Genomic DNA, 60,948 nt, shown 5'->3' on the forward strand with positions numbered 1-60,948 from the left:
AACATAGGAACAGCCAGCGTTGACTTGCATGCAAGTATGGGAAGCCCACACAATCCCACCTCCACACAATTGCTGAGAGGCAGCAGACCCTGCTAAAAGTCCCAGTGGAGGAAGAGACCACTGTGGAGCAGGTCCAGGTCTAAGCAATCTGGCCACAGCAAAACACCTCCTGCAACTCCCTTTGAAGTGCAGTAGCTCTGCCCAGGCTGAGAATTGAGAACTCTATCCTGCACTATTTTTAAAAGGGTTCAAACACCACCATGGAATCAGAGACAAGTTCCTGGGGCTTGCATCCATTCACCCATGGGACAGCAAGGAATGGGAACTCCTGCAAAATTGCAGCCCTCCTCCCAAAGGCCTGGAAATGGCACCACTGCTCCTATTCCCACTGAGTAGCGTAAATTAACAGTTCTGAACCAGGGCTGTCCCCTTCTCTGCCTCTCCAGCAAAGTCAAGAGTGAGATGGGCAGAAGCTCCCATCTAGTCAGTTTAAGCATCACCCATTCAATATCTAACAAAAACCAATCAGATTCTGCTTTAACTACATCCCATCACCCCCACAATAGGAGAAGGGGATGAATGAGCAAAGATGAGTGCAGCATTGGAAGCAGGGAATGGCACAAACACAGGCAGGATGAACAGCTCTTACAGCTCAAACAGCAGTGGACAGGATGAGTCACAAGCCAGGGAGACCATCCAGATTCCATTGACACTAACTCATGCTAAAATCACTCTGTTCTTTCAGTTTCCCAAGTGGGAGTAGATGACACAGAAAGCAAGTTCAAGTTTTGGGTAAGAATACTGAAAAAAATCTGACTTAATGGGAAATAGAAAGAGCTGCCTTGTACCCTAAAAGCAGCACCTACCATTTGTGTCCCTGACAAGCAGTCTCATCCGAGTTGGATTTGTACTCTGTGTTCTTCTTGTTCACACTGTAGTTGGTCAAGTGCATGAACTTGTTGCTGAGGCTCTCCATTGAGGAGGAGTACCTAGAGAAGGCAAGAAGAACACAAGCTGTCCGAGACTGAAGTGGCTGTCCCCAAGTCCAAGAGGCAGGCACGGATTTTGTTCTCATCTTAGACCACTCTCAGCCATCCACCAGCCCTGCTGCCTGCAGCTCTCTGTCCCCAGAGGCCCAGAGCTAATGGAAAAAAACATGAGACAGAACAGGCTGCCTTGGGACAGTAGCATGCAATCCCACCCTCACAGCATATCCTCAAGAAATAAAAGCCAGAGTATCAGTGAGCAGAAGCACTGATGGAACTGCAACAGCCTGAGGCAATACAATGAAAACTGGAAGAAATGTCTCTGGTGTGCCAGCTTTTATGCAGAATGAAGCACAATGTATTTCAAGAACTGCTTTACACTGAGCTGATCTTTCATTGGGAAGGTTGGATGTAGGCAGCATCCTCTCACATTCCCTTTCAACAGTCACCTGCAGCGACCTCGTGTGTTTCCACACTGCCTCTTAAGCAAGCAAGATAGAGCTTTAAGCATCACCCTTATAGGGGTTGACTCCCTCCTGCCCCAGCCAAGATGGGTACCACAGCCACACATGCCTGGGCACCAAGGCAGCCCCTAGCACCACTCCTGAACAACCTACTTGCAGCTGGCAAAGCGAACCAATCCATCCTTGAAGAGGTAGACCCTGAGGGGATCATAGCAGGTGACGTAAACATAGATCCTCAGGTCAAACTTCTTCCCACCAATGAGGTAGGGCTTGTGCAGATATCTGCAGAGGGAAGTAAGCACATAAGGGTTATGATTTTCATATGCAGGAACATCTCTAACCCCCAATTCAGAAGCCCTGGCAAAACAAGGGATCAATGCAGAAAGCCTTTTGCACGGCATTTCCAAGTCAATCACATCACAGACAAAATGAGAGAAAGAGCAGCTCTCCCATTCACAAGGAGCTCCTGCAGCACAAAAGCAGTGTTTACTTCTGCTCAGTTCCATTTTGAACAGATTTTCCTCAGTTTTAAGGCACAGTAGCTTTTCCACACCCACAGCGCTGATCACAATTTTCAGGAACATCTAAGACATGCAGTACACCACAGATGGTTTTGTACAGTAAGCAGAAACAGTTGGGTATTTTAATCCAAATCATTTGATTATTCATCTGTGAAGTTCAAGATTTTCCACAGGGAAGCTTATCTCTTTGTATGGAAAGTGGACAGGGAGAACTAACAAGCAAACACAACAGTTCCCTGTCTGCCAAACACTGCAGTTTTCCTGCCCTCACAAGAATCTTCCCAGAAAGCAACCTCAAATCAAGATGAATGATTCCACTTTTCTGCAGAAGGGGAAGGAGATTGAGAACTCTGTTATTTCAAGAAAATCCTTTGACTAACATCTACATGCACTGAGGCTCTTACTGAACCATTCTAACTTGGATAAGAACAAATCTTTGACAACTGCCACCTCTTCCCTGGGACTTCTCTTCCCACTGTGCTTGTGTGAACTGGATAAGGTTTGTTTGTCTCCAAACATGCCAAACCCCAGAATACAGAGCAGTGGGAGCCAGATCACAGCAAAGCTGAAACTGTCCACCTGCCAGACAGAAGCTCCAGAAAGCTCATGAAACCAAGTTGTGTCTGAGACCTCAAATATCTACACAGAGACAGCAGCACTCCAGTAAGCCCAGGTGCAGAGCCAAACTTCCAGCAGCAGGACAACCAGGCAGTCTCCAGAGAAGTCTCCAGATGCAAATCAGGTACTTCTGCTTTGCCACACAGTGGCAGGGGCCCAGAATTGGCCAGAGATACAAGACACTAAGAGGTCCCAGGCTGTGGGTCAACCTTGGTTTTATATTCACTCACCTCTGTACTAGCAGTGGTCTCCTTTTGGGGAGCTGGCTCCATTTGTGGATGACCTGGATACCAATGCCTCTTGCTGATGCTGGCTGCAAAACACAAACAAGAAAGGATCAGACCTTCTCCCTGCATTGACAAAATGACAGAGGATTGAGTTCTGCTTTACACCTACTGGTTTCACAATCCATTTCTGTCGGCTAGCTCCTTCCTCCCATGCTTTCCTGAGTAATTTGATATCCTGGGGCAGGATGAAGGATTGAGGGAAGAAATTAAACTCCTTTTTCCCACAGCGAGCCTGCATCTTTAACAGGTTGCGCCATAGACGGTCCTTCCTTCCAATTTGAAATGAACCAGGGAAGTGGTTTAGCTGGAAAGGAACACAGATGCTATGAGATCTCTCTGCTTCCCCAGCTCCTTGCCCACCCCTTCCTGCTCTCCTGGCAGAGGATACATCCTTTCTGAATACAGTGCAGGGTAACAGTCTTTGCTCCCCTCCCAAGATTGCACCCAAACTTACGCCACCTATTCCTGAAGCTTTGCATGGACGAACTGCCTCATTTAGAGCATCACAGCTCTTCAGAACAGGCATGTACTTGTGACAGACACCAAACCTTTGGTCCCTCGCAGGTTCTCAAGCCATGAGCCACACCTGACCCTTCTGTGATCAGAGTAAGGTACATGCCCTTCGCTGCACTGGCAGTGAGGGCACTGTACCTTCCCCTCAGTTCTACAAGAAGGACAACTGCATTGCTTTTAAGCAGCAATGAATGAATTTATAGAAGCTCACAAATAAACACAATTTGGCTACAGCTTCAGTATGTACAAGAGCCACCCTCACAGCAGAGATGCTCATCCAGCTATGCCTGTCTCTTGGACTCCTCTCCCAGTTCTGGAAGGGACACTGCAAGGACAGTTTGCACAGCAAACACTTGGCCCTGAGGAGAGGGGCACCCAAATTGCTTCCAACACACTCTCCATGCACATGAAGCAGGTCAGCGAAAAACAGCCCCTACCTTTTGGTGCTCCCTGATGGCTTTGAAGCCAGGGGATTTCATGTGGTGGCCCCAGCAACCCAGCCAGTCACTGTTTTCTGCAGGAAAAACAGAAAAGCCCATGACCGAGTGCCCTGACATCCATAACACCCTCTCAACCCATAGCACCCCATGTCCTTGGGCTAGCAGGATGCTGCACAGCTATAGCACAAAGCACTCATACTCGCTATTGCAAAGCTGCCAAAGGGCTGAGTGGCATCCAGTTAACCAAGTGGGTCATACTGTTGCAGATATGACTGGTTGCAAGGACCTGAACAGGTACAGGGCCAAAGGAATACCTTTAATTCCCCAGCATCCTGACTTCTCTGCATTACATCTGGCAAATGAAGCAGTTGGCTAATGAATGCCGTGCTGCTGAGGAACAGATAGGTGTGCCGTAACTTCTTAGGACTTCTTCTGCCTTCCATGTCTCATTATAGTCCCAAAATAGAATGTGCAGAGGTCTCCTGATACATGCAGGAGTCCAATAAATACTTACAGGAGATCGCATTCCAGAGTATGGATCATAGCTGCAAATGCTCAGTGCTTCTCCTACACATCTCTTCAATGACAAGATTCCCAACCTTGAGAACTCTGGCTATGGTCAGAGAAGATGCCTTCCTCTTCAGTACATGGAGACAAGGAGCAGCAGTGCTGGGCCTGGCACTACATGAGGGCCAGCCTACTCACAGTGGCAAGTCAGAGCAAACCAGCCTCACATCTGCCTCAGTTCCTGACAGCCCAGGAGCAAGCCCTTGTGGTCTATGCCAGGAACAAGCCAAGAGGGAGATCAGGCCCTGCTGGGATCCACAGATCTTGGATATTGCAGGTCAGACAGGCAAAAATGTGAACCCAGCATCTTGCAGTGCCAAGCCTGGATTGCTTCTGCTCTGATCTTTGCAGGCATTCTGCCTTCTTGTGCCCACGCCCTAGAGGCAAGGAAGGACACAATGTTGCCTCCCAACTTACTTTTGCTAACTCTGAAGTGGGACCTGCCAATGGTTTGCTTCACTATGTTAGGCGTGACACTGCACATTTTCCATCGTAGCAGTTTCCTCTGCTCCCAAGGCAGCTTTTCCACTAGGAAGGCAAAAAGTTAAAGACTGAAGGAAAACAAACACAATGCTTGGATTTACTACAGCTGCAAAATTCTTATGGTTTGCTGCACAGGCACCAGGCCTGTAGACGAGGGTGCATAGCCCTCACTGCAGAACTGTCATGGAGCAGAAGACTCCACAGCTGGGGGAGACCCAGGCCACTGGAACATTTAGTGGCAGCCTGAGTCATGCTCCAGACAATGGAAGTAACACAGTTTACTGCAGTCATTTGGATCTCACAGCAGTGTTGGGAAGCGTTAAGGGCAGCCACTGACAGCCAGCTCCAGGCTGTGTGCTGGCACCACTTGCTCCCTAATAATGGGCTGGCCACTCTTACCTTGTGCAACAACAGACCCTGGCTCACCTGTCTCATCCCGAGTACTGAAGTAGATAGTTGGAGGCACATTAGGGAATAAACTGCAGACAAGAGCTGGTTTGAGCACTTTGTCTTGAGTCTCAGCAGACTGGGCCAGGCACTCGATGCAATTCCTAAGAAAGATGAAGCAGTAGGCAGCTGGCTAAAAGTGAAAATTAACAAAGGAAGAGGGAAGCCAGAAGGAGCCTTAATCTGGGTATCGGGAATTTGCACCATCATTGCAATGTGGTGCAAGCAATGGGCACTAAGGTCAGTAACTCAGTCTGCAGCAATGAGGGGATGAGTTTGCAATGAAAGCACATGCCAAATACCCACTGTGGGTTTGTGATTTTCTGGGACGAGGAGTGGAGTCTTTTACATGACAAACCCTATAACCTAGTACAAGGGAACAAGGGGTGGAGATTGTAATACATATTATTGAACTGTTGCAACCCTCATAGTTTTGCTGTATTGCAGGAAGAATGATAGTTTTTACCCACTATATGTACACCATACCACAGCAAGCCCCAATACCTGGAAGGAGGGATAGAATTTGTAATGTTTCTATTAAGGTTGTGAAGAAGTGGAAAGTAGGGTTTGCAATGAACATATATTCAAATATATGCCACTGCAGCCAGTGGAAGAAGCCGCACCAGAGCAATCCAATAAGGAACAAAGAGCAGCAAAAGGAAAGGAACTACAACACACTATTGCCAAATCTCTCAGGCCACCCCTTGCCTCACTGAAGGGACTGAGTGTAGCTTGTCGCAAAAGAATTGGAAACCAGCCTGAGGGAAGAAGAGGTGTTTTATCAAAGTCCTCGGTTCTGTTGGTTTTTTTTTTTTTTCTTTTCAGTACTGAAATCAATCATGAAAAGTCTATTCATTGGCAAAGGATTATATTGGATAACATTCTCTGGCACAAAACTAGTTTTGCCCACACAAACTGAAGGCAGGAGACAGCTGCAAAGGTTTCAAGGCCAGGCCAGCACACAGCCTGCACAAAGAAGTGGTCAACACCCCTCCCTCCTTGCTGCAAGAGGCATTTAGCCCAAGCACTGTTTCCCCCATCTGCCCCAGAGACCAACCAGACACATCCTGCCAGAAACAGCTGCTGGGCCAGTATACATCACCTCTGCAGGACTTTCACAACCACATGTGCATACCCAGAGCCCTGCAGCACCCTAAGGCTCAACACTTGCTCACAGAAAGTCTTGCTTGTCTCCCAGATTAGTGATGACATGATGGGAAGCAGCCAGTTGTCAGGCAGACAGCAAAGCCTGAGGCAGCCCTGGTGCAAGACCAGCTACCACTGCTGGATGGGCAAAAACAGGTCCAACAAAGGTAAGCCAGGAGTCATGCAGGGTTCAGATGACCACAGGCTGACCAGTGCTCCCTAGACAAAGATTCTCCCAAAATTTAAAGAAAAAGCCAGGCTCCAGGACTTGTTTCTAGGATGCTGTGCTGAGACACGAAACTCCAAGAAGCTTTTGCAGTCTCTGGCCCAAGACACCTCCACTCTGCTTCATCTGCCGGGCAGTGACACTGCAAGAGCACAATTTAATCCAGCAAACCTAACTCAGCAACTGTCAATGCCAGTGAAATTAAGACCCCTTAGCACTTTACAGGCTGCTGCCTGTAGCAAAAGAGGTAGTTTTAGTCTGCAGGGTAGCAAGGAAACTTGCTTTGGCTGGGACATCTGTTCCTACCTTTACTCCTTTGCCCCACATGCTACCATCTCCTCTGTCCCCATGGAGGGCAAAGATGACAGAATCACAGCATATGCTGATTTTGAAGGGACCCACACAGATCATTGAGTCCAGCTCCCCGCCCTGCACAGCACCATTCCCAACAGTGACACCATGTGCCTGAGAGCATTGTCCAAACACTTCCTGAACTCTGTCAGGCTTGGTGCTGTGGCCACTTCCTAGGGAGCCTGTTCCACTGTCCAGCCACACTCTGGGTGATGAACCTTTCTCTAATATCCAACCTGAACCTCCCCTGACACAACTTCAAGCCATTCCCTCAGGTCCTGGGACAAGTCTGGGAAAAATACACCAAGTTCAGTGCACTGTTTACAGCTACTAACCTGGATACAGGAATCACGGAGCTGCTGGACAACACATCAGCATCAGAGGAAGCATCCGAGTCACCTGCAGGAGGAAACAAACTTAGGTTTTGTCTCCGTGAAGAGTGAATGCACACAGAGTTAGGGAGAGAAGAGAGGATACAAATGCTGACAGAACTTTCCAGCTACCCCAAATCCTTGGATTCTGGCTTTTGCCCACCAAGTGGAGTCGTAAAAACAGGGAAGGGAGCAGAGCTGACAGCCCTGCACAGAGAGGAGATGGGTAAGTTCTGGAGAAGGACAGTGGTGAGCCCTAGCTTGCTCCCGGAAGGAACCCATGTCCTTGCTGTTACATCACTTTTGGGTTCAGTACATCCTGAAATGACAGCATGAATGTAAGACAGGAGGGCAGCTGTGCTGACCCCCAGCTCCCATACAGCTCTTGCACTCCCCACATTGAGGCATGGAGCACAGCCCTCCCTGGGGTACCAGCACTCACTGTCCTCATACTCCTCTTGACTGCAGCTCTCATCCAGGCCATCAGGAAGTTCTTCCTCTGCTTCATCCTGGGGATGGCTCGGCTCTAGCAGTGACTTCTCAACAGCAGCACTGGGACAAAGGACATCACATCAAAAGGAATGCCACATGCTTTCTGGGACCAAAAACCCAGAGGCCCATGAGGCAGCATGAGATAATGTGGGCAGGAGAATGAGGGCACTGCCCTCTCCAGTGCTGATATACAAGCACTCATCCCAAGCTAGCAAGATGGAGGCCCCAGACTGCGTTAAGAAGGAACATGTTCCAGAGCAGCTAGAAAGAAGAGAAAAAAGGACACCCTCTCCCAGCAGGAGAACAGGAGCTCCATGTCCTCACACCCTCTCTATCCTGTATTAGCTCTGTGTTCTTTTATGAACCTAGGTCTCTGACTAGGAAGGCCTGGTTCAACAGCAGGCTTCATTCAACATATGTGTAGAGCTTTCCACTGCAGGCAGGGCCCCCCAGCGGAGGAGAACAAACTAGAAATGCCACACAGTAATTCCACGCTGTGGTTGAAGGAGAAGGTGGAACAGCTTGGAGCCATCCCAAGTGCCTGCGTCAAGCTGGGGGTTGCAGGAAGGTGCCCCACCCATTAGGATGCTGCAGTTGGGCTTTGCTCATGGACATAGCCCATGGTTATCCTTATGGCCACCTTGTACTACCCACAGTACATCCTCTCCCAACACATGCAGACACAACAAGCCAGCCTGGCACATCCTGCTGCAGCCTCCCTCCTCCTCCTGCCGCTACTTACTTAAGCTTTCCTGAGACCACAGCCTGGGACCATTTCTCTCCTTTTTCCAGTTGGATGGTGGACACCTGTGCTGCCATTTCAGAGATGGCAGCAAAGTGCAGAGGTTCTGTTCTTGCCAGGTGGTCCCCAGCACACAGCGGGCTCAGCATACCCACGGGATGGCAGCCGGTGCTGCAGTCAGGAGTGCCAGCACGCGAGGCCAAGGGACAGACACTGATCCGCTCAGTGCGGGCAACAGCATCACAGGTGCCCGTAAGGCTCGAGTTACTGTTAAGGCGATGGCTCCCCAGCTCCAAGTTCAGGGGAGCAATGGTTTCTTTCTGGGTGATCTGCACTCCGGCATGCTGCCTCCTCCTGCTGTTTTGGTTGGACAGACTGCCCACATTCATAAGGCCAGAACTTTCAACTTGGCACCCAAAGCCTCTGTGTAGAGGCTGACTAGGCTCTGTGGCAGCCTGACTAGGTAGCTGCTGCACAGCCTTCAAGAGGCTCTTCTGTTCCTTCTCTTTTGAGCTGTGAAGTCTCCCCTTAGCATCCTCCAACAAGCACTGATCCTTCCTGAGGATCGCGCTGCTTGCCACAGGGGTATGGGAGGGCATTTTGTTTTCCTCTGACACAACACTGCTGTTTGTCACTGCCCTGTTGATCAGGCTGCTAGGGAAGCTGTGTCTACTGTCCCCGGAGTGGGACCATGAAGCAGCAGGAAAACTCTGGGTGTTTTCCACCTTTTTCATCTTCAGTGGCTGCAGAAAAGGCACTTTAGCACTGCTTGGCTGTAGGAAGGAGTTGTTATTGAGCACTGGCCTACAGGAGCTGGCAGCCTGCTGATCTGAGCTGAGGGCAGAGCCTTTGACCCCAGCTCCAGAGTGCTCCTCTGCCACCAGGCAGGGCTCCATCAGCAGGGAAGACATCACCCTTCCCGTGGCAGAGCCAGTGTCTGGAGGGCTTTGGAGGCTGTCTTCAGTGGGCTGTGCATGGCATAGTGATGGTGAGCACAAGAAGCAGGATTGCTGCAGAGGGATCCCTGAGGGCAGCAGGATGCGATCCTGGAAAGCACGATCCTGGAAAGCACTCGCATATCTCTTCTCTAAATTCCAGACGGGTTTTGCCTGCTGCTGAGCGAGGCGCCAGGGCCAGCACGGCTGAGGTCTTTCTGCCGGAAAGCTGCCTGACTCCAGCCCAATGCTCTTCTGCTGTTTGGGGCCCAGATTAGCATGGTCTGGTCCTGCAGACGCCATGTAGAGCCATAGCACTTGAGGCACAGTCAGTCATCTACAGCAGCATCTTTTCTGGCCTGAAACAAAAGTATAGCATGAAAGACACTGTTGTCCTGTCAGGGCACAGCACCCAGCCTAACGCCACATGAGGAAAGCAGGGTGAGCTGCAGGATGAAAAACCACATCTCTCATTTACTGAGCTCACCAAGAGTTTCTTGAGACCAAGTCAAAGAATGGCTGGCATCTCAATGAAAACAGAGGATGCAAAGAACAATGTAAAGAGAGCCACCTGCAGGAAAGCTTGTACCCTGCAACCCTGCAAACACACAGAGGTGCCTGACTACCACCCACGGCCGTGGGGTAGCAGCTCCAGCACAGTCACCCTGTCTGCAACAAGAGGCTGCCTGCCTGGGACCCACATGGCAGCTGGAGCCCATTCCTACAGCTCTGTGTCTCCAACATCAGCCTCCTGACTCTGCCAGGAACACCAAAACATCTGCTTATTTTTTCTCCCTGCTCCTTAAAGCTTCAGCTCAGTACATTACACAACTAGATGAGAACCTCAGTCCTTGCTTTTAAAAGGAACATGTTTCTCACTCTTGTAGAAAAGTTTGGTGAGGGCTAAAGGCTTCCTATAGAGCTCAGGACTGAGAAGGCAGCAAGAATCAAATGCAGGGCTGTTCTAACATTAACACTTCTGTTTCCAGCAGGGACTGGTAGTACTGTGCACATACATTTCTCCCCACTGCAGTCCTTCAGAAAAGTCTCCTGCAAGGATCAAACTGGCAGACCACAGAGCTGCAGATAGAAGTGTACTGAATCTTCCCAGAATGAATTATTGCACCATACCTGCAACATCCTCTTGCCTGAGGAGAAGGGAAAAGAGAAAACAAACCACTAGCTAGTTATTGCTTCAACACATGCCTGGAGGGCCCCTGGATACAGCTGCGATAGGAATTTGTATTCCAAGCAGGCTGGCTGGTTCTTCCACCTTCCAGCTCTCACACACTTGCATGTTAAAAAAAAAAATAAATAAAGGTATAAAAAGAAGGAAAGAAGGATAAGCAGTGAATCAAGCATCACACTCTTCCTTTTCTTGCCACACACATACACACTCCTTTCTCACCTGAAAGACAAGCCTCAGCTGCAGCAGTTAAAGTGTAGCTTGGAGACTCTGAGGTTGCTCTGTAGCACCATCACAGCAGCTCACGCCACCACAGGGCTGGGTCAGACAGACCTACACCTGCCAGACCTTCTCAGCCTGTGAATCAGCTCCAGTCTCCAGAAGATAGCAGGTCAACAGCATCTCAGCCAGAGGATGTAGGAGATGGAACAGCCCATGCAGTATCCCATAGGAGCTACACATCCTCAAGGAGAGCTGCTACCCTGGCAAGCTCTGCAAGGAAATATGGAAAGTGCCACGTCCATTCAATGCCCATAGAGCTGCATTGCTTATTAGCACCGATACAAGTCAAGCTGAGAACTCCTTTTGAGGACAGGGCACCTGCATCCCAGTGGGAGCTGCAGCCCACAGGGGCTCCAAGCCCCAGAGAAGAGAATCCCATAACTCAGATGTACAACACTATTCCATTGCTACCCAATCTGCCCCCAGCAGCAAACCAGGCTGTGTTGTGACATTCACAGCGATTAGCACAGAGCGAAGAAGCAGTGGCTCAGATGCCGCCACCTGCCCAGATCAAATTTCCACCAGTAAACAAGGGAGTGGAGCTTGCCTTGCACACGCTGTTCCCCCCAGCTCACAAGCACACTCAGACCACAAAGTGACCCTAGCACACCAGTGAACATAGGTGTTAAAGAGCAAATTAAAATCCAAAGAGAATGAGTGTTCCTGGTTAGAGAGTCTGTCACTGTGGCATCACCACCTGTGCTGCCAGTTTGGCCATCGCCTGCAGTCTCGCCCGGCTGTGAATGACCTTGTAAAACCAGCCTGAAGTGAAAGCCATCTGTACCTCATCTCCACCCGGCTTTACAGCTATCAATGGATCATCTTGCTGTAAAAATAAAAGTGATGAGGCCTAATGAAGCTGTAACAAGGGCTGTGAATCTTACAGTCAGCTTATACACAGGTGTGAAAATGCCAACAGAAGTCCTGTGTGACCCTGATCTGGAGTAAGTGACAATGGTAGCACAGATGTGACTGACACAGACATGGGGGTGCTGCTGACAGCTGTGGCTGCCAGGGTGGAGGTCTGGCTGTGGCACAGCCTTACCTAACACTGCCTGGAACCCAGCCCCATAGTAGCAGACAAAGATGTGCTGATCTTGCCCCTCTATGGAGCAGTTTTGTCACGGAGTTGCAGAAGCATCTGGGCCAGCACAGGGGAGGGGTGTGCAGGAAACAGTGGCTGCATAAGAAAGCCACAGGGACTTTAGTACAGCTTTCAGGTAAGGCCTAGGTTGGCCAACAGCTAGTCATCATCACTGTTTCCTTGTGGAGACACAGGAGCTCAGAGATAGGGGCAGGAGGGGCAGGAAGGATGAAAGGAAGGTGCCCTCACAGGAGGCAGGTCAGGATGCATCCAGACTGATAGCACCAGTCCATCTGCCTGTCCTCCGTCCTTCCCCCCATTCACACCTCCTGTATGCCAATTCTAATGTCCACCTGAAAACTGTCCCCCATCCTTACTGCAAGGACAGCTTGACAAGGCAGCTGCTGAGTGTCCAGGAGACCTGATGGAGATGGAGGGAGTCACCTTCACATGCCAGGCTGTGGTCACAACAGGACAGCAGCTGCCACATCTCTGCGGCTCTGGGTAGGAACAACGTCACCTGCCCCAGGGTAAATCCCTTTTTCCTTTATGTTTAATTCAGCTGAATTTTGGGATGGACAAAGGTCACAACTTGATGCAATCCCTAGTTCTGCCAACCCAACTTTATGAGAAAGGAGCTGGAGTCTGTTCTTCATCTCACAATGGCAATAAAATATCACTCTTGAAATTTTATGGTAGAAACATGAGCTAGGAAAAGCCCTGGGTGAACTGGCCAGGCTGGAATTCAAACCCAAACAAGTAATTAATGGATTTTGGCTTGGACTTATTGACACACAATACAGAGGCCAAAGCTGTCACTGTTGGAGTGACTGTACAGCTGCACTTGCTTGCAATTATTCTGCCAGCACCTTTTACTGCCACACAGCTTGCTCGCAAGTGTTGGGACGTCAGCTGGAGCACTGCCACAGCCTGTACAAATGTGACATCGCAAAAGCACAGGGCCAACATGTGCTCCAGCCTCTGTGCACCCCAGTATGCATCAGTCAAAATCCTTTCTTCCAGCCTGAGCCCCACTGCAGCATGTGTTCCTCTAATGACAGTGTGGCAGCTCCTCACAGTCCTGTTCCAAACAGGAAAGGACAAGACCTCAAGAGCCCACATATGCACATCATCCCACTGTTAGAAGAGTTTGGCTGTGGACAAACATTTGGACAAAAAATTGGACACATTTTAAGTGTGTCACCAAGTTTGCAGCTTGGTGACACACTTAAAATAACAACAGCTTGTAAATGTATGCACTGCAAGCTGACCTGATAATGTGTTGTCAGTCACACACAGCCTAAAATCACAAGGAGGAGAGATTAGACAACTGCAATTGCTATTGTTTTCTATGGCATTCCAGGGTGCATATTCTTTATTTTTAAAAAGAATAACATCTTTTTCTAAACAAGACCTGAGTTTACACCAAGTTCCTCACTTGCAGCTCTGGGATTTTTGATTAAAGCTTGAACAAGCAAGTTAACAACAATGCAAAACAAATGGGTTTTAAAACAAATATGCATTTAAAAATAAGGGTTTGTATCCCTTCAAAAAATTTAAAACTTTGAACAAGATCAATAACATTGATCTGAGACCAACCAAGTGCCTAAAAGTGCTCCAACAGCTCATAGCTTATTGTGTTTCAACAGCATGGAAACAACCCTCCCTCCCCTACATCAGCTCCAAGAAACTAGTGGCCTCAAGGGCAGTCACACACCAAGCCAAAGCACCTGAGGCCACCAGCAAGTTCAAGCTGAAGAGCAGAGGGTGTTGCTGGCCACAGTTTGTCCATGAGGACATAGCTCAGAGGCAGCTGGGCCACCACAGAAATGCTGTTGGGTGCATCAGCCTGGTGTGCTGCTTTGCCACACAGTTAAGCATCACTGTTCCCTCTCAGCTTCATTATCATCCTTGCAGAACCATATTTTGTGTGCAAATCCAGAGGATGACAACCAATTTCTGTCCCAATCGAGACGTCAAGTTTTTGCTTGGCCACTCAGGTTAAAAAAAAAAAACAAACCCAAAAAAAAAACCACAAAAAAAAAAAAAAAAAAAAAACAAAAAAAACAAAAAAAAAAAAAAAAAAAAAAACAACAACAACAAAAAAAAAACCAAAAAAAAACCCAAACAAACAAAAAAACACCAAACCAGTGAGAAATCAACCTCTGTGAGGATGCATCAGCAAACTCCACCTGCATCCCACGATTACATTTGTGCCAGTGCTGGTTATTTCCATTCATCAGCTGTGGTGCTGAACTCCACTCCACACTGAATAGAGGAAGTATGAGGAGCGTATGGCTGCCTGAAATGACCCTTTACTTAAGCAGAGCACTGCCCTGCAAGAGAAATAGAGTAGCTCAGGTGTGTGCTCCTCTTCCCAAGGTGGAGGCAGACCTCAGGGACAGCAGGATGCTGGAGCAAGCCATGGGAGAGCTGCAATCCAGCTACCATCTCATCCTGTGCTGCAGGAAATCAGCAAATGCCTCCGTCCATGCACACATAGAGTGGGCTAGGGACTAAAGGCTCATGTGTTTGACTTCACAAGGGACTTTCCCACCACACTAAGGGCATTGAAGCACAGCTGCCAGATGAGGTGAGGAACTCTGGCACAGTAGGCAGAAAATCCAGGGCTCTAGCTTGAGCGCACCAAGGACACTTAAAATAAAGGGCTGGCTCAGTGCTCACCCCTGGAGGGTTGACCTGGCTGTGAGCAGACAGTGCAGGGGCCACAGCAAAGGGCAGAGCATGGAGTTCCTATTGCTATCAAAGGATATCAACTTTTCTCCCTGGCAGACTCCCCAGACTCTGAAGCAGATGCAGTGCACAGTGACAGCAGATCATGCAGCTCTGTTTCCCCAGCAATGAAGCTGGTAAGTGCCTGCCCTTGCTCCCACCTGATTTGTACTTTTTCATCACATGGGCAACAGAAGCAGTTGTACTGCAGCATAAACTAGAGTAGAGAAACAAGTCTGGGTTAAAAGCAACAAGCTAAACCATGAGGTGTTTAACATCCTTTCATCAAGAAGGCCTACAGCCCATTCCTGAAGATCCAAACTGAAGGGACAGCATTTTTAACTGAACTTCATGATGGGAGAAAAGAGAATTACATGGCAAGACCTGGGAAGAGTTTGGCCACCAGTGTAGGATCTGAGGGCAGTCAGCACAGCTCCATCTGATCTTAGGTAGACTGGCATTTAGTAGAAAAATAAAAGTGGAGGATTTGGAGTGAAACAAATATAAAATATCAACACATAGCAAGGAGACAAGAACTACCCAATTAGTTCAAAACACGTAATTTCTTAGTCCACCTTCTGTTCTTGATACTTTTTACTGAAACATAGCTGCAATCAGAAGAAAAGGTTCCCAGATTTGTCCTTCAGTATGTGCTGAGGACTCTTCCATGTCCTGACAGGGCTGGCAAAAATTCTTCTGAAGCCACTGTAAAACCCTTACTCCATACAGCAATATCTCAGGGCTCAGGAGTGGAAAAGAAACAGACTCAAGGTGAGAAGCCGCCAAATACTCCCAGACTCGATGCATGGCAGGAACCTGGGAAATGTCAAGGAGTGGCACCCAGCCAGGCTGGTACAGCAGCCAATGCCCCCAGCCGGTCAGTGATCTGACATCTCCACGCAGGCGCTGTTATATGGGGATGGTGACATTTGTCCCCTCAGCTCCTCCTTGAAATGCAATCCCTGCTGTCCTGAGAAGGACCCCTCCACTGAGGTGTGATAGGGGGCAATTGTCATCAATGAACTTTACCTAACACAAAACAACTGCAGCAAGAGAGCAACAAAAGGATAGACAAATGCTACTATCTGCTGAGTACAAACAGTAAGAATTGTGGAACTATTATTCCATAAAATTATAATAAGGCCAACAATCCACTGTAAATCCCCCAAACTATCCGGGAGTCACTAGATGTCATCTGCCCATTCCATGAGGAGAAGATCACAATAAGACAAGCCTCAGAGGGTCATGTAGGCAGGGTTTTGATGTGTAGCTGTGGGGCAGAACTCTGCCTCCCATGAGACATCCACAGCCCAGCTGCACAGGAGGCTGGCACAGTGCCACTGGGCTTCCCCACACCTTCACTCCTCACTCCCTGACCAAACCCTGGAGGCATTCAGGAAATACTCCGGGCTTGTCTCAACTCAGCTCTGTCTTTCATCTTTCAGACTCAACGGCTCCTTTTTACAACACAAGAGCAGCCAAGGCAACACCCCATGAAAGGATGGACAGCCAAGATGTCCCAGCACCCCAGCTAGGCCTGGTCGATCCCAGCTCCATCCTAATACTCCAAGTACCGTTGGAGAGGCTCCCTGGGGCCGTGGGTAGCTGGGGAGCCAGCCCTTCCTCCCTGCCGCTCGCCCGGGGAACACGCTGTGTGTCTCATTTCTCCAAGTGAAAGACTTTGACGTCGAAGGTGCTACCAGGATGCTCTATGCCGGAGCGCCGCCCAGGCCGCCAGCCCCAGCATGTCTCGCCACAGAGCGCTCCCGAACCGCCCCCCCCCAGCCCCATGGGGTCACAGAGCAAGACCATGGCGAGCCCTGCGAGGAGGCCCGGGCTGGAGCGAGGTGCCTCCTCGGGGCCCGGCCACGGCTATGGGGCGGAGAGGCGGAGGGGCCGGGGAGGCAGGAGTCAGGGGGAAGAAGGGCCCTACGCCCCAGTGGGGGAACTCTGAGGGTGCAACCCAGGGAGACACATGGGGAGCAATGCCCCGCTCCACAGGGCGGCAACGCCGCCATACTCACCGCCCGCCCGGGCCCGCCGGACCCGCCGCCGCCGTTACCATGGGGAGCCGGCGGGCCCACGTGACTACAGCTCCCGGCAGCCACCGCGTCGGGGCCTGTACCGCCCCCTGGCGGCGCGGCGGAGCCTGGCGGCGGCGGCGGCGCGGCCACGGCTGTGGGAGCCGTCGGGAAAGGCGCGGTTACAGATGGAACGGGCATTTTTTCAGGGCCGGCTTCCCGCGGGGGGCACCCCGCGTAAAGACGGCCGGGTAGAGTCCCGCTCAGGCGGACAACGCGGGTTGCAAGGAAGGTCCGGCTGGAGCCTGAGAAGGGTGAAGGAAGCGTCGGTGGTGTCCCGGGATGCCCGGGCATCACCGCTCAGCGCCGGTCCGCGGCGACAGCTGGCCGGGCCCCGCGCGGCCGGGCAGAGCTGCGAGGCGGCGGAGTAGCTCGCAGTGCCGGGCAGAAGGCGTCCGGGGACTGACAGCGGCCAGCCTCTCGGTGGCTTTGAGGGACAGCAGGACCTGCACAGCCAAGAGAGGGACAGGAGTCACCCACCAGCTTGACCCTTGTCCCCACAACTCCATCAGGCCCCCCAAAGGAGCCGAGGTCTCCGTACAGTACCTGCTGGATTCCAGGGTGCTGGCTGAGGGCTCGCAATGCCTCGAGGGCTCCCTCCCGCACGGTCTTCCGTGGGTCCTGGCAGGTCACCTGCAGCAGGAGGTCGGGGGCCCTGTTCTGGATCAGCAGATCCCGCAGTTCCTCCCCGCGCTGGCCCAGGTTGCTCAGGGCCAGGGCCGCGTTGCAGCACGTCTGGGCCCGCGAGTCGCTCAGCAGCCGGGTCAGCGCAGGCACGGCTCTGCCCAGGGTCCCTGCCGGGCAAGACGCGTGGCAGGCAGCATTGCCCACTGCAAAGGTGGCTGCCCTGCGCACGCAGCTCTCCGGGTCCGACAGGCACTCCAGCAGCCTCTCCAGCCAATCCGGCTGGCTCTGCAGCGCTGGGGAAAAGCTGTGGCGGAGCAGGTTGCCCAGCAAGTTGCAGGTTCTGGCCCGTATCAGATGTTGCTTGTGGCTGAGCAGGTAGGTCAGTGGCTGGTCAGCCACATCTGAGTCCCTCAGGATCCTCTGGAGAAAGGGCAGGTGCTCTGAACAGGCCCGGGCCACGTGGGTCAAGAGAGACAGGAGGTCACTTGTGAGTATGACATTGTCTGAGAACAAGACAGACTTCAAGAAGGCAACAATGCGCTCCGAGGCAGTAGCTTCCCTCACCACTTGGTCTATGACCTGTGTATCAGACACCACAAGTTGGCACAAGAGGCCCATGGGGAGCTCGGTGAACGAGAAGGGCAGATGGTGAGCGCAGACCTAAGGCAAAAGGACAGACAGCACTGCTGAGTGCACTGCGCTCACATGTGAGCTGAGCCAAGCCAAGCAGCAGCTGAAGGCAGCCAGCAGGTCAGCACAAGCTTAGCAACGAGTCAAGCTTCTCCAAGGGCTGCATAGCATCCAAATGACATCCTTGTGTGGGCTGCCAACATGATGTGAAGTGGTGCCATGCAATGTGGGGAGACTGGGGACTGCAATGTAGGGAGGGGTCACCACAGTATGGGGGAAAGGAGGAACACAGGGCCAAGAGAGTACCTGCAGCAGCTGGGCAGGGATCTGGGTATCTCTCATAGCCTCCATGATGAGTGCTAAGGTGTCTTTATCCACATCCAGGGCAAAAGGGAAACAGAGGAGCTGGCAGACCTGGATGACCACATCTGGGACAACCTCGGGGTCCCCATCCTTTCCTGCTTGCCTGAATTTGTGAAAGAGAGGGGGCTTAATACAGAGATGATCAGAAAAACCTCAGGGCAAAGGGCATTCCCTATGCCAGGCACTAAGGAGAGGCTCTTTAAGTGCCAGGTCAGGAACTTCTCAGCCCTTGGTGTGCTCATGTCCATGCCCCATTCAGCAGCTGAGCTCTGCCCACTTCAGCTCTTGCCACAACTCACATCTGTGCCACGCATGCTAAGAAGCCAGGGGACAGCAGTCTCTTCAGTGTCACCATGAGGACACCATGGGACTGGGTGAGCTGAGGCAGACACTGGTGGGACTCACGAGTGAAGATGTTGAGGGCCAGGCTGAGGAATAACAGGGTTCCTGCAAGGGAAACAGCAGGCAGAAGAGCAAAGCTAGAGAAGGCTGTAAAGTTCCTTCACTTCTGTCTGCGCTACCTCGAGGCTGCTCCAGGGTAGATTCTGTGATTCCCTGCCCAAAACCAGAAAATCTCCACCCAGGTGGTCACACCTGCCAGAGTGGACATTCCCTGCAGCACAGACATTCTTTTTTCTTCCTCCACAGCCAGCTCAGCTGAGCTGCTGCCAACTGGGCACAGTATGGGCCAGCCCTCTCTCCCCAGAAGATTGCAGTCCTCAAGAAAAACCACCTGACTTCTCTGGCCACAGGGAACAGATGTGGAGAGGGACAGACATGGGCAAGTCTGAGGGCAGGATGTCAAGCAGGGTCCAGGGCAGATGCCCTGCTGTCCCACAGCTCCTACCTTGAGGGGAGAGGAGGTTCCAGTCTGGCTCTGCCATGGGGTGACCAGCACCTGGGGGTGGGTCTCCCTCCAGCGCTGCCCTGTTGGTGTCCACATGAAGCACCACAGCAACACAATGCCACACCAGGCTCCATAGCTCGGAGGAAGCAAAGCCCTGCTCCGAGACCACATCCTCCTAGAGGCAGAGAGGCAGATGTTCAGAGGCCTTCATGGTGCTCCATGGCTTCCCAGGGTTCTGATACATGGCTCTGCCAGTCCCATGGTCCTCTGAAGGTCAGGGCTAGCTAGACAGATGTGGTCTACAGACATGTAGACAGTCCTGCTGCACCTTTCAGTAGTATCAGTCCCAGGGCATCTCTGCCCTCTTTCACTCCAGTGTGCTCATGGATCACCCCTCCCCACCCACCACTCTCCTATCAGCCCTGCAGGGACACAAGGTGACTTTCATGGGGTTGTGCAGCCAAAACTGCACAGATCCTGGTTTCCCTCAGCCTCGTTAACCACGTGCATTCAGGCCTTTTTGCCAACACACCTTTTGTCAGGGACCAGGCAAAGGAGATGGCTACACTGGTACCTGTTCAAGGAGTTTCAGCAAGAGGAAAAAGAACCCATCATAGAGACCAGCACCCATTGGCAGGGGGAGCTGCAGCTGTAAGACAGTGGGAGACAGTCTCAAGCTGGGTGCTGAGCTTGAGGGCAGCAGCATCACACTTGCACCCTTCTAGGACCATCTTTGCACACCTCTAAGTGGGGTATGCATGGGTCCCCAGCTTCTCTGTCCCCATCCCATACCTCAGCAGGTGCAGTCAGCACATTTGTTACCACTGGTAGGATCTTTTCTTTCTTGAGCTCCAAAGCCACCCCATGCTGACTGAGCTGTGCCAGGAGAAATGCTGCAGCACCCTGTGGGACAAGGAGAATTCAACACCTTTGGGACTTTCCCATCTGCTCAGTAACTATTGACCCTTCATCCTTTGGCCTCATCCTACTCTGAGTGAGGAACACTAAGGCCCAAATGGGATGCAGGGGTCAGCAAGGCTCTCAGTAGTGGCTCTGGCGGGGGGGTGGCTTACCACAAGGGACACAACAGGAGACTGTGTGATGAGATCCACAGCCAGGGCAACCATCTCCTCACACCTGAAATGCAGGGAGCAGGAGAGAAGCACTATGTTCCCACAGCTTCACATCATGCAGAACAGAAGCATCCAAATACCCACATGGCTGGGAAGCAGCCACGTTTCAGGAGGAGCCCTGGTTCACAGCACCTCCTTGTCTGCACTGGGTTATCCTCACCATATCCCCAGCAGCAACGCACACTGCCCAGCATTCTGTTGGTATGTCTGGATCAGAGGGATCAGTGGGACCAGGTTCCCAGCTCTGGGCAGTGTGCAGGACAGAGTGCTGTTCAGGGCAGGGCATGTTCCTTTCCCACCCATGAGTGAAAGTGTCTGCTTACCTGGGAGGGGATGCCTGAAGCTGCAGGGTGAGCAGGGCCAGCAGGTACAGAGAGGCTTCACAGGCTGCTTCCTGAGTCACCTCCACCACAGGGACCTACCAAAGGAACAAAAGTCATAGTAGGGGAGAAGGAAGTGTTTCTGGGCCCTGGAGGAGAACTGCACTCTTCAGATTGAACTCCCCTAAACTCCTCCCCCCACTATAGATTCATCTGACCAGTGCTCAGAGGAATGCGTCCTGCCTGCCCACACTCCTGTCCCTGCACCAGGGCTGTGGTCAGTCCTACCTCACCCTTCAAGAGCTGCATGAGGGAACCCCACAGTGGCTGGCTCCTTCCCAGGTGCTGGCACAGGTTTGGGTAGGCATGGCAGCCAGCATAGAGGATCTGCAAGGCAGAGGGAAGAGATGCCACCAGCCCCTGTAGACAGGCTCCACCCCATGGCTACCATAGGTTCATTTACTCAACAATTGACACCAGGCAGATGGGAGCCGTTGAAGGCTAAACTCACAGTTCCCTCTTTGCCATGCTCTTAATCCCAGAGCAAAGGCCCGGGCACCTCTGGGCAGAGCTAGATAAAAGGATGGGGCCATTACCTTCAGGACGTTCAAGGAGCAGCCTGGGTCCTCCAGTCTCCCCAGCAGTCTTGCAAGCTGCTGGCTCTCTCCTTCTATAAGCTTTTCAGCTAATGTGTGAGCAACCTGTAGGAATCAGCCTATTTTGCACTCTGGGCACCTGAAACACTGCCCAGACTAGAAGAGTTTAATGCTAGCAACAATTTAATGAAAGAAAGCATCTGCTTCCTCCATCTGTGTCTACTATAAGGGATGCCTATCTGCCATGACCTAGCATGGCTTTGATGCACAGTCCCAGAGTTGAGATGAGCAAGGTAAGATTCCTCCTCTGCTTCCCTCCTTGTTGACTCAGAGTTAAAGAATCAAATGTAAACCTGTAATTGTTTTCCCTCTTACTGCCCCTTCAATTTCAGATTTCTTACAGTTCGTATCACTGTAATAAAAGAATTCTTCATGTTTTCCCTGCATTGCCTAGTTCTTTACTTAGCCCATCTCACAGTTCAGATCCTAAGTTTGAATTTCTTCATTGATTCGAGAATCCTTACATTCCTAAGGATTCCTAAGGTCAGCTGTTGGCTGAGGAAGTGCAGCCCACAAATATGAGCCCTGCAGCCAATAAAGCCAGAGGATCCCAGCCCTTCCCTCTACTGTTGAGAAAGAGCTCCTCCTAGAAAGGGCTGCTGCCCCTGTGAAGACCACACCTCTTCACCCTGTACAGACAGCTGGTCTGACCTGCTCCTTGGCTTCCCGACAGCTGTTTCTCTCCAGGGGCATGCTGCATGCAGCAGCCAATGCAGCCAGGAAGAGGTCTGCTACACCTGGGTTCTGGTCATGGGCTGACTTGGCTTCCACTGCTGCACCTGCACAGGGACAGAGCTGGGGAGTCATTGTGCTAAAGGTGCTGAGGGGCATCAGGATAGGGTTGGATGGCAAGAGAGAAAAAGTCAGGCTTGTGACATAAGGAGGGTGCGATCTGGGATTGAGGGAGGAGAGCCTAAGTTAGCAGGGGTCTGGACAGGTAAGTTTCAGCCCTCTCCTGGCCAACAGCACTACAATGGCCATCAGAGCTCTGATGGAGCCCAAGGACAGGAAGGAGAAGAAACTCCAGGAAGAGATGGTGAGCTGCTACCACTGCTACCTCGAAGAGCAGGCTGCTCTGAGATGGATCCTTGAAGGAGTCTGTTCAGCAGGGGCTGATGCTCCTCTTGCAGCCTGGTGTACAAGTGTGCAGAGATAGAGGGGTCTGTCGTGTCCAGGCTCTCACAGAGCTGGGTGAAGCACTGGGGAAGACACAGGGGTTGCCATCACTGCAGACTGAGTTTGAGAGGAAAGAAAAGGACAGCACAGGAGGAAGCTGTGGGAGGACAGCAGAGATGGGAGGAGGACTCATGCTGGAACTTCAGGGACCTCCAAATATCCACTCCAGCCAGGTTTCTGCATGGGACCCACATCTGGCTGCATGCTGCCAAAGTGAGGGGTACACACGGAGGCACATGTCCCTCCTCACCTCTATCACAGCCTGGCAGAGCATGCCCAACAGCTATTTTTGCTCTTGCTGACTCTGGCACTAAAACATGCAGCTTGAAAACAAAGGCTAAAAGATATCAAAAGCAAGCCTGTATGCATCTCCTGCCCAAGCCACACGTGAATCATGCTCCAATGCTGAGAACCCTCTGTGCCCACCCAACACAATCCCAGCAGCAGAACTCTTGGCAGCAGAAGCAGGGGCATGTCTGGTGAAGTGACACTTTTTGTGCCAGAGTGTGTACAAGGGACTGCACCTGCCATCAGCTCAGCCAGTAAAGCCACACTAGAATGGTAAGGCCAGCAAAGGTGCTCCCTCAGAGACCTTCTTTTTGTATGCAATTCCCTGCAAAAAACCCAGTGGGTGAGACAGCCTGCCCTGACAAGAACGCATCAGACCCCATAGTTAGGAGCAGGTCCTCAGGCTGCATTCCCCCAACATACACAGACAACCCCATAGCTTCTGTCCCTGGGGTCAGAGGGTGTGGAGAAGGGAGATGGGGGCACCCTTACCAGGAGGCTTTGCTGGCAGAGTCTCATCTCACTGTCGACTGGCACAGCCAGCAGCTCCGGCAGCAGGGCCAGGAAGCAGTCAGCACTCTCCTGGACGGCCTGCAGGCTGTGGGGGGCAGCAAGAACAGATGAGTGCAGAGAAACATGGCCCCTTGCTTTGAGGACAGGCCCACATGGCCCTGGCTAATGGAGCAGGCAGCACACACTCACACTGTGAGCTCCTGCCAGCAGGCAGCACAACTCGACTTGTCAACTGTGCCTTTCCTTCAATTAATCCCATTCAAGGAAAGTGCTCCTCTGTGAGCACAGCAATATGGCATGAAGCACTTAGACCATGATGCTTTCCCACAGAGACAACTCCAGCTGCAGAGTATGAACACCACCCTTCCACGTACTGCCAGGTCCCCAGAGTGACCACACAAGACCTCAGGGAACTGAAGGTTTTCCCTACCTGTCCTTTTGCCCACTCTCCTCCAGGCTACTGAAACAAACTTTGGTCACCATGAGGAGGTCTGTCAGCACAGCGATACACCAGGGCTGCTGCAGAATCCAGAAAGAAACCACAAATGGGGATTGTCCACTGGCCATCCCCACACCACTACGACAGGATCCTTCCCTACCAGAACCTCCCCCTTCTCAAGGGTGCCTAGAAGAGGAACCTGTGAGCCAGGTCCAGCAGGACACCAGGGCCTCCTCAGCACCAGCACTCTGCAAGGCTGGAAGGCACCCCTACTTCCCTGAGGTTCTACACTCACCTGCTTGGTGACACCACTTTCCAGGATCTGCTTGGCTAGACACAGCAGGGACAGAGGCACATTCAGCTCTCGGCAGAAGTGGTCCAGCAGCACAGCATCACACCGGGTAGACAGGAGGTTGCCAATAACACGAAGCACAGAACGAAGATGGGAGGCTCCCTCCAGCATCCCTTCCAGCACCTGGACACAGAGAAGCCAGAAGAGCTGATAATGAGCAGCAATTTTGGTGTCTCCACCAGCCATGCAGCAGCCCTTCAACCCATTCAGGCAGGGGACAGCAGAGGAGCAGATGCAAGCCAAGTACACAAGACAGCTCTAACTCCCGGAGAAGCAGAGGATCTTTTTGCTGGCTGGGCTGAGGATTCTCCATATGTTTCCAACCTAATATTGATGAAGAAGGCAGCATCCAATTCTCCAGTCTTAGTTGCCTGGGCCAGCCATCACTTACCTGCTGAGCAGAGTCTGCCAGGCGGTCCTGGACACGGTGCTGGAAAGCTGAGTCCCTCAGAAGGCTCAGAGGCACGCTCAGCTCCATGGCTGAGGGCTCAGTGTCCTCAATCAGGTGCCACCACTCCTCATCACTCTCCAGCTCCTAGCCACAGAGAGAGAGGACTGGTGCCACAGACCCTGCCAGTCCCAGGGTCTCTGTACCAGCCCCTGGAAACTGGGCCTTGCTGTCCTCACTCAAGACACCATCTTACCTCACTCTCCAGGTCCACAGCCGCAGTGCTGTGCCTGGTGCAGGGCTCTGCCCTGCCAGCACCAGGCTGTGGAGGGGAACCTGCTCCAAGAACCTCCCACTCATAGTCTTGAGAGAGGCTGTGCTGCCTGGCCAAGGAAACAGTACAGTCAGTGAAAGACCTTTCCTTTCCCTCTTCCTCCTGCCCCAGCCTCTGCCTCTCTCTCCCTGGGATGGGAGGAGACTCCTCCAACTCCCACTCTGCTGTGCTGCTCTTTCCTTGCAGGAGACATGGATTCTTTTTATTGGAGGCAGCCAATGGCTCCCTCTCCTCAGGGGCTGCCTTCCATGATGCTGCTCTGGGACTATGTGTGGGATGTCCATTGGCAGAATCCTTCATAGATGCATCATGTGCCTTCAGTTGCCCCTGGCAATAGCAGAGAAGTTTGGTCAGGGCAGGGTTACTCAGTCAAATGAGCCCCCTAGACTCCACTACCATGAGCACCCCACATCCTCCCTTGTGTGTTGCTGACACCCCAGCCTGACCCATGTAGTCATGTGTTTTCCCCCAGGGCCCATTTCAGTGTCCTTCCTTTGCCTTGACTGTGAGACATAGCATGAGGAACCTTACACTTTTCTCCACCTTTTTCTGTGTCTCTTCAACCATCTTCTGCTGGGCCTTTCTCAAGATCCTGGACTGGGTGCTCCTGGGGGCCATGGAATGGACTTGCTGCTCCTTCAGGGCCTGCAGCTCCGGAGATAGCTTGATGGTAAAGGGGTTTGAAATCCCATGCTCTTCTGTGTCATCAATCACTGGGGTGGCAAGAGGAGAACTTCAGCAGCAGCTCTCTCTTGAGAGGGTGATATCTCTTGAGATCCCAGGGGAATCGTAAGGAACCCAGAGCAAGACCAGGAGCAGGAGCTAGGAGTCAGTGCTTGGAAAAAGCTCAGAGGAGAGAGGCATAGACCAGGATAGTGAAAATAGCAAGGCAGGGAGGTCCTCCCAGTCTCCAGACAGCAGTAGAAAGAAACAGACCTGGACAGTTTTGGAAGAGGAGTAAGTACTCACCAGTAACCCGTCCAGCAATGAAGGGGTGAGAAAGTAGCTCTGGCCATGACAGGCGCTTGTGGGGGTCCTTCATTAGTAATCCCTGAAGGAAGCTCTGCAGAGCAGCGGAGCAGCAGGATCACTGACACATGTTCAGCACCCACCAGTGAGCATAGTGTACCCACCAGTCTCCCTCACTGAGGGCACCCAGGAGGCCTGCCTTTCCTGCCTAGCTCTGGGAAAGGAGTAGCACTAGTGCTTAGGGCAGATGGCAAGATATTTCCCTTCACAACCCAATAAATCCTCTGCTGTTGGACCCAGTTTGCCAGCTTAAGGACAGCAGACATTTGATAACGGTGATAAAGATTCCCATTCCAGGAGGTCCAGCTCTCATTCACAGAACACAGCTTCAGAACAGCTTTTCTGTGTTCTGAAGTCCCTGTCAGGGGACATAAAAGCTAAGAGTGACACACCAGGGCAGCAGGTGAGGCCAAAAGTGCATTAACAGATCTCACCCTGCAGACAGGGCCTCGGCTCTTACCTTGAACACTGGGCTCATGGTCGTGGGCCATTTGACAGGGTCCTTGATGATGAGGCTGACAAGCTGAAAGATGCTGTTGGTGTAGAAGGGAGGAGTGCCCACAAACAGCTCATACAGGATGCAGCCTACAGACCACAGGTCTGCTGTGTGGTCATATGGCCGTTCTTCCACCAGCTCAGGGGACATGTACAGCGGGGTGCCCTTGATGGATGTCAGCACCATGGTGTGGATGCTCATGGCACGGGCAAACCTGCTCAGAGCAAAGTACAGACCTCAAGTTCAGAATGAAACATCTGTTGCAGCTCTTAGGGAGTTCCCTATGAATTTATCCTCCTCTGGAGGACAAAATCTCCCCTCTCTGCTTAACTTCTAAATATGCACAGAATCCAGGCCTGCTTCCACACTCCTCCACTCCTCCTCTACAGCATCCAAGAAACCCCTTGGCTGCTCCAAGGCCAAGCATTCCCCTCAAGCTGGCCCCCAGCACTCACCCAAAGTCACAGAGCTTGACAACACCATCTTTGCCCAGCAGGATGTTCTGGGGTTTCATGTCACGGTGCAGGATGCGGTGGGAGTGCAGGTAATAGAGAGCAGAGATGAGCTGGGCAGCTATGGTCTGGACCTGCCGGAGACACAGAAGCCTCACCCTGCGCCCCATGGTGCCACCCACTGGCACAACCACAGGGGCTAGGTCCCTTACAGCCTGGCTCCCACACTACTTCTACTTTTGTCCTGTTTGGGGCAGGCACCAGCCCCAGTAGTTTCTTGGAGTGGGCCAATAGCCAAGGCAGTCTAGTGCTGTGGCCCTTGTAAAGGGAACAGAGAAACTGAGGTCTCTGCAGGACCCCACTGTTCCACAATGCCAACCTAGCCCCCTCTCCATCCTTTTCAGAAGCTCTGCCAGGTGAAGCAGAAGCCTCTGCCAGAGGCACCCTCACCCTCCTGACATTCCTGGCTCACAGCAGAGACCTTCTGCCTGCAGGCACACAAGTCCTGTTTTCTCTAGCCTGCAGCAAACACTGCATGGCCACAGCAATGATAGACACCTGGTTCTCAGGCAAACTCCCATCATCCTCCAGGATCTGGAAGAGCTCTCCCTCTGCATAGTCAGTCACTACCACCACCTGAAGAGAAGAGCAATATGGTGAGATCAGGCCCTGGGGACCAGAACAAAGCAGGGTAAGAAATTTGAGGGAGGTGTTGGGGTGCCATCATGCAAAGTCCATCAGGTTGGGCTGGGACTTGGAATGGAAGAGAGTTCCCATAGCTGCACTGCAGCAAGGACCTGGCACTTGGCAGAGGTCCTGTAGCTGTCCATTTCTCAGACAGCCAGCAAAAACAAGGGAAGAGGGAAGGACAGGATGAGCCCAGAATGGTACTGCCAAGCCCAGTGGGTAGAAACACTCCTTGAGCTTGTTTTGAATCTGCTGTCCAATGACTTTATTTCACATTCCCATGTGCCACAGGACAGTCTTCAATCCTCTCTTATCATATTATATCCACGTGAGTTTAAATCAGTGAAAAGCCAGTCTCTGAAGAGACTGATGAGTGAAGAGTGATCCTCATCCTGTGATCTCAAACCACTCCTCCTGTACCACACAGCCCCTGGTCAGCTCCTTCACCTCTGCATATGACCTAGTGCATCCCACACAGGTGTTGGCTCCCCACAGAGCACATACTAAAGGGCTCTGAAAAACACTAACCAGACCCTGGGATGAAGTCACCAGCATCTCGTGAGAAAGATATCCCTACAACAGCAGGGGACAGTCCTTGTTCCCCTGCCCCAGTCAAGCAAAAGCCTTTGCCTGGAGTAATCCCCTTCACCTCCTTAGCAGTCTCAAAGCTGTCAAGCATCTGGATGATGTTAGGGTGATGGAGGTCTCTCACAATCTCAATTTCCCGCTGCAGGTTCTTCAGCTCCTTCTCAGACCGCCCCACCTTGGGGATGAACTTCAAGGCCACCACCTTTCAAAGCAGGAAAGGCTGGGATCAGACCAGACTCCTGGTCAGACCCACCCTGGCAAAGGCTGCATTTAACCCAAACAGGGTTCCAGCTGAACACCATCAATAGAACAATGAGACATTTGTTCACTGGGCCCTTGGACCTAGGGCTCTCCCTTGGCCCTTGCACATCAATACTGGTGCTCACACTTCTTTTCACACTGGCATTTAAAGCAAAGAAATGTAATCAGTGAACACAGATAAACTTCAGAAACATGGGACAGGACCTCAAGATGCTGGTGAACAGCAGGCCTAACATGAGCCAGCAATGTGCCCTGGAAATGAGGAACACTAGCAGCACCCTGGGCTGTATCAACACGCAGGAACTGCGGCAAAGTGATTGCTGACCTTTATTTCTAATCTTGTGCACCATGTTGGGAATATTGTGGCCAGGTTTTTGGCCCAGAAAGACATCAACAGGCTGGAATGGGTATAGCAGAGAGGCCCATGATGGTGAGGGGACTGAAGCATGTGGGAGGACAACACAGGGATTACAAATTGAAACGGAGGGAGGTTCAACTTGATAAGAGGAAAACACATTCATCCTAGTAATAGTCAGGCACCAGCTATGGGGTGTTTCTCTTGGGGGTTTCAGAGGATCTAAATTTAGTGCTGGCTCTGCTTTGAGGTCTTGAGGTCGCTCCTGATGTCCCTTGAATCCAGATGACTTAGTGCTAGTTGGAGCTGGTCAGGAACGTCAGCAGAAAGCCGAATGAATGCCGAGTCCCAAAATCCTGGCAGAGCCTTAGAACCCGAGAGGCACCAGAAATCAGCCCCGGCCACACACAGCAGAGCCCCAACCCTCTCCCCTCACCTGGGCGCTGTGCTTCCGGCGCCCCTTGTACACGCGCCCAAAGGACCCTTCGCCGATCATTTCCAGTACGTGGTAGTTCTCCATCGCTCGGGACGGGGCCGCTGAGCTGCCGAGGCAAAGAGGCCAGTGAGGAGCAGCGTGTCCCCTCCCGCGGGGCTGCACCCGGCGCCCGTTCCCCTGGGTGAGTGTCGTCCCCGCCCCGCCCCGCCCCGCCCCAGGCTTTGTTCTTGCCCACCGGCTCCAAGGCAGGACGAGCCCCGAGCCCTGGTGGCAGCGATCCCGCTGCGGGATGAACCTCGCCTCGCCTCGCCTCGCCTCGCCCCGCCCCGCTCCGCTCCTGCCCCGGACCCGCCGCCGAGGCGTCTCCTGGCAACGGGCTCGCCGCTTCCGCTTCCGGGCGAGCGGGGAGATGGCGGCGGCCGGTGAGGAAGCGGAGGCGACGGACTGGTAACAGCCCCCGTACCTTCCCCGATCTCTGCACCCTCCCACGTGCCTGCACCTTCCCGGTCCCCGCTCCTCTGCTGTCCCGCACCCCCCAGCCCGCCGGAGCCGTCTGACCCCCGCCTGCTCGGTTCCCGCAGGGCGCTGCCGCCGGAGGTGGAGGTGCTGGAGTCCATCTACCTGGAGGAGCTGCAGGTGGCGCGGGGCCTGGGCAGGTACGTCCCGCGTTCCCCATCCCCGGCCCGGCCCGGCCCCGCGCCGCCCTCCTCACCCCGACCTGCCGCTTCTCCAGGTGGGAGCCCTGGGAGATCAGCATCACCCTGCACCCTGCCACGGCCCAGGACCAGGACTCCCAGTACGTCTGCTTCACCCTGGTGCTCTCCGTGCCCCCTCAGGTAGGCTGCCCGCGCCCCCTGCGCCCCTGCACCTCCGAGCCTCGGGCCTCTCCACCTTCCTTGTTGTGCTTTGGGTATCTCTCTTTTATCCTAGTATCCTGATAAAGCTCCGGAGATCTCCATCAGGAATCCACGGGGGCTGTCAGATGAGCAAATTCAAAAGTGAGTGCCAGGAGGGTGGAGAGTGGCAATCCTTTCCTCCAGAGATTCAGGAGGATGGACAAGCCTTCTCTAATTCACACGACTTCCTGTGTCTGGTTAACAGATGGATACAGGTCCCTAAATCACTTTGTCCTAAATCTCTTAGGAGCCACTGGTGCTGAATTTGACACAGAGGGGTCCACCTTGTGGTTATTCCCCTGTGGTTCCCCTGAAATGTTATTTGAATCCCTGGGGCCTTGAAAGTTGCTGGTCTTGCCCTGACAGAGGTGGGATTGATCCAAGTCCTTGGGCAGCCCGTTGTTGCATTTGTGCTTTGGCCCTTGGCACAGTGGAATGTGTGCAGAGACCATGGTGCCTGCCAGCAGTACAAGAGGACATGGCTCCCAACAGACCTGCTCAGGGGCTGCCGTCAGATAAACAAAGCCTGGGATTCACCGAAACCAAAGGGTGCTGGGTGAGCTCAAGCTGAGGCCATCAGCAAACCTGCTCCTGCAAGTTCTGTCATAACAAAGGCTTCCTGTGCACTGGCTTGTGGGGAGCCAGGACAGCACGTGAATATGTGTGCACGTGTGTGCCCATCCTGTGATCCAAGCAAAGCCTGAAGGCCAGTGCTCTCTTTTTTCCTCCTGTCATCATGGCAGGATAGCAGGTATGTGGAACAGTGAAAAGGTGTGGCTAAATTTGTGTTAAAGATTTCTGCTGCTTTGCTGTAGGATTTCCCAGACCCTCAGAAGTGTTGCTGAAGCCAGGCTGGGGACAGAGGTGCTCTATGAACTGATCGAGGTGAGAGTGAGGAGATTGGGTGTGACCAGCCACAGACACTGATCTCTGACTTCCCAAGGGGTGGGACATCCCTGAGCCCATGGGCAGGCCAGTGAGTAAAACGTTTGCTTTAATGCTTTCACAGAAGGGAAAAGAGATCCTCACTGACAACAATATTCCTCAAGGACAGTGTGTAATCTGCCTCTATGGATTCCAGGTAGGCATGTGTCTCCTGACCCCACAAACTGACTGGGAAGTGAGGCAAGAGAACAGGAAGTCTGACACTGGGATATCAGCCTGGGGCCAAGACGTACACCAGCAGCCCACTGCCTCCCATTCTGCACAGGGTCCTGCTTAGTGCAATACCTGCTGCTCTTCCCATCAACTTCTAGATAATCTTCTATGGAAAATGGACGTAGGGCAGCAAGAGATGCTGGAGCATCTCCAAAGAAGCATAGGCACTGGGGCTAGTTGATGGTGCATTTCAGGTTCCCTGTGTTGGCTACACCTCACCTTGAGTTCAGCACACAGGTGGTCGGGAGGGACTAGACCATATCCCTGCAGGTGCTGAGGTCTGTGGGGACAGGGGAGCAGGCCTTACCGGATTGCAAGGAAAGTCAACATCTGCCTAGGAAGGAGAACACGTCAGGTGGGAAGATTGCTCATTACACAGGAACACATACAGAGAAATCAGTCATAAAATCTTTGCATCTTGACATTAGGAGCATTTCTAACATTTGAAACAAGAAGCAGCATCCCAGTAATTGCTGAGGGAGTGGAGGTGCAGCCCAACAGATGACGTTGGGTGGCTCTGCTAGCAGTAGTTCCCCATGGATACCACTGACATGGAAGTGAAAACCCAGCTCAGCTGGGTGGTTACACAACTCTTTGCATAGAAATCCTTCAAAGATGCCCTTTTCTCTTGACAGGAGAAAGAAGCCTTCACAAAGACCCAGTGCTACCACTACTTCCACTCCCACTGTCTGGCCCGCTATGCCCAGCACATGGAGGAGGAGATCCTCATGCAGCAGGAGGAGAGAGAGCAGCACCTTGCCCCATCCCCTAAACAGGTACTGGGCCTCCTTCCTTGGCCCCCTGCACAGACCCTTGTAACAGCTGTATCACCCTCTTTGACACGTGGAGCCTGTGCTGAGAATCAACAGGGATTAGATTAAGTTATCTCCAAGGGCCCTTTCTGACCAAACAAGTTGGTTTATTGGATCTCTGGGTCAGTGCCTGCTCTGTGAGGGGTAAGGGAGTTGCATTTTTAGACTTCCGCAACCACAGAAGTTAGAAAAAAGGGCTCGCTCCTTCCCAAGTCCTAGTCCTTGAACTGTGGGGGGTTGCAGCAGGGTAAACACAGATGACCTGTGTTTTGGGGTGATAATACCTGCCTAGCACATGTTGGAACAGTTGTCAGCTACAGAGCAAACAGCACAGCTGAGTATGGAACAAATCAAAGGCTCCTTTCTACAAACCCTTTCAAAGAATGCTGCCTTGATGACACACTCCACTTCGGAGCAGAAAAAAATACATCCTAGGCTGAAGGCTGAAGCTATATGTGTTGACAGGGGTGCTTTGTAAAGCAGTCAGCTGCTGGAGCACAAATCCCAGCATGCCTTATGTGGAGACACCTTCCATAGCAGTTGTTGAGACACCAGGCTGCTTTCATGCTGCTGGAACCCCTCTGGGCTTCCTTACCAGAAGAATGAAGAAGACGATCCTGTTCCACTTCCAGGGTGGGGTTATGGGGCAGTGCGTGAGCTGGATCACAGACAGGGTTTGCTATCATCTCTTGCCTCCCCACAGGAAGTTGGTGTGCAGTGCCCTGTCTGCCGGGAGACCCTGGTCTACGATCTCTGTGCTCTGAAGGCAGCGCCGCCCCCGCAGCACCCTCTGGTAAGAGATGGGGGCTCACCTGCCCAGCTGTGCCTCCTCAATGGGTGGCTTCAATGCATGCACACTCTATCTCAGGTCCTCCTAGATTCCTCATTCAAAGGGCAGCTCACAGAGCAGGTTCAGTTTGATAGCCCTGAGCTGAGCAGATGTGCTGAGGGAGAGGTGATTTTGCCATGGGGAACATCCCTGCACTCACTGGGAAACAATCAGGTCAGGAGAGTGACCTGATGGCAGCTGCTCTGCATCCTGCCCCACAGCAGGATGGCCCAAGGCAGTCATTGCAGAAACAGTGGGTTTGCACTGGGATGCTCGGCTTCTGTCCAGGGATTTCCCATGCATCTGTAGGCCTGGTCAATGTGGCAGAAGGAAGCAGGTTGCCTGGCACTGTGCAAAGAAGGGTTTGGGGAGTAGCTCCCAGCCCTGCCACTGCCTATCCATGCTAGGTGTTGAAAGAGCCCTTATCCTGCCTTGCTTTCTTCTGCTCAGGAGCCATACAGGCCAGATGCCAAGGTGCTGCAGCACCAGGAAGAACTGCGCCTGATTTTCAAGAGACAGCAAGAGAAAGGGGGAATCATCGACCCCGAGGCAGAGAGGAACCGATATTTCATCAGCCTCCAGGCGGTACGGCACTGGGGGCAGAGAGCTTCTGAGGGGGCTCTGGGCTGCAGGACCAAGCACTGTCATCTGCTGTGGGACACCCCTGTCCTTTTCTTAACCAGTGGCTTTTTACTTTCAGCCTCCAGCTGCTGTGGATACAGGCCAAGCAGCCACTGCCTCTGAGCTGTTGGTGAGTGCCCATGCTGTGGATGTGCCCCAGCCGCCCAGCCAAGCCTCGGCTCCCGAGCCAGCTGGAGTGTCAGAGGCCAGGGTGGAACCCGGGCAGCCTGAGAGGTGTGCTGTGCCCAGAGAGCAACTGAGCAAGAGGGAGAGGCACAGAGGGGAGAGGCCAGGCTCCAGAGGCCGGGGCAGGCAGCTGTGCAGCGGCTCGCAGGAATCAGGAGAGGAAGCCTGTTATCCACTGCACAGCTCCAGGGGGCCCAGGGTTTTCAGCCAGAGAGCAGAGCGTAGACCTGCTGGACGGCACAGCCAGGAGTTTTCAAAGCCTCCCAGTAGAAGCAGGGCTGCTCCCTTGGCTGAAAGAAGGGAACTGTGCCGTGAAGACCCTTCACCAGCAACAGAAACTGTGGACTTGAAAGAGGAGCACCATGACGTGGAGAAATGGAGCACAGAGAAGGGGACTGAGGCCCGGGGCAGGAAAAAGGAAAACCTGATGTTCAACTGCAGTGACCACAAAGCTGCCCCCAACTGGCAGGGCCACCATAGGCCCTGGGATTGTGGAAGGTGGGAGAGGTCCAGAGTTCAGGAGCGTGGTTCCTACCCCAGAGCACCAAGAGGGCGAGGGGTTTTCAGGCCCAGTGGACATCGAGAAGCCCGTCTTGAGAAGGAGAGTGGTTCCTAGCAGGAATGATGAGGGGCTGGGCTGGGGGGAAAAAAGGGCTGTTTCTGGAGAGAACAATGAAGGCTCTGATGAAGCAGTAGTAAGCAGATACTGTACCCCCTAGAAGGGGGGAGGCAGATGGCACATGGGACAGCTTGGGACAGGCAGTGTCACCAGGGTATGTGCAGTGTGAGGCATCATGGCATGAGCAGCTGGTTGTTACCAGCATTGGAGAAGTGGAACCTTGACAGATCGTATCAGCCTTGGTCTCAGAGGACCCAGAAGACAGAGGTAGCTTTGGGGACCTGTAGCTATTGTCCCTGTAGGTGAAATGCCAAGAAACATGCACACCTACAGAGCAAAGGGTCTGAGCTCAGCATGGTGCCATGGCAAAGCCAAAGTGTGGCAAGACCTTCCTTGGAAGCCAGTGGAGCTGTGGTGGTGCCAAGTGCCAGGGCAGTATCTTGGAGCTCGGCTCCACTTGCTCTGTCCCCCATTCCTTCTCAGAGCATCTCTTCAACTGCTGGGATTGGCCAGGCAAATCCTTATTACACAGGACATTGCTCAGTCCCAGCCAGGACATCCAAATTAAGCTTAAGTCAATACATTGGCAGGTCACGGCTGTCTGGTAACTAAGGCTTCACCTTGGCTCCTGCTTCTCCAGGAAGCCCATATTTTGCTGGAGCTCCTGCCCTGTCTTTCAGCTGCTTTTGTGCAGGCTGAAGCTGATGGGGGGAACCTCAGAAGAGAGTACTCTGCTTTGTAATCTGTATGTGTCAGAATCCCCTTCCAAGGCCAGGCTGTCTCTTAGCACTTCTGACAACCCAGAAGTGAAGTGAAGACATGCCCCAGTATTTTGGATACAGCTTACCCTCCTGTAATATTCAAGCTGATGTTGCTTAAATGAGGATTTGCTGTTTAAACTTGGTGAAGTTACATCTGCTGCTGCTCCACAGATGTAAACCATGTCCCATTTAGAAGCCATGAAGAGTGATCCCAAGCCTCTGAAGTGGGGCAATGCTATTAAATTAATTCATTGGGTCTTCTCCAGAACCTGCTCCCTTTGTTTCCTTTGCCCTCTTGCTCCTGTTTGTCACTTTTTGGAGCAAAGGTCTTGATCCCTGGTATTTCTCAATTCCTTCCCCATTCCCTACAACCAGGGCTGAGGCAGAGACCTTCCCTTGGCACTCCTGGGTGGCAGGAGAGCTCCCTGCTTTGCCTGGCTTAGTGTAAGCTCTCTGCCTCACCAGGACAATACTGATTCCTTCACACTTGTTTGTGCCTTGTCCCCCATCTCTTGTGCCCACACACGGGTTGTTAGTGTCTTCCTCCTTCTGCTAAGTGCAAAAATAGCAGTGCTACAATGGACTTGCCTCTATGGATTCATGTGAGATCCCCAGGAAAGCAACAGCAGTGTGTGCCAGGAGGGCATTTTCCAGTGTACACATCTGTCTGGCTGAGCTTTGGCACATGAAAGTTGCACTACCCCCTTTCTTGACTGAGAACTCTTCATCTGCTGCCCTGCTTACTCCATGCCTGGTCTTGAGCTGAAGGGGTTGTTTAAACCTGCTGCTCAAGAACCTTCTGCGCTTAAATTTCCAACACTGGTTTATTTTCAAGCCTAATACTTTAAAATAATTCTTTTTTTTTCTCCCTCCTTGGCCTGAGCCTATAGTACCTGTCCTGGGCTGGGTGATCTGAGAGGCAGATGTTGTGCCTTCCTGCGGATGAGGGCTGAGCACTTATGCCCTGAAGAGAGCCCTAATTTTCCTTCAGTCCTTGTTCAGCTGGTTTCTGGGGGAATGGCCTGCCCACACTTGGGTGAAAAGGTGCAAACTTTACCTGAAATTGGTGCTTGTTCTGCTGCCTCCTGCCTTCACTGGTGAAACTGCTGTGCTCCAAGAAAGGCGTTTGATTGTGTCCTGAAAGAAACATGGAAGATCTCTGCCCCTCACAGCAGATGAAGCTCCTTGGCTTCCTCTGGTGAGACAGGATTACTTTCAGCAGAAACATCATGTCATGTTTGGAGCATGGGAATTCAGCTGTGAAAATCAGAGTGAGGATTTGGATAACTTCAGTCAAATGCTAGATGTGTTAATGGGAAGGGATTTTTCCCTGGGAATAGTGCTTTAGTAAGGGCCCTCTCTGACTCAGTGCTGTCAGCCTGGAGCCGAGAGCATTTTGCAACAGTATGTGGAAATGAATTTGGGATAAACAAACCAAATCTCCAGGTCAGAAGGGAGGAAGAGAACCTGCACGCTGACTTGGGTCCCCTTGCTTGGTGTCCATCTGTGTCACTCACCTACCTCACAAGGCTGTTGTGAGACTTAACTGGCAAAAGCCCTCAGGCCAGGCAGAAAGGCACTGGCAGCATCTGTAACATTAACACTATTAAAAGCAAGCAGCAAGACATGTTGCGTGTGGTGGCATCAGGTCCCTCTGGCTCCCCCACAAACACTCCCCATCTTCCCAGGCTGCTGTGGGACATGTGCCAGTCACTCACTGGCCAGTTATGACCCCCAGCTTTGAGGGAAGAGGCTGGATCTGAGCAGCCAGCCTCTGCAGGATGGCCAAACACAGAGTTTGAGATGCCAACCAGCAGCATCCTGCTCCTTCACTTGCAGAAACATTTGTGCAGGTCTGGGGTTGCATTAAAGCAGTGCCTATTTGCACCAAAATCCATCCAGGTGCCATTGACTGTGCCCCTGTGTATTGCCATGCGCTCTTGGCCCCACAGGGCAGAGGCAAGAGAAGGGCTAAGCAGTGACCTACAATTTGGGTTTGGCTTGGAATCCACTCTCCCAGCCCAAGCAAGGTGATGCAACCCCCAAAACTGACCACATTAACATAGGACTGACTCTGGGGAAACTGATTTTCAGGATTCTGAGACTGGAAGGAGAGAGCTTTTGGGAAGATCTACTGTAACTGACCAAGGCCTCTCATCTGCCCTCATACAGCTCCAGGGCCCCACATCTCCTTTGGTGGGAAGGGCAATCATGCCCATCTAGGAACAATATCCAAGCAGATCTGTGGCTTGGCATCATAACTCAGCAGGACCAGTAGTGCCAGCCTGGAGCCCAAGGGACAATGAGTTGTCTCTTAGGAGCTGCTTTTTTTCAGAAACACTCTGGAATTGCAGTACTGGCCTTTCCAGGCCCTAGTCAGGAGGGCTGTGGACCAGCAGCTAGAGGGGCAACTAACAGGAAAATGAACCAGAGAGACAAGAGTTGTGTTGTGCACTTCACAGAGGATATTCATAAACCAGTGAGACCACCGGCCTTTAAAAAGACCAGATGCTTTTAGCAGTGTAGAACCCCAATGTCCTGCCCAAAGGAAATTCCCTTCTGGAACACCTCCAGGCTGACCCATAAGGAAGGGGATTCACACCAGGAGCCTTGGTAGTTTACAGCAATCCCAACATGAGGCACACACTGGTGAGCAGGGCTGGTGCAGTAGCACCCAAGTCTGGGGAGCAGCAAGAGCCGGATTCCCTCCCTTGCTGTGAGGCTGGCAGCTCTGACTCTCCAAAACCAAGGCATAGGAGAGGTATAGGTCTACAGGTGGGCAGCTTCATGGCATCCCCAGGATGGTCAAATCTTTGTCCCAGTCCTCTCAGTGTCACAAGGGAAAGCTGGCCCCTGTCACAGTAGGCTGGAGCTTATGTTTGAAGTGGCTCCTTCAGGGTCCGTCTTGTAAAGCATGAAGTGGCCTTGCACCTGGGCAGCGCTGATCTGTTTGGAGACTGCCAGTGCCTGCTCCGCGAAGCGCTGGGCTGCAGCCGGGGGCTGCTCGGGGTAGAAGCGCTGGAACATGCAGGCGAGCTGCCAGCGGGAGCAATGGCCCACGTACTGCTTCAGATCCACACGGCCAGGACGCACCAGAGCTGGGTCCAGCCTGTCAGGAGACAAAGGGAAAACCTGATCAAAGCATCTGTTCAGGGTGTGTCCTGCAGGAAGCCCCTATCCACGCTAGCACAGCCCCTGTCCTTTCTGCAAAGTGCCATGCACTGTGAGATGGTAAGAGGGCAAACAGGTTCATCCCTCGGGAGATTGAGAGGAGAAATCAACCCAAAAAGAAAGGAGAGAGCTGGGGAAGGACTGACTCCAAAGGAGGACAAGAATGTCCTGGAAAACAGCTCTGCCCGTCTCTGTCCCATAAGCAACCTCTGAACAAACCCTTAGGCCAGCTCGGTCTGGAGTGAATCAAGCCTGCCACAGCACAGCAGCTGTCCAGGCACCTTGAGCCCAGGCTGCATCCCACCAACCCAGTGGGCTGCACATGGGGCTAGCGCTTCACTCACAGCATGGACACAACCCCAAAACTTGCAACTCCCCACAGGCAGGAAGGTGGTACCACTCCTGAAGGACACAACCATGTTCTGAACAGCAAGTAGGCATCTGAGGCTCCAGCAAAAGTGATCCTGATCAGCAGTCAAAGGATTTGCATCCCAAGGGAGGATGTAGGAAATCTGAACCCCCAGTCTTCATGCTGGAGGATTGAATAAATAAAGCCCAGCAAAAGGGAGCAAGGTTTTCCTGTGCTACCCACCCCGCTCCCTCCCAGCAGCAGCTCTGACCTGTCCACATAGTTGGTGGTCATGAAGACAATCCTGGCTTCTGTGGAGGCCACACCATCCAGCGCATTGAGGAGACCACTGAAGGTCAGGCGCCCCATGCCTTGGTACACAGCCGGGTCTGGGAACAGAGGTGTCTGAGATTGTAGCTGTTGGCCACTAACCCTGCACAGGCTTGTGGGCCACCTTCCTATCACCTGAGGCTTATGCCAAGCTCCCCACTCACTCCTTGCTTGGAGGCTGACCCTCTGCCTAGCTGGCAGCACATTCACCTCCCCTGCCCACACACAACCATGGGAATACAGAGAATGAGAAGGAAAGCCACCTTCTCTGTCATCCTGAAAGTAGCTGGGCAAGAGAAGGACCTTTGCCTGAGGATAAAGGATCCAAATTCCCTTTTACAGCCTAGCCAAAACTGGATAAGTTCCAGTTTAAGCCCTGAGGCCTGAGAGATCCCCCCACTCCTGGTCTCTGCTGGTGCAGTTGAGCAGCCCAGAGTCCAAACATTTTCCAGGTACAGCCACAGAACCTCCCTCCTGCTGCTGGCCCAGGAACAGGGGCAGTGCTCACTCTCAGCAGCAAGGTCCCGGCTGACGAAGGCAGCATCCACATCCTCCAGCAGGATGATGCTCTGCTGCGGTGCTACACTCAGGAGGTGATTGAGCCGGTCATCAGAGAGGCTGTGGTCACTGAGGCTCAGCAGGCAGATACTGTACTCCAGTTCCCCAGCCAGGGCTGTGCTGGAAAGGACACAAACCACAAGGATGAATCACAGTGGGAAAGCCCACAGTCAAGGAAAAATCACATTTCTCCCTTTAGCAGTAAGGGAGAGGGCAGAGGGCTCCTTTCCCAGCAAGGATCAGATCTGAGGGGCAAGTGGAAGCCCCTGTTCAGTCCAGCCATACCATGCAGCACTGTACAAAGCAAGGGCACAAAGGGCTTGTCACCCTGACCTGTCACGGTGCCAGCAGTGCAAATGTTTACAATAGGCACCACACATAAGGCACAGTCCACTCCTGTATTCCAAACCCAAACTCATCCACACCCTCTCATCCAAGACTGCTGTCGCCCAGAGCAGGGAGCTGACAGTACTCACATGAAGCTGCTTTTCCCACATCCAGGAGGACCATAAAGCAGGTAGCCTCTTCGGTAGGGGATGCCTAAGAAGAGAGTGTTATTTTAGGATAACCACCTGGATTGCTCTGTGCTCCCTCCCTCCTGTGGTGCTGTGCTGAGCACACAAAGAGGATACACCTAGGGAAGGTAAGCAGCAGGGAAAAATCTCTCCACAGCCAATTCCAGAGAGGACCATGAGCATCCTTCCCCACCCCACCCCGTACAGAGCCCACCACACCAGAGCCTTGCCTCTTTCACTGTACCACTTGGGGTTGTTGATGAACTCCTTCACGTCCTGAACCAGCCTCTCTGAAACACCTTCCTCCAGCACCACGGAGCTGAGGGGCCGCCGGCGGCGGGGGAAGCCGAACTGACGCCACTCTGCTCCCACAGCCGTGTACATGATCGTCCTCCCCTCCTGCTGCTGCAGCGCCAGCTCCCGGGCTGCAGAGAGAGGCAGAGGGGACAGCTGCCAGGGAAGAGGATCTCCCGTGAAGCCCTGGGCATCTCCGGGGAGAAGGCTGTTCCCAGCAGGACCCCACACAGTTGCCCTACAGACCTTCCTGAAGGATATTGAAGAAGATCTCCCGGTCAGTGCCCAGTGCAGTGAAGGTGACAGACTCCCAGGGGGTCCCTGTGTTCAGGTCAAGCATCTGCGTCTCCCGGCTGCGCTCGATGCGAATCCACTTCCTGCGGTACCTGGGGCAGGAAGACAGGTGGGTGTGCAGTGATCCAGCACCACTCAGCTGTGCCTCACCTGGTTCATGCATCAAGAACACTCATCTTATGTAAGGAAATCATTTCACACTGCTCAGTACAGACTGCTCTTGCTACTCGTCATCTTCTGCCCTATCCCAGACCCAGAAAGGAAGCAGGGCCCTCTCCACTGCCTCTAGAGGCCCCCCAGTTTGCAAAAGTGAGGCTCAATCCCCAAACTGCTTTCCCCTACCCTCCCTTACCAGATGAAATGATTCCCGAGGCTGGGGACAAAGTCGAACTTGGTGCTGACACGCCCACTTTCATGCTGCAGGTATGATGTCTCAACACTGAGGTGCTGCGTATGCTTGGCATGGTGGGAGACCCAGTTCAGCAGCCATTGGTAGCTCTTATCCTTGCTGGGCACCTCCAAGGTGATCATATAGTGGCGCCTGAAAGCCACCAGCCCAAACTGGGCCCCCTTACGGGCTGCTGCCAGGACTGTGCCCACCCCGACGAGGCCAAACCCAGCCCCGAAATATGGGTTGTCCTTCAGTGCTAAGACAAAGTCAGAAAGGGGCATTGTGAGAGGTTAGGCAGCTCCTTTCCACAGCATTGTTTCTGCACTCCGGCAACAAACCTGTGAGGAAAGACTGAATGGTAGCAAGGAGCAAAACAGATCACCCACAGTTCCCTGCCCTTTATCATGGCCAGGCCTCAAGGTGAAGGGCTGCCTGGCACGTTTGGATTTCCCACATCTGTGCTTATTACCAAGTGTTCCTGCTGGCTGCAGGAACCTTCTTCCTCTCTGCAGGTCACTGGGTGAGCCAAGCAGGAGGGGGCCAGGAGGCTCTTGAAGAAGCACAGGAGCATCTGGAGCTTCTTCAGTAAAAACAAGAAGGCCAGAGTTTTACAGGGTTTTATTATCTGAACAGCTAGAAATCATGAGCACTGCAATTATTTAAGATTTATCGTTTGAAAAAGCTGAAGCAAACCCCAGGCTGAGCCAAGAGCCGGGTCTTTGCTGCTGAGAACGGGCACGGTGGTAGAAGGCACACCTCCACGTCTAGATTATAGCCGCATGCTCCGGGGACCTGAAGCTTCTCCACCTCCCTCCGCAGGTCTGCCATGTACTGGGATCGAGGGGGAGCCTTCCCCGCCAGACGCACAGACACGCTCCGCTCTCTCAGGTACACAATCCCACCTTCACTAGAATAAGGCGTGACCTTCCTCCTTACCAGGGCACAGCGACCCGTGGGCAGGGTCCCGCAGCCTCCCCCTGCAGGAGCCCCACCCTCCCCTGCAAAAGACCCGTATCCACACAGGCCTTCCCCGCAACAGAGGCCCAGCCCCGGCCACTCCGCGGAGGATCCCGCGCCGCTCTCGCCCCGCTCCAGCCGGTGCCGCCGCCGCTCACCTGCACCGCGCCGCTTCCGCTCCCGCCCGCGCCGCTTCCGGCCGCACCATAGAGCGGGGCCGGCCGGGCCGGGCAGAGCGGCTGCGCGACAGGCACAAAGGGCGGCGCTCTCGCCGCCCGTCACCACCACCGAGATGTGCCGGGGCAGGGGGACCCGGGGCGGCGGGGACAGCCCGGGCTGAGGGGACTTCGGTGATAGCCCTGGGTAAGGGCCGAGAGGCTGGGGGCACTCGGGGACAGCTCGAGGTGAGGAGTGAGGGGCTGGGAGGGCCGGGAACAGCCTGGGGTGAGGGGCTGGGGGACAGCCCGGGGTGAAAGGCGAGGGGCTGGGGGCAGCCTGTCCCCGCGGGACTCGTGGGGGCACCTGCTGACTGGGGGCTGGGCGTGGCTCTGAGGGTCATCTGGGTCTCTGAGGCCCAGCTGGACCCAGGGAGCAAGCCCTGGGTTTTGGGCTCGGGGAGAACGTATAGGTAGGTGTCCTTGCAGTCTCGTCTACCCCGTGACAGAGGGCTTGCCAGCAGCCTGCTTGGGGCACAGCAGAAAGAAGCCAGCGTTGAAACACCCTGCCTCGAGACTGGCTGCTTCCCAAAATCCTCTTGGGCTCTGGGATGTCCCTCATTTAAAGTGCTTTCTTCTGTTTCAGATTGAGAGGTCATCCAGCCCAGCGCCAAGGCAGTGCCCAGTGGCAATGAGCGCGGCAGTGACTGTATCAGAGGGTGCCAGCAGGGAGATGGAGACCCTGTGCTCGGAGCTGCTCCTGCCCACACCAGGAGAGGTGGGAGCCGTGGGAAGCCCTGGTGTGGCCAGCGCTGGTCGGGCTGGGACACCCCCGCTGGCTGCCAGCCAGGACTTGCTGCTGGCAGAGGCATCGATGCCTGGGGAAGGGGCGCACGCTGAAGGAAGCAATGTGGAAATATTCATCGAGGCAGTGGCTGGCAATGTGACACTGAGCAACGCGGCCAGTGCCACAGGTATGGGGAGCAGGGAGTGCAGAATGGGCCCCACTGCAGTCAGCACAGCTAGAGAGGTCTGGCCAGGGTCCCTGTCCCAGGTGCCCTCAGATCTCTGACCCTGCATCATGTGTCTGGTGCTACCATTGAGCACAGATCTGGCACCAGCTGGGTGTGTGGATGGGGAGAGTGACTGTGGGAGTTGCATGCTGCGTGAGGGGGTTGCTGCAGGCTGTCAGCAGGGATCAGGCAGAGATCTCTACCTGAACTACTACCCCCCAGCATGCTTCCCACGTGGGTCCAGTGTGGGCACTGGACATCCTAACAGGAATGGGGCCAGGCCAGCCTCTCGTCTCTGCATGCTTCAAAGTGGAGAGGGACAGAACTGGTTATCGTGGCCACCTAGATGGTGGTATTTCCCCTCTTATAGGGGAAGTGATTCCCAAAACGTAATTTGTGGCAAGAGGGATTTATTGTCCTTGTCCAGAGCTGGAACTGAACCACCAGTCCCAAGCTCTGGGCCTGGAAAAAGCTCCTTCTAACGCTCATCCCTTGCTCTCTGCAGAGGTTCTGGTCAAAGTGGTGGAGCTGTACTTTTGTGAGAGGTGTGGCCAGAGTTTCTCAGAGGCCTCTCTGCTGTCCCAGCACCAGTGCCTACTGCTGCCCCCACAAGAGCACCTGGAACTCCCAGAGGCACTGTTGGCTTCTGCCAGCGAGGGCCAGAGTGATCCCAGGGGCTCAGAGCTGCCTGGAGCTAGCACACAGGAGAGCTCTGCTTCCGAGTGCCTGCTGTGCCCTGTCTGCCAGGAGGCGTTTTTGCAGCCTGGCCAACTCAAGGAGCACTTCAAGACCCACCGTGCCCCGTCGGGAGCCCTGCCCTGTCCCGAGAGGGGCTGCCACTTCACCACAGAGGACCGCAAGCAACTGCGCAGTCACTTGCGCCACCTGCATGGGGCCTCCCCCGTGTCCTGCGCCTGCCGGGCCTGCCCACTGCTCTTCCCCAGCCGCCAGGCCATGGAACAGCACCACCGGACACACCTCCCCTTCCACTGCGGCCACTGCGACTTCATCACAGCCAACGCCAAGCTCTTCTGGCAGCACAGGAGGGGTCACACCACAGAGTCCCCTTCTGAGATGCCCACAACAGGCGACCCCCACAGCCTTGACCAGTGCTGCATCCTGCAATCAGGTATGGCTGTGTGAGGGGTTGGGACCTGTGGGTGCTGCAGAGGCTGGCTGTGTCTGTGCATCCCAGTTACAACTGGAGGAGTGGGAGGTGAAGCTGGAGGGCAGGGAACCCTGCATTTGTGCCTCCTTGCAGCACAGTTTGTGCCCTCCATCTCAGCCAGGTGTTTTTTTCTGCATGTGTGTGGCTGTGTGAGAGTGGTTTCCTCTTGTATGGAACATGATGATCTCTTGTCTTTCCCCACTGGAGCAGCATCAGAAGGGCAGGAGGAGCCAGGTGATTGCCACCCTGGCTGGAAAGCCAGCACAGCAAAAACCAGGCCAGCAAAGCCTGCGGGTACTGGGAACAGCTCCTTGAAGGGCCAGAAAGCATCAGCTGGAGAAGAGGACTCGGACAGCAGTGGGGATGAGTCACCAGAGGAGGATGGCGAGAGCCCCTGCGAAGCCGAGGCCAAAGAGGATGGGAAGGCAGCTCCCAAAAAAGTTGGAGTGCCACAGGCACAGCACTTCAAAGGTAGGATGCAGGGCCTTACCAGGAGCTGCTCAGGCTTTGTGAACAAGGACTACATCCTCAGGGCTGGCAGGGAAATGTGGCCCAGGTTGGTGGGTGACCTCACATCTCCTGCATGTACCAGTGCACTTGTTCCCCCAGCCTCTGCCCAAGCAAATATGTATCTTCTTTTCCTGTTACACATGCTGCCAGGTTTAGGCAAAGGTCTGCCTGGCTTTGGGGACTGGGGCCACGTGGGCAGGCCTGATGTAGGCTGTGCTTTGCCAGTGTTGAGTTGGAAAGAACTCACCTGAAGTGTGCTGGTGGCTTGGGGTGGGGACAGTCTCTCTGAGTAGGTGCTGGCTGTGTGACTGCCCATGTGTATAAATCCTCATTCTGGCACAACTGGATCAGGGACAGAACATCTGCCTGTGTTCTCCATCTTTTCCCTATTAACTGCTCTCCCTTCTTTTTCCCCCAGGGGATGTTGCAGAAGGCTCTGAGTACCTCTACAAAACCCACATGTGCCCCGAATGCAAGCGGTGCTTCAAAAAGCGGACCCACCTGGTAGAGCACCTCCACCTGCACTTCCCTGACCCCAGCCTGCAGTGTCCCAACTGCCACAAGTACTTCACCAGCAAAAGCAAGCTGAAAATCCACATGATGCGGGAGACAGGCGAGAAGGCTCATCGCTGCCCACTCTGCCACTACAGCTCAGTGGAGAAGAATGCTCTCAACCGCCACATGGCCAGCATGCACGAGGACATCTCCAATTTCTACTCTGATGTTTACTCCTGCCCTGTCTGTGAGGAGAAGTTTCGGCTCAGCCAGGCCCTCAAGGAGCACTTGAAGACTCACAAAGCTGAGCCCAAGAGGCTGAGCTGCTTCCACGGGAACTGCAACTACTGTGCAGAGGACCGTAAGGAGTTTGTCCGTCACCTCAAGGATGCTCATGGCATCAAGGCAGTGGAGTGCAAGTACCATGCCTGCTCGCTGCTCTTCGGCACGGCTGAGGCCATGGAGGCTCACCGGAAAACCCACTATGCCTTCCACTGCCAGCAGTGTGACTTCATCTGCTCCAACAAGCACGTTTTCCGCAAGCACAAGAAGCAGGGCCACCCGGGCAGCGAGCAGCTCCAGTGCAGTTTCTGCCCCTATGCCACTTTCAACCCTGTGGAGTTTCATGACCATGTGGGCAAGATGCACGCCAATGAGAAGATCCACAAGTGCACTGAGTGTGCCTTCGCCACAGCGCACAAGCGGGTGCTCATCCGGCACATGCTGTTGCACACTGGTGGGTGTCCCCTGTAGGGGTCTCAAAAGCCCCTGGGGATGGGGAAGGTGTCTTGTCCTGCCTCTGGGTGGGCAGGGAGGGCTGGGTCAGGGTTCCTGGGTCCCACCACCAGCTTTGCCAGCCCAGGATCACTTGGCTGAAGTTGTTGCATTCTCCCTGCTGAGCTGGTTTCCCTACCATGTTGCTTTATCTGGTTGTCATGCTGAAGGCATTTGTGTGTTGCATGTAGGAGAGAAACCTCACAAGTGTGAGCTCTGCGACTTCACGTGCCGGGATGTGAGCTACCTGTCCAAGCACATGCTGACCCATTCCAACGACAAGAACTTCATGTGCACTGAGTGTGGGTACATCACCAAGTGGAAGCATTACCTGAACGTCCACATGCGCAAGCACACCGGAGATCTCCGGTAAGACTCCCTGCTCCACTGGCTTGGCAGCGTAGTCAGGGCTCCCCAAATCCTGCTCCAGGGGTCTGCTTCTGGCTGCACTGTGTGCCAGACTTTCTCATGCCTGCCCTGCCCTTTCTGGTACATAAGAAATTTGGTTTTTGAACTTACAGAACGGTGCTGTGGAGGCAAAGCTATTTTTGGTGTCGCTATGCCACCAAGGAGGTGTATTACCTCAGAGGTGCAACTATGAGCTTGGGTTCATTGCTCTGCTGATGTTTATGGGTCAAGGCCTGTTCAGGACTGCCAAATTATCACCTCCTTTGGGTCTAGCCTGCCTCCAGGGATGCTGGAAGTGCTGTTGGTGTGCACATGTGAGAGTGTGTGTGTCTGACACGGTCACTGTATGGAATACTCAGGGAATCTATCTCCAGTCCTCAGGCAGGGGGTGTAAAGCACCAGCAGTGCCAAGGGCTGCAGCAGGGAGAAATTGCCTGTGGTTAGAGCTGTCTGGATGGCAAAGGTCAGATGTGGCAAACTGAACAGTACCCCCTTCCTGTTTGTCTGGGATGGAGAAGGAGAGCTCAGTGTGCCTGATGAAGCTCCACCTGCCCCAATTCCTCATGCTGTCTGACCGATTCTGCTTGTCCCTGCAGGTACCAGTGTAACCAGTGCTCGTACCGGTGTCACCGTGCTGACCAGCTGAGCAGCCACAAGCTGCGGCACCAGGGTAAAAGCCTGATCTGCGAGGTGTGCGGCTTCGCCTGCAAGCGCAAGTACGAGCTGCAGAAGCACATGCAGGCGAAGCATTCGCAGAACTACCAGGTACCTATCTTCCAGTGCCAGTATTGCACCTACCAGACCAAGTACAAGCAGGCACTGCTGAACCATGAGAACTGCAAGCACACCAAGCAGAAGGAGTTTCGCTGTGCCCTCTGTTCATACTGTACTTTCAGTAACACCAGCCTCTTCTTCCATAAGCGCAAGATTCATGGCTACGTTCCTGGTGACAAGGACTGGCTGGAAAATTACGCCAGCAAGGAGCTGGAGATCAGCTCATCTGAGGCACTCTTTGGCTATGAGGTTGGTGCAGCCCTGCATGTGGATGCCAGTTGCCCCCTCACTGGCAAGGAGCAGTGGATGAAGGAGAAGCCATCCCAGGTGGAGTCACAGGGAGAAGAAAGTTACCAGCAAGTGTTCATGGTGCCCCTCCTTGAGCAGGATGCCACTCCACCAGAGAGCAGCAGTGAGGCAGAGAGAGGTGAGGGAGAGCAGAGCTGTCCTACTGCTGGCAATGCCCTGGAAGATGATTGCATGCAAGGAAATGTTGCCACAGGCTCTACTGAGCTCACTGTTTCTGAAGATGTGGCAGAGAGCTGCACCTTGCACTTAGAGGCACTGAATGTCTCGTCTGACCCTCTCCTGGAGAACTTGACTGGACAAGCCTGTGTGACCCAGCCAGAGCGTGTGGAAATGCTATCCTGCAAGGAGCCTCCTGGAGCCTATGAGATGCTGGGCTCCCAGGATGGCCTTGGCTTGGAGGACAGTGGCAATACACTTGAAGATGTCCCAGACTTTGAGGAAGAGGTAGATGTACAGGAAGACAAGGTGGTGAAGGGCAGTGTAGTGGCAGGAGACAACCGGGGAAAAGACACCCTAAAGGAGGATATGGGCCACCTTGAGGGGTCATGCTCAGACCACCACAAGGTCATGGCACACACTGAGGGGAGAGAGACCAGCCAAGCCAAGCTGCCAGAGGCCTGGCTCAGCATGCTGAAGGCACCTGAACAGGGCCACCTGCCTGTCCCAGAGGATGTGCCCACCTCTGGTGACAATGCCAGGGGCAGCTCAGAGTCAGTGCTGAAGGCTCTGCGGAAGCAGGACAAAGAGCAGGCAGAGACACTGGTGCTGGAGGGCAGGGTGCAGATGCTGGTGGTGCAGTCAGAGAGCCAGGTCTTTAAGTGTGAGAAGTGTTCGTACATCACGCGGAAGGAGAAATCCATGTCCCTGCACTCCAAAGCCAGCTGCCAGAGCCGACGGGCCTCGCTTGTGTGCCGTGAGTGTGGCGCCAGCTTTAAGCAGCAGAGGGGACTCAACACCCACCTCCTAAAGAAGTGCCCTGTTCTCCTGAAGAACAACAAGATCCTCAAACCAACTAATCAGGAGGCACCTGGACTGTGCCAACCTGCTGACCAGCCTGGTGATAATGGTACAGAAACAGCAGAGAGTGAGAAGGGAGGCTCAGAGGAGTCTGGGCATGCTGAGAGCCCTTGGGAAGCTGAACTGTTACCTGATAAAACACAAGCAGCAGGCATTCCTTTGACTGGGGCACAGACATCAGGCTGTCATGCCTCTGAGAAATCCCTGCTGGGTGATAGCACAGAGGTGGCAGAAGAGCCTCCCCAGCAAGGAGGTGGGACTGAACCAGGTGGAGCTGCTAGTGCCTCCCAGCCTGGGAAACCCTCAGAGAAATACCGACTGGAGGGAGGGAAGCTGCACTGCAATGCATGCTCTTTTGTGTGCTCCCGTGTCACCACCATCACCTCCCACGTGGAGGATGGCTGCCGGAACCTGGAGCAGTTCTGGTGCTCCCACTGCCCTGAAACCTTCCGCTCCCGGCGGGCCCTCAAGAGCCATTGTGCTGAAAAGCACATCGTGCATACCGAGGATGAACCCCAAAGGACCGAACTCCCTGAGGGGGACCCACTCAGTCTTGAGAAAGACCAGACCAATGAGCTCCCTCTGGATGCAGCCCCACCAAAAGCCACCCTGCCCAAGAGGAAGCGTTTCTCCTGCCCCACCTGCCCCTTCACCTGCCACCAGGAACGGGCCATGAAGACTCACAAGAAGAGGGGCTGCGTTACCCTGGGTGAGTTTCGCTGCACCTCCTGCCCCTTCACCTCCAAGGTGGCCAAAGCCCTGCGGCTGCACCGCAGGCTGCACCGCAAGCATTACAGCAAGCGGCCACAGCTGCAGTGCCGCCAGTGTGAGTTCACCTGCAAGCAGACCCGGTGCCTGCGGCAGCACATCCGCATCAAGCACGAGGGGGTGAAGCCACACAAGTGCCGCTACTGCGAGTTCAGCACCACGCGACGCTACCGCCTGGAGGCCCACCAGTCCCTGCACACCGGCGTGGGGCGCATCGCCTGCGGCATCTGCAGCCAGACCTTCGGCACCAACTCCAAGCTGCGCATCCACCGCCTGCGCGTGCATGAGAAGACACCCACCCATTTCTGCCCGCTCTGCGACTACAGTAGCTACCTGCAGAACGACATCACCCGCCACGTCAACAGCTGCCACCACGGTGAGCTCAACTTTGGCTGCTCCCGCTGTGAGGCTCGCTTCAGTTCTGAGACAGCCCTCAAGCAGCATGTCCTGCGACGGCACGAGGAGAAGGTTTCCTACAGCTGCCCACGCTGTGACTTCATGTGTCACAGTGAGGCCACGCTCAAGTGCCACGTGCAGAAGCAGCACCCACACCTGGAGTGCAGCACCTGCAAGGAGACCTTTGCCACCCGGGAGGCACTGGAGGAGCACAAGACGCAGCATTTCAGCCACCGCTGTGAGCTGTGCAGCTTTGCAGCCAAGGAGCGGCAGCAGCTGGTGCAGCATTACATGGAGAGCCATGAGCCGGCTGCCCCCCAGGACAAACCCCTGCACTGCCCTTTCTGTGACTTTGCCTGCCAGCACCAGCTTGTGTTTGACCAGCACATGAAGGGCCATGGGGGCACCCGCATGTACAAGTGCTCGGACTGTGAGTACACCACCAAGAACAGGCAAAAGATCACATGGCACATCCGCATCCACACCGGTGAGAAACCCTACAAGTGCCACCTCTGTAAATATGCCTGCGCTGACCCCTCACGTCTTAAGGTAAGAGCTCTTCTTGGGAATGTATCCTACTCCATCTACATTGCTTGAGGGGCATCCAGCCACAGGGATACGGGGAAGAAATTCCTAAGGGGAGGTTTCATCCTCAGTGTTCAGTGGCTCATACTGAACAGAAATAGGAGTCAAGCAGATAAAAGTCATGTCAATACAATACATTTCTTCTCTGCTGTTGCAGTTTAAAGGCAAGGGAGACTTTTAACAAAGCAAGAAGGTGGCAGCCGTCTTAAGTTCACTTCTTTTCTTGCCGACATCTCTGGCTTTCTCTGGGTGCAGCGTTGCACCATTCAAAGCCAAGTTTGGCTGCTTGCTGGCTTCAGCATACTCTGTGGTGCCAGTTAGACAGGGTGCAGGGAAACCTCTAGCTTTCTTGGAAGCAGAGTGTGACCCTGCCCTCATTGCTGTAGGTGATTAGCATCCTGATGCATGGTAAAGGGCTTTTCCTAGAACAGGAAATGTGTGGGTGATGGAGGCATAGGGTAATGGAGGGAGAAATAGTCTGGTTTTGCTAAAAGAAGTATTGACTTTTTTAATGGCCAGGCTGAGCTGGAGCCTCCTGGGGCCCGCTGGGACAGGCTGTGCAATGTGCTCAGCTCTGTTGGACTGGGTTTTTAATTTGACTCTGCCTTACATATCAAACTGGGGAGCAAAGCCTATGCCATCCACAGGCTGGGACAGAGCACCTCAGCAGTAGAGGAATCTCATCCTGACCCTGGTGTGGATCCCCCTCGCTCATAGCCTGCCAAGAAAGCACACAGCCCTCCTTGTCCCATGCAGCTGGAGATGTCAGAACTGTCTTTGAGCCTCTCACTGCCACCCCAAAGCCCTGCACATCCCCAGGGCTGGGGACATGATCTCATCCTGACCCTATCCTCCTGCCCAGTATCACATGCGGATTCACAAGGAGGAGAGGAAATACCTCTGCCCTGACTGCGGCTACAAATGCAAGTGGGTGAACCAGCTCAAGTACCACATGACAAAGCACACAGGTGAGTGCTGCCCACTGAGGACAAGCTGTTGAGCACTGGGGAGGGTGTTGGGGCTGCTCCATGCTTCTTTTTCTGCCAGTGGCCCAGCTGGAGACAGAGGAGGACATTTAGGGGGCAGAACATTATCCTCTGCTAATGGGGTGGGGGCAGTGCTCTCAGGTAGGAGGGAAGTGTGGGTGGCACAGACCACCCACACAAGGCACTATTTGGTGCCTTGGAAATGGGGATCTTGCTGTGCCTGTTAACAAAATGGGATGTAGGGGGAAGTCCCTGGGGACTTATGCTCTGTTACAGGGATGGTGAGACCCGTGGACTGGAGAGCACGGTGCCCCCATCCCAGTGCCATCCCCTTCCCTGTTGCCCAGGCCTGAAGCCATACCGCTGTGACGAGTGCGAGTACTGCACCAACCGCGCGGACGCTCTGCGGGTGCACAAGGAGACACGGCACCAGGAGGCCCGTTCCTTCATCTGTGAGCAGTGTGGCAAGGCCTTCAAGACGCGCTTTCTCCTCAAGACTCACCTGAAGAAGCACAGCGAGGAGAAGCCCTATGTGTGCAATGCCTGTGGCCGGGCTTTCCGCTGGGCAGCTGGCCTGCGCCACCACTACCTGACGCACACCAACGAGCACCCCTTCTTCTGCCGCTACTGCCCCTACAAGGCCAAGCAGAAGTTCCAGGTTATCAAACACATCCAGCGGCATCACCCTGAGCACAGGGCTGTTGACCCTAGCCAGGGTGTGGGAAAGGACCCCAGCACACACACTGTCCACCTTCACAGCGTGCAGAGGGAGAGCCAGGCCAAGGAGGCCCCCAGGATGGAGGAGGAAGGAGAGCGCCCTGCAGAGAAGGATGGCACACCACAGTGAGGCTGAATCCCAACTCCTTTAAGGCACTGGTGGTGGCACTGACCTGCTGCAGAAATGTATGTGTGTGTATATACAGGCATATATGTATATGGGTTGTAAAATACACAACTGTATAAAAGGAATTGCTCAGTTCCTTTTAATACCATTTCTTTGTGCTGCTTGGAATCCCTGTGTGAACAGTGGGCCAGGTACCCACAGGGAAGAAGCACAAACCCAAGCTCAGCTCCTCATCTCTCCCCAGCACTACTGCACCCAGACACGAACCTGTTTGTCACTGAACAATTTATTAAGTTGCTTACAGAGAAAAGATGGCTTAAGGGTTAATTTGGGGCTGTAGGGGCCAAGGGATGTGATGGGGTTCTGCAGGGTTAGGGGGCAGTGAGAACCAACTCCACTCCCAGCTCTGCCTAGCCCTGGGGTTTGCTCAGCTCCAGCCTTGCTCCCCTGACTGGGAGGGGACCAGCCCCTGCAGCAGAGCTGGGCCACACACCATCTCTCCTCCTCCCCACAGTCAAGCTCTGACCGTGGACCAGGGCAGGGTGCCTGTGGAGGGTGCAGGGAGCTGCACTGGCATAGACCCCACACTCATGCATGGGCAGCAGCATCCTGAACCTGGAAAGGGGAGGTCAGTGCTTTTTCCCAGCCCTCGGAGGCTACTGCAAAGGGAATCACAGCAGCAACAATGACACAGGGATGACAGAAACAGTTCAACAAGACGGCAAGGTGGATGGCTCTGTGGCCCCAGCTACTTGGAGCTGGCTCTATGGCTTCCATCTGGGTGCTGCTCACCCCACGAGCTCAGTCCTGCTCAGGGCCAGGTGGCTCAGTGATGCGGATGTGGACAAAGAGCGAAGAGGGTGGGATGCTGGTGCCATCCTTTGAAAGGAGATGGATGTGCCGATATCCTGCAGGAAGGACAGCAAGGCTCTGGTTAATTGGAATCCAACTCTCCTCTCTAGTACCCAGCTGAGCCCCAGATATGCTTGCAGGGCTGCTCTGGGTGCCCAAAACCACTGGGCAGCAGCCACTCACCAGGTTTGATGTTGGCAAATGCTAGGGTGAACTGACCCACAAAGTCATTCCTGGAAGTCTTGTCATAATCCTCCACCACAAAGCGAATGAGGGCCAGCTCGGGCACGTGGAGCTGAAACTGCAGTGTCTCATCCCAGTGGGGGTTAAACCCTGGGAAGAGAGAGCAGGTGCTGAGAGAGTGAAGGACAGCAGGGACTGTGCCTGGGCACAGCAGGGGCCATGGTACCGCTGTGGGTCTCACCATTGTTCTCGATGTACTTGGTCTCCTGGTGCGCCTGATCCGCGGGGACCCCATAGATCTCCACACGCACCAGTGGGTCAATGATGGCTCCCTCCTTGCTGTTGGCCACTTTGGGCAGCTGCTGTCCGCTGATTACCTGCAGGGCCAAATCTGTCTTTTGTGAGGCTACTTGGCTCCAGCACACTGCCCAACAGTGTCCCCATCTGACTGGGACCAGCAGAGCCCCAGGACAGTGTCACAGCTTCCCCAGGGTCTCTCCACAACCCTATACCTGGATTGTCAGGGTGATGGGGCCGGGGCCTTCCCGGCTACTGGGGTCACTGGGGTTGAAGAGAGTGTCCTTGTCCCTCATGAAGGGTGGTTTGAGCACGTAGCCACAGCAGCCGTTCTGGCTGAAGAGCCCGTCACACAAATCCATCTCCATGCCGGCTGTCTGGAAGTTCAAGGCCACTGGAGGGAGGTGGCAGGGAAAAGGGTTCAGAACAGCTTGGAGATACCACACTCTGCTTTGAGCTGAAAACCAGCCTGTCCCCATAGCCAGAGAGATGTGGAGCTGCATAGGGGAATAAGGTGATAATGCTTGAACACCCCCAGGGCAATGCAAGAGCCAGCAACCTGACCTGGCTCCAGATGGGGTTGTAGCTGGCACTAATACAGGTGTTGAGGGTGGCATTTAGCACAGGACTTGGGGCATCTCCCCAGCCCTGCTGCACCCCGGCCGTACCGATCTGGCACCCCACGTTCCACATCTCCTGGGGACTGTAGTTGGAGGAGTCAGTCCTCATCCCACTGGGGTAGATGCGTGTCAGCTGCCAGGCATTGTGGCGAACAAACTCATTTCCTAGGGATAGAGCAGGAGGCCCACACTTATGGGGTCATTCTCTGGCCTGTACGGTCACCCACATGTACTGCCAATCCATCCATCCTATCTATCTATCTATCTATCTATCTATCTATCTATCTATCTATCTATCTAATCTATCTATCTAACCAACCACCAATTCTCATCCCTCTCCCTGCTCAGGCATCCAGATGTCCTGCCTTGTTTTCTAAGCCAATAACCTAATGACCTACCAGAGCCAAACCCTAAGTACAGCCCCACTGGACCCTGTTTCTCCCAGACAGGGAGGGAACCCCAGTGTCTGGAGGCTTTGGCTCCCCATGAGGAAGCCCCCTCTACTCTGTCCCAGTCACCCGGTGCCACTGCCCCCCTCATCTCACCTTCATCCCGGATGAGCTTCCTGGCCTTGGCTTCAGAGAGGGAGGAGATCTCAGAGGGCCGGGAATGGCTGCGGGCCTCCTGGAAGCCCCGGAAGGGCACATTCTTGCAGTAGATGACACAGTCGGATAATGCTTGTGCCAAGGTCTCCTTGTCCTTCTACAAGGCAGAGCCATGTTGGGTCCCTCCTAATGGGAGCACCATCCACCAGCACTCACCCAGGCCAGAGGCTGTAGAGCCAGGGCAGGTAAGAGCAGCCAGGGGTGTGCTGGTGGGTGGCAGCATCCCTACTATGAGCAGTCTTCCTGCCAGGAATAGAGCAAGCAGGGGACCTCCAATATGTTGCCACCACAACAAAGAGAAGGCTGACATGGCCAGGGGCAGAAAAGGCTGTCCTCCCTGCCTGGTGATGTCTTTGCAGTCTCTGTCTCTCCTCTATGCAGTAAGATGTCACCACAGCTCATAGCTGTGTCCAGGGAGGGGCTCAGCTCTCCCAGCTGGTCCCCAGCCTGGTTCCACTTACCTTTGCCCTCCGCCTCTCCTCCTCTGCCTCTACCCCATTGTCATCGTCAGACACATCAGGCGCCTCATCCCCTGGCCCATCCAGGGTGTCCTCCAGCCGCCCAATCTTCTTGCCCTTCAGCAAGATCTTGTGCTTCAGCTCCTGTGGGGTTGAGGATAGAGAAGCACCTTGAGCTACCCAGTGCCTCCATGGGCCTTGTGCCCTGGGATCCTGCATTGCTGGAGGCCAGCACAACCAGCTCCCATCAGCACTCAGAAGGGGATGGGGTAGGAGGGTTTTGTCTGATTCTGCAGGACATGGGGAGACAACCCTGGGGACAGCCTTGGCACTTCTGTGAACATGGGGACACAGTACCCACTCCCAGTGTCCTCAAATGCTCCAGTGGAGCAGGACAATGCTGGAACAGGTTGGCCCATTCTCTGAACAGCAGATCCACTCTCAGGCAGGACAGAGGTGTCCTCCTACACAGCTGTGCTCTGTCCATACCTCTGGGGATGGGAGCTGTGTGGGGACATGCCCATCGATGGTAGTGGTGAGGAGCTGTTCCCCCAGGATGTCCTTGAGCTGCTGAGTCAGGACCTCCTGCTGCTCCATGCTGCAGTGGTTCTCTAGGGACAGGATCACCGGGTAGTCCGAGGTCTGAGGAGCAACATGCACACCTGGAAATAAGCCTTGGTGGGGCTGATGAGCTCTCACAAGGGCTTCATCCAGGCGTGATCAGTGCCAGGATGGAGCCCCTTGTATCTGTCTCCTCTGAGACCTTCATACCCCTCCAATTCCCCAGTATCCCCCACATTCCATCTCACCTCTGCACCCCCAACAGTCCATGTCTGCATGAGCCCCCAGCTCCTGGCACAGCACAGTGCAGGCTTTAGGTCAGACCCCCCAGTGCTATCTCCCAGAAAGTGACACAGCCACCCTCCTCCCCGCAGTGTGACCAGTCCTGCTGCATCACCAGGTGTGTAAGCCTCAGTACCACTCCCCCTCCAGGGACCCACCACTGCCATGTATCCTCACCCACCAAGGACCACCCACAACCACCAGCACCTGGGGAAGGGTGCTTTACCTTGAAGGCGTACTTCCCCAGGGTGCTCACCACCTCCCGGAAGGGGATCTTGGAGGTGAAGGTGTGGCCATGGTACACCATGGGCTCCCCGTTTGGCCCGTCCCAGCAATCCACCTCCAGGCACCGGCAGCCTCGTTTCAGAGCCCTGGGAGTGGGTTGTCACCCCTGGAACCCTGCACTCATCCAGGCACCAGCTCCCTGCCCTCCCCTCTGCCCGTGAGTGTCACCCCTGAGGGACCAGGGGACACCCACCAAGGGTGGGGATGTTACTGCATGCAGGGCATGGCCAGAGGAGTGCTGGACTGCAGAGGAGCAAAGGAGCTTCTGGGGTTTACCCTATGGAGCTGCTCAGGACATGGCACTGGAGTGGGAGGGTGTTGGAGGGCAGCTGGAAGGGAGCAGTCCCTTTACCTGATGTAGCCCTCAATACTGCTGTGGCCCCGGAGCTGATCCTCTATCAGGTAGGTGTTGTGGGAGGAGGAGATGAAGTAGTGGCAGAGTGGCTGGCTCATGTCCTGCCACAGCCCCCGATGCTGGGGGTTGAAGATGGAGCCCTCCAGGGAGCAGAGGTACATGAGGAACCCATCAGCACTCAGCACATGGCGGGCCCGGGCTGCAGGCACAGGGGGAGGTTCAGCAACAGTCAGGGACATGGAAGAGACAGAACAGGGGCAAACAGGGCTGCTGGAGGCTCCCAGAGTCTCTAAACTGATGACCACAGCTGCTGCCAGAGTCTGGGGAACAGAAAGATGCAGCAGGGCAGTAACTTTGGAAAGGTGGGCAGTGGATCCCAAAGATGGTGCTTGCACACCATGGGTGGTCAACCTTCTACACCAAAATGGTCCAGGAACGGACCAAATAAAGGAGAACTGCACCCAGATCACACCTTGGTGAGTATTCCATTCACACCAGGCTGGGGCTGAGAATGCTTCCACTACAGGACTGTGAGTCTGTAACCCCTCCTTGCCCCCAAGCAGAGCACAGCTGATGTCTGAGCCAGCTCTCACCTGTCTCCGATGGTTCATACTTGTCAATGAGCTCCATGGCCAGCTCCTCTGTGCCCTCATTCTCCAGCTGCTCCTCCCGCAGAAAATCCACTAGTTCCAGCAGTGTCAACTTCTTTCCATCCTCAGAGTATTCCTGGAAGAGGCTCAGCACCTCCTCACGCTGCGTGAGAGCCTTGTAGAAGAGTACAAATTCTTCCCCTTCCAGCGTCCCTGACTCTGACTTGTCAGCATCCTGTTTGCAAGGAAGCTCCCTCAGCTCACGGGTGCAAATCAGATGGGGCCTCAGATGGGGCAAAACAGGGTGTCTTGGCCACTGAAGTGGCTGTGGGAGGATTCTCCCACCTCAAAGAGAGGGCACAGGGGCTCCACACCAGTGCCAGTGGCAGGCATTGATCAATGGCGGAAGAGATGAATGGGCAGATGGAAGGCTGGTTGGGTGGATGGATGGATGGATGGATGGATGGATGGATGGATGGATGGATGGATGGATGGATGGATGAATGGATGGATGGGAGGGATAAGAAAGCAGATGGCTGGTTAACTGGGTAGACAGATAAGCAGCTGGATGGACAAATTAATGGAAGAAGGAAGAGCATGTTAGTTTAACAAATAAATTAACAAATGGGTGTTAGTTTGGGTAAACAGGTAGATGGATGGATGGGTGGATGGATGGATGGATGGATGGATGGATGGATGGATGGATGGGTGGATGGATGGATGGATGGATGGATGGATGGATGGATGGATGGATGGATGGATGAAAGTGACCTCCTTTTGCAAGGAGGCATTGTACAGGTTGTTCCAGCTCCTCCAGTCCCTCTCCAATCCCGCCAGGCTCTCAGGTGCAGTGCTTACCTGGAAGAGCCGCAGGGCATGATCCTCGTTCATGTCCACGTTCATCATCTTCAGGAGACGCTGCACCTCCTTGAAGTTCATGCGCCCATCCTTATTCTTGTCAGCTTTCTGGAACCAGTCACGAATCCATGTGCAGGAAACAGGGCAAATGTTAAGGGAAAGGACCTTGGCTATGAGAAAAGGGGCTGGGTAGTATCAGAGGGCATCTTTTCCCTTTCCTGTGCCCTGCACTGATGCAGATGGTGGGACCCAGAACAGCTACACACATGCTGGGGTAAGGCTGAAGATACAGGGCCTGGGGGATGGTCAGCAATGGGTGTAGGGGACAGAGTGGTGCTCTCAGGAAGGATATTGGTCTATCTTCTCCCTTTGGTCCATGGTGGTGGCTACCTCAATGAGCTGACGTAGGCCCTGTACCCAGCACTGTGCCTCCTCTGCCGAGCCAGCAACGAGGTCCAGGTTGCCACGACGGCCGTAGAAGACAATGGTGAAGCAGCGCTCAGGGGGGAACTCCTCAGCCACACTCTGCAGCACCTCCGACTGGTGCCCTTCCCGCACCGTCTCCACATCGCTGATGGAGACTGGGGCAGAGGGAGGGGAGGCCTGTCTGTAGGAGATAAGGACCACAGGGCAAGGGGCACAGCCCACAGACATCTTCCAGTCATTCCTTTTTCCACTCCATCCATCCATCCATCCCATCCATCCATCCATCCATCCATCCATCCACTGAGCTAGTTATTTATCCATTAACCACTGAACTATCAAATCAGCCAGTCATCCATCTGCCCCTCTGTCTGCTTACTTCTGCACTGGCATTCCAGAGGCTCCATTTGTATTAGCTGCAATTTCTACTCAGCCCTTTTGACCTATGGGTCCTGCTGGGGGCAGGATGTTTCAAGGAGAGGTTACACATGCATGCAGAGCCTTTCTTCAATTTCCCAGCACCCTTAGCAAGCATGGCCAAAGAATCTCCATACCTTCACATCCCTGTTCACTCTAAAACCTACTGATGGCCTCATGGCCAACACACAGCAGCTGGTACTCACAGGCAGACTCAGTTTTGCCTGTCCTCTTGGACTGGTACCAGATGGTCATGCAGTCTTCCTGCAGCTTGAAGTAACGCTGCTTCTTCCAGCTCTTGGACTTGACTTTGCGCATCAGAGTCCCCTGCTGCATCTGCTCCAGTGTGTCTGTGAGCTGGATGCCTGGGGGCAGCATGGGCTGCATCACTGAGGGTGGGGGTATCCAGACACTGCACCCTGGTACTTTGCTTCCTCTCACCTCCAGGGTCACACGTGGTCCCTCAATCCGTGAGGGAGGAGGGACAAACCAGAAACAAACTCCCTTCACCACAAGAGGTGCACAGGGTAATTCCCCATCAACCCTTCCCATCCGCCCTTGGTGCTTCCAAGCCCAGATCCCAATGGCCATGTTGGGGTAGGTATGCTTCTGAGTGCAGCAAGGTGAGCTCAACCGAGAAGCCAGATTTGCCTTGGCATAAATCCGGATGGCCCAATGCCCTGCCCTGCACCCATCCTCCGCTGGGGCACTCACGGGCGTTGCACAGCAGCGATGCCATAGCTCTGCCTTCTCCACGCTGGCAGCTGCTGGGGAGGGAAGAGAGAAGGTGGCTGAGGGAAGCAAGGTCAGACCTTCATGTTGTGCCAAGTTCCTGCCAAGTGGGCTCCAACGATACCCACGTGTGTGCGAGGTGTGTGTGCCCCTGCCTGCATCTGAGCGCACCTGTGTCTGTCTCCTGCTGGGTCACTGCATTCCTTAAGTGTCGAGTTCACACCGCCATACTCATGAAATATTAACCTGTGTTACCGGGAAGCCGGAGCTCAAAAGGTGTTGGTGGAAAACAGAAAAACTTGCCAGCACTGACACCCCACAGCCCAGCAGGTACTAGAGCCCTGCTGCTCCCAGGTTGCTGCTCCCAGGTAAGAAGCAGCCCCTGAAACCAGGAAAAACTTCTCTGGCAGTGCCCAAGAGCACCTCCACCACCTAGGAAACAACCCCAACCAGCAAATGTGAAAGTAAGGGAGAGGCACAGCTGTGACAGCAAGGAAGAGCAATGACCCTCAGCTCCTACAGCTTCATCTCCCCAGGGAATACCAGCACCCCAGGCAGTGACTGCACCTGCAGCTGTACAGGGAACACATGGCAGTGAGTGGGACTATAAATACTACTGGACAAGGATTAGGCTGTTGAGACTTTAATTATGCTGACAAATCACTGGATGTGCCTATCACCGAGGTGCTGGAGCTGGGCCCTGGAGGAGCGGATGCCACAGCTGGTGGGCTGGGATTTGGGTGCAGGAGGGGACCCAGGGTCCCTGGGAGCAAAGGGCTCTGTGGCAGGGTGCAGGGGTGGCAGCTGTGCCCTAGGTCCCTGACTCAGCACAGGCACCGGTCATGCAGGGCTGGGAATAGTCGGTGCTGTCAGCGTGCAGGCAGCTGCCAAGCCCAACTGCCAGACCCTTATGGGCTCTCAGGCCAGACAGCAGCCATCTCCTGTTCCGTGTGGCTCAGCAGGGCAGAACAGCACTGGCCAGGGCTGTGGCCCTGCTCCTGCAAGACACCCTAGTCGTGGAGCAAGCTGTGGCTATTTGGCTGTCTCCAGGGCACATAGGGATCATCTGTCCACTCCTGGGGACCTCACATGTTGCTGGAGACAGGGAGTAGTTGGGGTGCCATCCCAAATGCCTTCCACTAGTGTGCCCAGTGCTGGGTCT

The 60,948-nt window shown here is 54.0% G+C and overlaps 4 protein-coding genes across 12 annotated transcripts; 1 reads left to right on the plus strand and 3 right to left on the minus strand.

The window, feature by feature from the left end:
• Window positions 1-10,721: 10,721 nt before the first annotated feature.
• Window positions 10,722-29,647, minus strand: STK36 (serine/threonine kinase 36). 3 transcript variants are annotated; one of them, XM_053947233.1, is made up of 28 exons: window positions 29,561-29,647; window positions 29,326-29,431; window positions 28,335-28,475; window positions 27,557-27,634; window positions 27,002-27,132; window positions 26,511-26,760; window positions 25,991-26,084; window positions 25,565-25,734; window positions 24,944-25,348; window positions 24,691-24,834; window positions 24,243-24,422; window positions 23,939-24,027; window positions 23,488-23,593; window positions 22,589-22,730; window positions 22,183-22,310; window positions 21,472-21,576; window positions 21,164-21,262; window positions 20,879-20,973; window positions 20,496-20,559; window positions 20,215-20,325; window positions 19,997-20,071; window positions 19,423-19,597; window positions 18,875-19,022; window positions 18,519-18,678; window positions 17,502-18,242; window positions 16,899-17,401; window positions 10,998-11,267; window positions 10,722-10,879 (listed from the first exon to the last, which is right to left on the minus strand). In XM_053947233.1, exons 2-26 carry the CDS (start codon window positions 29,407-29,409, stop codon window positions 17,249-17,251), a joined length of 4,068 nt encoding a protein of 1,355 aa, XP_053803208.1. In that variant the 5' UTR covers window positions 29,410-29,431; window positions 29,561-29,647; the 3' UTR covers window positions 10,722-10,879; window positions 10,998-11,267; window positions 16,899-17,248. The 3 variants fall into 3 exon arrangements, with proteins under 3 accessions (XP_053803208.1, XP_053803206.1, XP_053803209.1); XM_053947231.1 differs by having other exon boundaries at window positions 25,553-25,734; XM_053947234.1 differs by lacking the exons at window positions 10,722-10,879; window positions 10,998-11,267; window positions 16,899-17,401 and having other exon boundaries at window positions 17,901-18,022; window positions 18,147-18,242; window positions 25,553-25,734.
• Window positions 29,648-29,710: 63 nt separating this feature from the next.
• LOC128790430 (zinc finger protein 142-like) lies at window positions 29,711-52,387 on the plus strand. Of its 5 annotated transcripts, none has more exons than XM_053947114.1 (19): window positions 29,711-29,772; window positions 29,907-29,981; window positions 30,059-30,161; window positions 30,256-30,323; window positions 31,016-31,106; window positions 31,231-31,302; window positions 32,015-32,155; window positions 32,895-32,984; window positions 33,471-33,605; window positions 33,721-33,771; window positions 41,929-41,997; window positions 42,868-43,195; window positions 43,740-44,363; window positions 44,613-44,873; window positions 45,331-46,143; window positions 46,373-46,550; window positions 47,186-50,402; window positions 51,301-51,406; window positions 51,772-52,387. In XM_053947114.1, the coding sequence occupies exons 1-19, from the start codon at window positions 29,735-29,737 to the stop codon at window positions 52,269-52,271; spliced, it is 6,960 nt and encodes a 2,319-aa protein (XP_053803089.1). In that variant the 5' UTR covers window positions 29,711-29,734; the 3' UTR covers window positions 52,272-52,387. The 5 variants fall into 5 exon arrangements, with proteins under 5 accessions (XP_053803089.1, XP_053803090.1, XP_053803091.1 ...); XM_053947115.1 differs by having other exon boundaries at window positions 31,037-31,106; XM_053947116.1 differs by lacking the exon at window positions 51,772-52,387 and having other exon boundaries at window positions 51,086-51,303.
• On the minus strand, window positions 37,650-42,242 carry LOC128790431 (mitochondrial chaperone BCS1). Of its 3 annotated transcripts, none has more exons than XM_053947121.1 (8): window positions 42,225-42,242; window positions 41,071-41,689; window positions 40,671-40,810; window positions 40,361-40,555; window positions 40,092-40,155; window positions 39,566-39,735; window positions 38,999-39,116; window positions 37,650-38,316 (listed from the first exon to the last, which is right to left on the minus strand). In XM_053947121.1, the coding sequence occupies exons 2-8, from the start codon at window positions 41,388-41,390 to the stop codon at window positions 38,064-38,066; spliced, it is 1,260 nt and encodes a 419-aa protein (XP_053803096.1). In that variant the 5' UTR covers window positions 41,391-41,689; window positions 42,225-42,242; the 3' UTR covers window positions 37,650-38,063. The 3 variants fall into 3 exon arrangements, with proteins under 3 accessions (XP_053803096.1, XP_053803097.1, XP_053803094.1); XM_053947122.1 differs by lacking the exon at window positions 42,225-42,242 and adding an exon at window positions 42,046-42,122 and having other exon boundaries at window positions 41,071-41,447; XM_053947119.1 differs by lacking the exon at window positions 42,225-42,242 and having other exon boundaries at window positions 41,071-41,447; window positions 41,579-41,938.
• Window positions 52,388-52,536: 149 nt separating the features above from the next.
• Window positions 52,537-59,645, minus strand: PLCD4 (phospholipase C delta 4). The gene is given in 14 exon segments (XM_053948373.1): window positions 52,537-53,176; window positions 53,304-53,453; window positions 53,545-53,680; window positions 53,816-53,994; window positions 54,269-54,385; window positions 54,766-54,951; window positions 55,283-55,427; window positions 55,773-55,925; window positions 56,353-56,497; window positions 56,764-56,965; window positions 57,360-57,591; window positions 58,215-58,344; window positions 58,567-58,795; window positions 59,261-59,645. Coding segments are annotated over 14 exon segments (2,496 nt in total). The 3' UTR covers window positions 52,537-53,069.
• Window positions 59,646-60,948: the final 1,303 nt, after the last annotated feature.

This window comes from Vidua chalybeata, chromosome 7, assembly GCF_026979565.1.
Source record: "Vidua chalybeata isolate OUT-0048 chromosome 7, bVidCha1 merged haplotype, whole genome shotgun sequence".
NCBI classification, from domain to species: domain Eukaryota; kingdom Metazoa; phylum Chordata; class Aves; order Passeriformes; family Viduidae; genus Vidua; species Vidua chalybeata.

Coding starts and splice junctions, on each gene's coding strand:
- STK36 (XM_053947231.1), bottom strand. CDS start 29,409: ATGGAGAACTACCACGTACTGGAAATGATCGGCGAAGGGTCCTTTGGG. Junction 21,263..21,471: donor GCTCCTTGAACGTCCTGAAG/GTAATGGCCCCA, acceptor TCTGCCTTGCAG/ATCCTCTATGCTGGCTGCCA. Junction 18,679..18,874: donor TTAGCATGCGTGGCACAGAT/GTGAGTTGTGGC, acceptor TCACAAATTCAG/GCAAGCAGGAAAGGATGGGG.
- LOC128790430 (XM_053947114.1), top strand. CDS start 29,735: ATGGCGGCGGCCGGTGAGGAAGCGGAGGCGACGGACTG. Junction 29,982..30,058: donor GTGGCGCGGGGCCTGGGCAG/GTACGTCCCGCG, acceptor CCGCTTCTCCAG/GTGGGAGCCCTGGGAGATCA. Junction 51,407..51,771: donor CCACATGACAAAGCACACAG/GTGAGTGCTGCC, acceptor CCTGTTGCCCAG/GCCTGAAGCCATACCGCTGT.
- LOC128790431 (XM_053947121.1), bottom strand. CDS start 41,390: ATGCCCCTTTCTGACTTTGTCTTAGCACTGAAGGACAACCCATATTTC. Junction 39,117..39,565: donor CCGGGACCTTGCTGCTGAGA/GTGAGCACTGCC, acceptor CTCTGTTCCCAG/ACCCGGCTGTGTACCAAGGC. Junction 38,317..38,998: donor ACCACCAACTATGTGGACAG/GTCAGAGCTGCT, acceptor GTCTCCTGACAG/GCTGGACCCAGCTCTGGTGC.